The sequence below is a fragment of the Acomys minous genome, assembly GCF_964271855.1.
Source record: "Acomys minous genome assembly, chromosome: 11".
NCBI lineage: Eukaryota > Metazoa > Chordata > Mammalia > Rodentia > Muridae > Acomys > Acomys minous.
The window spans coordinates 60,105,130-60,175,897 of record NC_140492.1 but is presented as its reverse complement, the minus strand read 5'-3'; the positions used below and the strand labels follow the sequence as shown (position 1 = coordinate 60,175,897).

The 70,768-nt window shown below is 48.7% G+C and overlaps 1 protein-coding gene and 1 long non-coding RNA gene across 2 annotated transcripts; one reads left to right on the top strand and one right to left on the bottom strand.

Moving 5' to 3' along the window:
• Window positions 1-14,176: 14,176 nt before the first annotated feature.
• LOC311608431 lies at window positions 14,177-25,078 on the bottom strand. Its single transcript, XR_014782968.1, has 3 exons — window positions 24,503-25,078; window positions 21,959-22,520; window positions 14,177-14,507 (listed from the first exon to the last, which is right to left on the bottom strand). It is a non-coding gene; the product is annotated as an uncharacterized lncRNA (long non-coding RNA).
• A 143-nt stretch (window positions 25,079-25,221) lies between these two features.
• Window positions 25,222-58,704, top strand: BDH1 (3-hydroxybutyrate dehydrogenase 1). The gene is made up of 7 exons (XM_084800917.1): window positions 25,222-25,606; window positions 35,537-35,662; window positions 44,104-44,170; window positions 45,042-45,152; window positions 47,590-47,731; window positions 54,419-54,571; window positions 56,455-58,704. Exons 2-7 carry the CDS (start codon window positions 35,577-35,579, stop codon window positions 56,922-56,924), a joined length of 1,029 nt encoding a protein of 342 aa, XP_084657043.1. The 5' UTR covers window positions 25,222-25,606; window positions 35,537-35,576; the 3' UTR covers window positions 56,925-58,704.
• The last annotated feature ends 12,064 nt before the right edge of the window (window positions 58,705-70,768 follow it).

The window sequence follows — 70,768 nt, the reverse complement described above, 5'->3', positions numbered from 1 at the left end:
AATACCTTTGATTCTGTACCGCAGCTTGAGTATCACTCTGACAGCTTTGCACATCCCCCTCCTAGGGGCTGCCTTCAGGGACTCTGCCCCTGCCGTGTATTCCTGGACATCCAGGCCTCCCTTTGAAGCCTTGGTTGGCTCCTCTATGATTCCATAAGTCTTGCATTCTGCATGTCTACAGAAGCAGCATCCTGTGGATAATGCTGCCCTAACCATCGGGGTTACCATTGCTGTGACAAAACACCATGACCAAAGTAACTTGAGGAGACTAGGGTTTATTCAGCTTACACGTCCACATCACAGTTCTTCAGAGAAGGCAGTCAGGACAGGAACTCAAACAGGGCAGGACCCTGGAGACAGGAGCTCATGCAGAGGCCATGGAGGGATGCTGCATACTGGCTTGCTCCCCCATGGCTTGCTTAGCCTGCTTTCTTATAGAACCCAAGACCACCAGCCCAGGGATGACCCCACCCATAATGGGCTGGGCCCTCCTCTATCCATCACTAATTACGAAACTAACAGTGGAATCTTATGTAGGCATTTTCTCAAGTGAGATTCTCTCTTTTCAGATAACTCTAGCTTGTGTCAAGTTGACATAAAACTATCCAGCACAAATGTCAAGGTCTGTCACCAGCTTCCATAGTATGTAAACCCCTTGGACCATAGCTCTAGCCCCCTCTGAGTAAGTGAACCTGGGAAAACATTCCCTTAGGCAGCTTTGTGTAAGGCAGGGTGCCATGGTGGCTCTTGCGTCTCAAGAAAATGTTTTAAAATTCTGTTTATTCTTTTACACCCTTCAGACTATGATGAGCTGCCTGGCTAACTTCCTGACATGTCCTCAAGACATCTCTCCTATTATTACAGTGAAAACCATGTGGTTTCACTTTGCTTCTTTCTTCTTTTTTTTCTTCCTCCTCCTTCTGTGTGTGTGTGTTTGTGTGTGTGTGTATGTATGTATGTGCCAGCACATGCAAGCGCACACATGCCACAGTTCATTTTGTAAGTCAGAGGATACTCTCTGGGGAAGTCGGTTTTCTCCTTCCACTGTGGGATCCAGGTATTGACCTCGGCTTGTCAGGTTTGTGCAATAAGCAACTTTCACCCATAGAGTCATCTTGCCAGACCATAATTTTTTTATGTCACTAATCTCTTTAACAATAATACCTTGTTTGTCCAAAGATGTAAATCTGTACCTTTTCTAGCCAAACTTCACGTTTTCAAATCTTTCCTCTCTGCTTCTATTCTTACTGTAAGCCTGGCTGTGAGCAGCGAGCAACATCTGTGACACAACCTGAATGTCAAGCTATCCTGAAATTTCCTCCACCAAATTATTTATATATATTAAAACTTAGCCTCAGCTGGGTGGTAGTGGCCCATGTCCCTAATCCTAGCCCTTGAGAGGCAGAGGCAAGTGGATCTTGGTGAGTTCAAGGCCAGCCTGGTCTACAGAGTGAGTTCCAGAACAGCCAAGGCTACACAGAGAAACCATGTCTCAAAAAACCAAAAACCACAGACAAACAAACAGACAAAGAAAAAACCCCAAGACACCCCACCCCACCCCACCCCCCCAAAAAAAAAAACAAACCAAAAAAGACACATGTGGGCTGGAGAGATGGCTCTGTGATTAAGAGCACTGGCTGCTCTTTCAGACGTCCTGAGTTCAATTCCTAGCAACCATATGGTGCCTCATAACCATCTGTAATGGAATCTGATTCCTCTTCTGGTGTGCATGAAAACAGAGCACTCATATACATTAAATAAATAGATAAATAAATATTTTTTAAAAACACTTCAGCCTCTGTGGTGATGTGAATGAAAATGATAAAATGGCTCCCTATAGGCTCATATGTTTGAATGCTTGGTTCCCAGTGAATGGAACTGTTTGGAAAGGATTAGGAGGTGTGGCCTTGTGGAGGAGGTGTGGCCTTGTGGAGGAGGTGTGGCCTTGTGGAGGAAGTGTGGCCTTGTGGAGGAGGTGTGGCCTTGTGGAGGAGGTGTGGCCTTGTGGAGGAGGTGTGGCCTTGTGGAGGAGGTGTGGCCTTGTGGAGGAGGTGTGGCCTTGTGGAGGAGGTGTGTCATTAGGGGTGAACTTTGAGGTTTCAAAAGCCCATATCAGGCCTGTTGCCTACAGACCAGGATGTAAAGCGCTCAGCCACTGCTCCAGAGCCATGCCTGTCTGCTTGCCGCCATGGTGACTATGGACTAAGCTTCTAAAACTGTAAGCAAGCCTCCAATTAAATGCTTTCTTTTATCAGCGTGTCCTCGGTCATGGTGTCTCTTCACAGCAATGTAACAGTAACCAAGACAGCCTCCCACAGTGTTCAGACCATACACAAAATGTAGACAAATTCTTTGCCATAGACCCAGTTCCCAGTGAAAACCCTGCTCCCACAGGAAACCTCATGGGCTATGTTTTACTGCTCACGCTTTAAATTCTATTTTACTTTATGTGTATGGGCGTTGTTCCTGCGTATATGTATGTGCACGATGATATGCCTAGTGTCTGGAGAGGTCAGAAGAAGGTGCCAAATCCCTTAGTACTGGAGTGATAGACAGTTGTGAGCTGCCATGTGGGTGCTGGGAATGGAACCTGCACCCTCTGGAAGAGCAGCCAGGACCCCTAACCAGTGAGCCATCTTGCCATTCCCTATTGTTCACATTTTAATTGTCACCCCTTGTTTTCCAAACTCCTACTAGAATTACCCAGTAAACTCAGCTTAGAACATTCTAGGCCTTCTCTAACCTGCATTTGGCAAGGCAGTTCCAAAGGCCTCAGAGGCACATGGTCAGGTTTAGTCCCAGCCACGTTCTCACCACTGATAGGAATTTTCCACATCAATTACATTTGCATCACTGAGGCAAAAATACATTTAAAACTGAATAAAGACTATGTGAACATTTTGGTTCAAGAGGCTTCAATTCCTCACAGGAAGGAAGGAGTGGAAGAGCAGCTCACATTGTGGTAGACAGGAAGCAGAGAGGGGAGCAGACTGGGGACCTACTGTAGCTCCCAAAGGCACATCCCCAGGGACCTACTTCTTTCAAAGTTTCCAACACCGCCTAAAAGGGAGACCAAGTGTTCAAAACGGGAGCCTTCGAGGGACAGCTCGTATTCAACCCACATCACTTATTTTTATTAGCAATCTTGATTTCCTAGGATGCAATTCCAATTTAAAGGAAGCAGCTGAAGAGATCCCTGTCTCGCCAGTTTTCCTGGATGCAGAGCGTGGAATCTGCAAGAGGGTAAGCCGCCTTCAGAAAGTTGAGTGTTCAAAGGTCGAAAGAGTATAAAGCCATCACAAGAGATGTGGCAGGGGAACAGCAGCTCTGATATCATATCAGCAAACATTTGAACAGCATCTCCTACGTGCAAGGAGCTGTGCCAAGCACCAGGAACACAGATGAATCCGGTCTAGTCCCTGAGGTCTGCAAGCTCCCAGACGAAGTAAAGAACCAGCTGTGGTAGACTTTAAACTAGGGTACAGGTCATCTCTACAGTGCTCTCAAAATTGGGGATGTCGATGTTTACTCATGGTTGGGTAGCGCCCGACCTTTGAGTTGTTTTCCTACTAAGAGAAAAATCCTCTGATCTAGTGCCCACACCCACAAGACTAGATGGCTCAAGGCTGCTACTACCCAAAGACTGCAGGCCTGCACCCGTCCTGTACAAGCCCAACAGCCTGAAGGCTGATGCTCTACTGGCCAGTTGATGGCCTCCTGAAACTATCCATGAAGAAAATATACTTTACTGATGACGTATTTTAATCCTGGGTCCCTTTTTATTTCTTTTTAAATGAAATAACAAGAAAAAAAGTTGTTTCAGGTTTTTTGTTTGTTTGTTTTTGAGACAGGGTCTCTCTATATAGTTCTGGCTGTCCTCGTGATACAGACCAGGCTAGCCTTAAACTCACAGAGATCCTCTTGCCTTTGCTTCCCAAGCACTGAAATTAAAGGTGTGTACTACCATGCCCAGATGATTATTATTATTTTTTTTTATGTGCATGGTTTTTCTTACATGGATGTCTGTGTACCATGTGAGTGCCCAGTGGTCCACGGAAGCCGGAAAAGGTTGCTTGACCTCCTAAAACTAGAGTTAGAGATATTTGTGAGCCATCATGTGGGTGCTGGGAATTGAATGCCAGTCCTTTGGAGCAGCAGTAAGTACTCTTAACTGCTGAGCCATCTCTCCAGATCCTTTAATTTCCTTAAATTGTGTGTGTGTGTGTGTGTGTGTGTGTGTGTGTGTGTGTGAGAGAGAGAGAGAGAGAGAGAGAGAGAGAGAGAGAGAAAGAGAGAGAGAGAGACAGACAGACAGACAGACAGACAGAGACAAAGACAGAGACAGACAGACAGAGAGAAAGGGAGAGACAGAGAGAGACAGACAGAGAGGGGGTGGAGAGAGCTCACACACACACATGTGCACATAAGTGAAAGTTCTCACAGAAGCCAGATGTATCGGGGCCCCTAGTGCTGGAGTGACGGTTGGTTGTGAGCCGCCTTGATGTTGGCGGTGGGACTCAAACTTGGGCCGTGTGGTGGAGCAGCACAGGCACGAGCCCTCTGAACCATCTCTCCAGCCTGAAGGTAGGTTGTTGTCATATGTACTTGATGTTAGCAGAGCATTTTTTTTGTTATTTAATTATAAAAATACTAAGTGCTTTGATGACAAATCCCAACAGAAGCTTAAAGTTAAAAAAAAAAAACAAAAACAAAAACAAAAAAACTGCCCCTCAGTCTCTCCTCTTACCAACCAGAAGTTATAACACAAAAGTCTCTTGTGGTCACTTTTAGAATTTTATTTTTCCTCTGTGTGTCCTTGACTGTCCTGGACTCACTTTGTAGACCAGGCTGGCCTCGAACTCACAATGATCCGCCTGCCTCTGCCTCCCTAGTGCTGGGATTAAAGGCATGCACCACCACCACCCGGCTTAGAAAAATTTTTAGCAACTGTGAGCGTCAATATATATGTTTACAGATTCATGCAGCTACAGATGTGCAATTGGTCATATCACATATCAGATCTTTAGCTTTCTTTTCTTATTTAAAATATACATTACAGATCAATTCCTATCAGCCTGGGTAATGGCTGCAAAGATATATTTTGCTGCATGAGTGTGCTATAATTTAGTTAATTACCCATTCATCATTTGGTAGCTATTTATATTGTCTGCCATTTTTTTTTTTTTTTGATAATACTATGTTGTAGTGAACATAATTATACACCCAGCGCTGGGCACTTCTACAAGTAAATCAGATGGTGGATTTCTAAAAGTAGAACTATCAGGCCTAATTTTGGAAGATACAGCCAAATTGCCATATACCCCCCTCCATTTATTTGAAACTACTAGTGTATAGACGTGTAGGTTTTCTTATATCTAGAGCTACCCTTGGGGCCAGGCCCCAGACTGCAGGAAGCACATCTGTAACTCCTCTGACGGGATGTGTCCTTCTCATGGGGCCCCCGTGAGGTCAAGGGGATGTGAATGCCCTGAGCCTGCACTTTGCTACCAGCTCAGCCATGTCCTAGGTGTCCGGAACTCTGGAATTCCACCCCCCCCCCCATATGCTACAAGTCTACTTCTGCCTGGACCTCTTCCCAGATCTGTCCTCCTGGGTGTATGCGGCTGGCACACTCACACATAGGCTTCGGGTAGCCAAGGGGTAGCTGGATGGCTTGGCCGTGGTGCGCTGAACACTCAAAAGAGGCCAAGACAGGGCGTGACCTTCAGCTGGGAGCTGGGTCCTTGTATCCAATCAAGATCTGATGCGGAAGTCTGGGAGTCTAAGATGTCTTAACGTGAGTATTTAGTTGTGTGAAACAGGGTGTGCTTGAAATGGGGTGTGTATCTGTCCTCCACCCCCCTCTCCTTCATCCCCCCTCCTTTTGCTTGTTTTTGCTTTTCTTTGTTTTCTTTTTTTGTTTGTTTGTTTTTTTCGAGACAAGTTTTCTCTGTGTAGCCTTGACTATCCTGGACTCGTTTTGTAGACCAGGCTGGCCTCGAACTCACAGTGACCCACCTGTCTCTGCCTCACCCGTGCACTACCACCCCCCGGCTTGTTTTTATATTTTCATGACAGGGTTTTTCTGTGTAGCCTTGGCTGTCCTGGACTCACTTTGTAGACCAGGCTGGCCTCGAACTCATAGAGATCCGCCTGCCTCTGCCTCCCCAAGTGCTGGGTTTACAGGTGCGCCCCACCACACCCGGCTCCACAGATTATTTTCAATTTAATTTTTTTGTTTTGTTTAGTTTTTTGAGATAGGGTCTCACTATGCAACCTGTATTGGCCTGGAACTTGCTACGTAGACCAGGCTAGACTCCATCACACAAAGATCTTCAGTGCCTCCCTTGCTAATGTAATCCACTAACTCTTCCTGCCCAGTGCCCCTCCAGACAGAATTCCAGAAGTCTTCTCCCTGCAGATGTATTAGTTCTAAATAACAGGTTCAAATTCAACTCTACTACGGCCCTTAAAATCTGCAGCGATCAGTCGCCACCATCAGGCGCCTCCTAACTTGCTACAGCTGGCTTCTTCCTGTGCCCCTGCCTGAGTCTGCTCTCAGAACAGCAGCCGCGTGTCACCAGCTTTCCACATCGAAGTCATATCACGGTACTTGTCTGCTCAAAAGCCACCAGTGGCTCAATAGAGAGGCCAAAACCCAACGCCCCGAGTCGCTTTGTGCGGGCTACCCCTGTCTCTTCCTGCTCGTTTCCTTCTTTCCCTCTGCTCTAGTGACTGGGCTTCTGGCCGGCCTCTCACTCACTGCGCATGCTCACACCTCCATCTTCTGTCTGCAGGAGATGATCTACCTGCAGGGGAGGCTGAATTACCCATAAGGCAACGGAGGTAAGGTTCCTCCCTTCGATTATATATGACCTATCTCCAAGGACCTGTACCTAATTTGCATTGGGACTTTTATATTCTCTTCATTAAAGAAGGGCTTAAAACTAAATACCAAATCTACTCCTGCTCTCCAGGAGTAGGCGTGGCCTTCTGCCCCTTCTCTGCCAAGTCTTTATCTAAAACGTCACCACTATCCTTTCATCTTTGACGGTTTACTCATATTTCTTGCTTTAGCAGTTAGCCGGTGTGGGGTTTGGTGCTGGGTATGGGACCAACAACCTTGGGCTTGCTAAGTCATGCCCTGGGCATCACCTCCTTGGCCCGCCTCTCTGTTTTTATCCTTAGAACTAACCATTCTAGAGAAAAAGAATTTGCTGCAATATTAATCTTCTTTATTTGTTGTGTTTATTTTCTGTTTCCCTCACTAGAATTTCAGCTGCGCAGGGCGGGGCTATGAGTATTTCCTCCCTCTGTCGCTGTCGTCAGAATTTGAAGCAATGCCAGCGAAATAGTCAAGGGCTCGATGAACCCCTGTGGACTGGGCGGAGCTCCATTCCGGATGAAATAAGAGGATTTGTATGTGTGGAGCCCAAAGGAAGGATAGCAGGACTGTGGGAGACCAAGATGGAAGAAACAGGAAAGGCAGGTGGTTGCGCGTCTCCAAGGGTCCTAGCGTAACTCAGCAAATCCTAGCGAGCTTTTGGCCAAGAGCATGTTTTGCCTGAACTGGGCAACGTAAACCACTAAAGCCTTGGCTTTAAAACATGGGCCAGATTCCACCAAACAGCATAGCGAGGCAGGAGGCTAGGAAGTGCAGGGTAGCCCAGGACGGACTTCCGGATGCTCTAAGATTTGTGATCTGCTGAGCATAGTGGCTCACATCTATAATTCTGGCTACTGTGAGGGCAGAGGCAGAGAATCACTTGAGGCCAAGAGTTCAGGGCCAACCTGAACTACATAGGAGACTCCACCCCAACCCCCCCCCCCCCCACACACACACACAACTCAAAACAAACAGACAGATGCCTCACTCTGGACAGGTGCCATGAGCAGTGTTCAAGAGCACTCAAAGCTCATTGGTAAATGATACAGGCTGTGTGGTTCCAGGGACCGGGTGACTTGGTACAGGTATGTCTTGCCAAGGCGCTACGAAGGCCTGAGTTCCCTGCCAGGTGGCCCCGCCAGTCTTTTGACCTGGGTCTCAGTCTCATAGAGTGTGTGTGTGTGTGTGTGTGTGTGTGTGTGTGTGTGTGTGTGTGTGTTCATTTCTTTATCATTAGTTCTCCTTGCTTTCTAAAGTACAGTTACATGGATGAGTTTGTATTTCCTAGCTCCAAGCCTGCCCTTCTGTTTTCTCTCTCTTTTTCCTTTTGTTTTGTTTTTGTTTTTGTTTTGTCTTTTTCCCCCCACCTTTTTGTCCAGGTCTCTAGCCTCGGTTGCCTCAAACTCACTATATAAACTGTATTTACCTTTGCCTCCACTTCTCTGGTGTTGAGTGCTAGGATTACAGGCACATACCAGATGCCTAGTTTACAGGGTACCGGGCCTTGAACTCAAGGCCCTGTGCATGCTAGGTAAGCACTTTACCAATAAGCCGAGTCCTCAGCACTCAGAGACTTTTAAAACTTTGCTTGGGGCTGGAGAGCTGGCTCAGAGGTTAAGAGCACTGACTGCTTTTCCAAAGGTCATGAGTTCAATTCCCAGCAACCACATGGTGGCTCACAACCATCTATAATGAAATCTGTATACATAATAAAAATAAAACAAATAAATAAATCTTTAAAAAAAAAACTTTGCTTGGAGGAGCTCCTTGCCTGAGAGCACTTGTTGCCCTTACAGATGATCCAGGGTTAATTCCTAGACCCACCCACACAATAGCTCATACCGATCTGTAATTCCAGATCCAAGTAATTCGACAGTTCGACGATCCCCCCCCTTTTTTTTTTTGTCTTCCGTGTGCCCCAGGAACCAGACCCGGGTCCTTTACAAGAGCATCACACACATCTGTGTTTTTCTTAAATGTACATTAAGTTCACCATGTGTGTGCCTTGTACACACGGAGGTCAGAAGAGGGCGCTGGATCCCTAACACTGGAGTTACCTTGCTGTTTCAGGTCCAAAGGAAGTTGTCACACTCAGACTCTTGGGGGAGGAGCAAGGCAAGTGTGCCTGCTCACATAGAAATTCACTAATAGTTTAAGCAATTGCTGATGCTTGCGAGAATATTATTTGTCTAAAATGTTCAGCTATATGCTGTTGGCTATTTCATTAGAGTACTAACTCAGTATATGTATCTTAATTATTTCTCAGTTAATTGAGAGCTCCGTCCTGTGGCCAGTTTGGCCCATTGCAGTTTCTCTGGAGTATGGGAATGTGCTGGAAAAGGGTGCTGGCCTCCCTTCTGACTCCAGACTCTAGCTATGCAGCTCTTGAGAACCCGGAAAGACATCAGGCTGGGTTTGTTTGGTTGTTTGTTTTGTGCTTTTCATTTTTGTTTTGTTTTGTTTTTGAGACAAGGTCTCTCTGTGTAGCCTTGGCTGTCCTGGAGTCATTTTTGTAGACCAGGCTTTCCTCGAACTCACAGAGATGCTCCTGCCTCTGCCCCCCGGAGGGCTGGTATTAAAGATGTGCGCCATCACGCCTGGCCCAGGCTCAATTGTTTAGAAATGGAAAATCAACTTGAGAGCTGGTTCAGCAGTTAAGAGCACTGGCTGCTCTTCCAGAGGACCCAGGTTCAATCCCAGCACCCACATGCTAGCTCATACCTGTCTGTAACTCCAGTTCCAGAGAATCTGACACCATCACAAAGACATATATGCAGGAAAAACACCAATGGGCATCAAATAAAAAAGTAAATTATATATATATATATTTTTAAAAGAATATATGAGTCCTTTAATTACAAAAAAAGATAAATCAGAACTATAAGGCATCTTTATTATTACTCATGTCTGCTCTGTGGTTCTCAGTCCTCTGTATGAAGGTCCAGGAGAAAGAGTTAGGGCAACATCATCACAGGAACTCGGTGCTGTTTTTCTTTTGCTTGTTTGTTGTTTGTTTGCTTTTTGTTTTTTGAGACAGGGTTTCTCTGTGTAGCCCTGGCTGTCCTGGACTCACTTTATAGACCAGGCTGGCCTCGAACTCACAGGGATTCGCCTGCCTCTGCCTCTAGAGTGCTGGGATTAAAGGTGTGCGCCACCACACCTGGTGCTGTTTTTCTTGACCCTGGGAAGTGAGGAGGAGGGAGTTGCTCCGATGTAGGCGTGGCCTAAATCCTTTCCCTTAGGAACTTAAGAGCAGTGTGGAGCAGAACTGGAAGACGGGCTCCCCAGCCTCCCCAGCCTCCCCAGCCCCACCCCCCACTGCCCTCAGGACTAAGGGCGGGAAGTGGACTTGTGCCTTTCATCCCTCTCACCTCAAGGAGAAGAAATACTGTAAAGAACTCATTCTGAGCTCCTGGACGTGTCTAAAAGTGGCTCTCCCCGGGACCTGCCATAGCATGACTCTATGTCGAAACAGAAGATACTATACTTTAATTAATTGGTTTTTGAGTCAGAGTCTTACGCAACGCAGCTTGGTCTCAAACTGACTATATAGTTGGGGATGGCCTTGAACTTCTGATCTTCCTGCTTCCAGCTCTTGAGCTGGGACTACAGGCACGTGTATACCACCCCGCCCCCCCTAGCTTTATGCAGTGCCAACAATGAAACCCCGGGCTTTGCGCATGCTAGGCAAACACTCTCCCAACTGAGCTACAATCCCAGGCTGAGAGAAACTGGCTTTTACATAGTACTCTTTGAGGATTTTACTCATATTTGCCTCCTCCGTTCCTCCCCTTTCTCCTCCCAGGTCTGGCACCCTCTCTACTCTCTGACTTCGTGCCCTCTGGCTTTAAAGTCTTTCTGCTCCCTCTTCTGAAATGGTCCCTGAGTCTTGCAGAGAAGGACTGTGGTGAAAATGCTCCATTTGTGGCTGCCCTCCACAGATACTTCCTGCTTGTGCTTTGACTGACTGAGGTTCTGTGTTAACTGGCATCCGCGGCAGCAGAAAAAAATGTCTCTGATGAGGGCTGAGGGCTGCAGTAATCTGTGGGTAGAGAGATAAGAAGTTAGAGGGCAGCTTGATACTCTGCCCAGTTAGCAAAATATAGTAGGAGGTTTGCCTTTGTGTGTACAGGGTGGGTATATGAATTCCCTACCGTTGGGTTCTTGGCTAGATGTACAGCACTAGGCGTGTGTCTCCTCCTGTGGAGTAGGCCTCAAAGCCAATAATAAAGCAGTAGGTTACCCCTCTAATGTTAATTCCACTGTTGCATTATGGGAATGTCTTACCATGCCAGCCATTTTTTGCAGTTGACAGTACTCACAGCTGGGTAAGGCTGCTAATGGCTCCCCGACCCCCGGCAACTTGCAGGCCACCTTCCAGGACTATGAGACCTAACCAGCAGGGAGGAAGCTCCCTGGTTAGCACCAATGTGATTTCTCAATGGCGTGTGGCCAGAGTGTGTGGTGTCTCCAGCAAAAGGGTCCTGCCATAAAGGGAGAAAAGATATATTAAAGCCAGTTACTTATGCTTTTAAGATGACTAAAATGGGCTGGAGAGATGGCTCAGAGGCTAAGAGCACTGGCTGCTCTTCCAAATGTCCTGAGTTCAATTCCCAGCAACCACATGGTGCTCACAATCACCTGTAATAAGATCTGGTGCCCTCTTCTGGTGGGCAGGCAGAACACTGTACACATAATAAATAAATAAATAAATAAATAAATAAATAAATACTACTAAAACAACGGTCCTCGAAGACTTAACATATCTATAGAAATCTCATGCTGGAAGAAGGGGAGGCCAAAGCTTTGGTATCAACCAGAGGAGAAGCCATTGGTGACTGTCTTAGTCACTGTTCTATTGCTGTGACGGGCCACCATGACCAAGGCAACTCTTACAAAGGAAAGCATTTAACAGGGGCTGGCTTAGCCCATTATCATTATGGCGGAAAGCATGGTGGCGTGCAGGCAGGCCAGTGCTGCAGAAGGAGCTGAGAGCTACATCGTGATCTGTAGGCAGAGAGAGATAAACACTGAGCCAGGCCTGGGCTTTTGAAATCCCAAAGCCCCGCCCCAACGACACACTCCCTCCAACAAGGCCACGCCTCCTAATCCTTTAATCCTTTCAAATAGTGCCACTCCCTAATGATTAAGCATTCAGACATATGAGCCTCTGAAGGTCTTTTTTATTTACAGTATCTAAACAAGGCAGTGATCTCCTGGGACACGGTCCTGTGCTGGTGTACCTTCAAAGCCCTTTATTTTCAGCTAAGACTTTATGGTACAAACCGAGCATGCTCAGGAATATATTCTCTGCATTGCCTCGCCCCACACTAATAGGCAGAGGCTCCCCCAAAATAAAGTCCCCACACCTCGTTTCTTCCAAGAAAGTACAGCCTCAGGAATGTCTTCTGTGTTCTCCTGGCCTGCGGTTTTCTCACCTCTTTGGTGTCTTGGCTGTCTTTACTTTAGTTGCACACCCACCAAGATGTGATGCCTCTTGTGTTGCTCGAGGCTTTTTCCTGGGAAGAGATTTCACACTGTTCTGTCAACTTGTCAGCACACCTTGTATAGGACAGGCTAAGACCAATGCAGTGATCAGAGATGTGCAAAGACCACCCCTTGATCCGGACTGTGTAGTTATGTTTAGCCCTGGCCTCTATTGGAAGCTACACCTAATGGCAGTACCCAAAGATGGCGGGCTTGTATGGGGGCACCACTGGGTCTCAATTTGTCCTTCTTCCCAATATAACCGTGTTGAGTAAACCCTTCTCTGCTTGTCACTGCTATTTATCTCTGTAATTGTCACATTGGGGGGCAGGTGGCATGCTGGCGCTGATAAAGCCCAGGCTAGGCTTCTACCCTAAAAGCTTACGGGATCAAGTGTGTTTCTTGCGTGGCTACATAGCTATTACCTTAAGGCTGCCTGTTGGCTCCTGGGTGAGAAATCCCCTACAGTTAGCTCTAACTTTGGCTAAGACTGGCAAACACTGTGGTTTGCTTTCAAGACAACTTTGCCCTGTTGGACTCCATTCAAATTAGGGATAAGGTCTGCACCTACGTATGCCAGGCTGGGCGGGGAATGGAGCCGCAGGGCGTGGGCAGTTATGGGGCAGTGTCCAAGGGAAGGAAGGCTTGCTCCCCAGTGGCGAGCTTCTCCCTGCTTTGGCTACCTTGGAGGGTCTTGGTGAATATTAGAGAGCTGAAGGGAGGGGGTTGCGTACCTACTCCATGTAGTTGTGTTCTCATACACATAGTTAACAGACAGTCATGAAAGGGTCTTTTACATGTCTTGCCTGCTGGGACTATTTTCTCGGGTGCCGTCTGGTTGGCTCTCAAGCCCTTCACATATTCCAGCCTGCCTGTTCAGGTATGTGTTGGTACTTGAAACCAACCATGGCTGTTCTGCTCTCTGCGTCCTTTCTGCCTTGGGGATGATGTCCTGTTCACCCCAGCTCCACTTCATGTCCCATCTCTTAGCTCTTTAGAACCACGGGCATGAGGGCTTTGGTTTGTTTGTAGTTGTTTTTCAGTCCTCTACGCATTCAATTTTGGCTACAGTTTGTGTTTCGTAAATATGAATTTCATTCTATTTTCAGCATCTAAAATCAAAAGCTAAAACCCCCCTCTATCAAGGTACTCAATATCTATTTGTTGAGAGACTGCATATGTGAATTTTAGAAGGTTAAAATATATTGAACAACAGCCCTGCCTTTAAAAAGCCCTTCAAATGTCTTTTTAGTTTAGTGTGTGCCTGTGTGCGTGTGTGCGTGTGCAAAAAGCAAACCACAGCTCTAGTATGGAGTTCAGAGGACAGCTGGCAGGTTCTTTCCTTCTGCTTTGCGGGTTCCAGAGATCAAATTGAGGTCATCAGGCTTAGAGAAAGCACCCTTACCTACTCCCTAAGCCGTCTCACCAGCCCTCGAATCTATTTTTAATTAAAAAGTAAATCCACCAAGAAGTAGAGCCTAATTCCCTCCCTCTGAAAGCGGCCGGACACTGTGACTTGCTTCCAAAGAACAGAATAGGACAGGTTAAAACAGGAAACTTCCAGGCAGGTTTATGCGTTAGCACGGGAGTTCTGTGGTTCTGTGTCACTGCTCTGTTCCACCGAGCCCGGAAGGATTAAATGGAGTAGGAAAGGGGTGGGGTCTGCAGGATTCCAGTCCAGCAGTTCGGAAGGGGAGGATGCCAGAGGGAGAGATGCAGGGGTACTGGGGTGGGGCGACCTCCTCGGAGGATTTTAATGAAACAGCAGCTTAGATGATATTTAGTGAAACAGCATATGCGCCTTTATTCCGGGGTGAGCAAGCACTCGGGAGGTGGGAAGGGACTTTTAGGGTGAAAGCATTTCATTGACCGGCACTAACATTCTGGTGATGCTCAGTTTACATGGGGAGGAATTTCAGGTTATGTGACCACCTTGAAAATGGCAAGGTTGGGCGTCACCGCCAGGGCACGCAGGATCAGAACTGGGAGAGAGCGGTTCTTATTCCTGCCAATTTCAAGTTTGAGATCTCTGGGGTTTGAACACGGTCCACCTCGCCAGTCCTGGTGCCACGGTCCACACGCCCTTCAGAGTTCTTTCCCAACATGCTCAAAGGCTTGACTTTTATCCTCAGCACTGCAGGAAGGGAGGAAGAGAGAAAATGAGAAAGGGCTTCACACGCCTAAACCTGGCCGATAGATGCACCCTTCAGCAAACGGCCACGTCAGCAGGATCAGCTCTAACGATAATACGTATGTACCCTTGCTACGACAGGATGAAAAAGTGTTCGTTTGTAACATTCCTTCCCCGTTGCCACTAAAAGAAAAGAGAAAATGCTGCAGTTTAGTCATGAGACCATCAGAAGAACCACTTGAAGGACAGAGAACACTTGCTGGGCGTTCTTTACAAGGGCCCAAATCTAAAAGCCATAGCCAAGCCTGAGAAACTGTCCCAGATACAGGACATCTGGAAGGCACGATACTAAAGGCCGTGTGCTATCCTACGGTACATCCTGGGACAGGAGAGGGAGATGCGAGTGAGAAAACTGTTGAACTCTAAATTGAGCCTGGAGTTCAGTTAAGAGTGAGTAATGGGCCACAGCTAGTGTGGCGCCTTTCACAAGGACATAACGGTTATACAGAATGGCACCATCAGGAAAAACTGAGTAAGGGGTTTATGGGGATTTAGCTCTGCAATCTTCCTCCCTCCTTCCTTCCCTCCCTCCCTCCCTCCCTCTATCCCTTCATTTGTTTAGATAGGGCCTCCCGGAGACTGGAGAGATGGCTCAGCGGTTAAGAGCACTGACTGCTCTTCCAGAGGTCCTGAGTTCAATTCCCAGCAACTACACGGTGGCTCACAACCATCTATGATGTGATCTGATGCCCTCTTCTGGCCTGAAGGTGTACATGCAGGCAGAGCACTGTATATATAGTAATAAATAAATAAATCTTTTAAAAAAAATTTAGATAGGGTGTCCTGTATTACAGGCTGGTCTCAAAGTTGCCATGCAGCCAAGGATGCCCTTAAACTTCTAAGACTCTTCTCTACTTCCCAAGTGCTGGACTGACAAGTGCTGGTCACCACACTGGATTGTATGCAAGGTTGGGGATAGGGGCGGGGCAAGCACTCTGCCAACCAAGTCAGCCCCTAGCCCCTATCTCTGTTTCCCTTTTTGTGACTTCTCTATCTTTTGTGAAACTGTTTTCAATAAGATTCTTTTTTCTTCTCATCACATCTATGTAGAAACTTCAACTTCTGTGGATTTTTATCCCTTCTCTTTTATATATGTGGCAAATGTTTTCTCCTAGCCAGTGATTTGATATAAAAGTGTAAGATTTTATATGTGTGTATGACTCTGAGTGTCAAACTTGGAGCCTCTGAGTGTGTGTGTGTGTGTGTGTGTGTGTGTGTGTGTAGATGTGTATACCCATGTGTGTACCTGTTGCCAGGTGGTGGTGACACATGCCTTTAATCCCAGCACTTGGGAGGTAAAGGCAGGTAGATCTCTGTGAGTTCAAGGCCAGCCTGGTACAGAGGGAGTTCTAGGACACAAGAGCTAAACAGGGAATCTTTGTCTCAAACAACAACAACAATGTATATATATATATATATATATATTTTTTTTTTTTTTTTTTTTTGCCTGTGTATATGTTTTGCCTGCATGTACTTAGGTGAATCACATGCTGACTGCACTTTGGGGAGTCTGTGGGACCTTCGGGAGGTGGATTCTGGCTGGAGAGAGAGAGAGAGAGAGGTCCTGGGGAGTCAGCCTGAGCTCCCTGTTTCTGACTCACAAAGACATGAGGAGCTGCCATCCTCCTGCCTCCATGAACTCCACTATGCCTAACCCACATTGTCTTTTCCACTGTGATGGACTGAGATCCCCTAAACTGTGAGCCAGAACAACTTCCATCGATCTGAAGCTTCTCTGTAAGCCATTTTGTTGGTAATGAGAAAAGAAACTAATTCAACAGAGTATGTCTCCTTCTTCTTCTTCTTCTTCTTCTTCTTCTTCTTCTTCTTCTTCTTCTTCTTTTTCTTACCCTCCTCCTCCTCTTCATCCTCATCTTCCTCTTCCTCCCCCTCCTCCTCCTTCCTTCCTCTTCTTCCTCCTTTTCCTCCTCCTCCTCCTTCTCCACAGTAAAGTCTGTCCTTGCCTGGACATAGGGAACTCCTGCTGCCTATACCCAAGGGTACCATTGGCCGAACTGTTTGTAAAGGTATTACTGACCATCAACCTTGCTCTTTATGTCAGAGGATGTTACCAAGTTGGTATTCATATACTGCAAAGGAGCATCCAACATGGGAGGCCCCAGCATTCATATTGGAAAGGATACTTTTGACCATGGATCATGTACAATGTCTCAAATGGTGCCTGGCAAGGAGCTGGCTGCCAATGGGTCTTTATAGATTCCCTGTCTGCCTCAGTGCCGCACCCCATCACATCCATCTACTTGCATCACCTGGCCCAAGTTGTCCTAGAACCAGACAGCTGTCATTGTGCCTGTCCCATCCACAGGCAGTGAAAATCTGGAGGGCAGTGACCGCAGAGACTTCAGGGCATAGACAGAGTGTAAAGTAAGCACTGCCACGTCCGGGCTTGGCTTGAGGTCAATCCTCCTACCTTTGGCCTGACCTCCAAGCCCCAGGGTAAGAGCTTTCCCTCTCCAAACGAAAGAGTGACAGTTCCAGAGAGGCATCTGTTTCAAGTTTGTCTCAGGGTCCAATTGGGGAGTCAGATCACTTTGAGTATTTTAGTAGGGTTGTCCATATATATAAAATGTACATTACGTATACATACAATATTACAGAATTCATCAAACTATCGATGTTATGACTGGCCTTCCAATGTATCCTCCTCCTATAGACTAGTATTATGGTTTAAGTGTGAAATGGTCCATAAAGGGGAGAAATTTTAAACATTTGTGTGTGTGTGTGTGTTGTGTGTGTGTACACACTCCTGTACATATTTGAGGTCAGAAAACAACCGTGTGAGAGTTGAGTCTCTCCTTTCACAGAATGGATTCTAAGGACTGAACTCAGGTGTTTGGTGGCCAGCACCCTCACCTGCTGAGCCATCTTTCACTGAGGCCAGGAATGGATGCTTGCTTGCTTGCTTGCTCGCTTGCTTTTGCTGGAGGCTGGGCTCAACCATCGGATGTTCTCAGTAAGGCCTCGGCCACTGAGCTACATACACCACCCTCGTTCAGCAAAGACAGTTTGAAGGGTTTGGCTCACGTGTCTGTAGCATCTCAACAAATCCATTCTGTAGCAAAGGCCAGCTGGTAGCACTACTTAAATATTAGAAGACCAAAATCAACACAGCTTTTTCTAAGATTTTAGGTGGTTTTTTTTTTCATTTATTTATTTAGCTTTTGGTTTCTTAAGACAAGGTCTCACTAGATAGCCCAGGCTGGTCTGGAATTCCCAGAGATCTACCTGTCTCTGCCTTCTGAATGTTGTGATTAAATGTGTGTATCACCACACCTGGCTCTATTTTTTTATTTTGAATTTTTTGGGGGTTAGTGGGGGTGCACATGAATGGGAGTGCCCTCCGAGGCCAGAAGAGAGTGTCAGATCCTCCGAAACAGTTGTGAGTTGCCTGATGTCCATGCTGGGACCCAAATGCTGGTCCTCCAAGAGCACTGTGCACTCTTAAATACAGAGTGTCACTTCTAGTCCCCAAATCAACATATCTTATGTTACATGACAAAAGGATAAAAAACAGAAAGAGAAGGAGGGGCTGGAGAGATGGCTCAGCAGTTAAGAGCATTAAGAGCACTGGCTGCTCTTCTGGAGGACCCAGGTTCAATTCCCAGCAGCCACATGGCAGCTCACAGCTGTCTGAAACTCTGATTCTAAGGGATCTGACATCTTCATAGAGATGGTACATGCACTATATACATAGAGATATACAGGCACCAATGCACAAGAGATAAAGATAAATAATTAAAAAAAAAAGAATCAGATGGAAACATAGGTATCATTATGCACAAACATAATGGACTGCAAACCTATGACAACTCGTCTCTGGTCACATGGTTGTGGCTGCCATTTATGACTCATTTACTATGGTTCCGTGTTCCCTTTGGCCTCAGGAAACACCTGGGCTGACGTGACTGAAGCTCCTTTTCTGAAGAGACCAACCTAGGTCACTAATTTAACCCAGCCTCACTTTCCACTGTGTTTAGTCACTTGAATCTTAGTGTGGCAGGACTAAGACATGTGCCCCCCCTCCCCCACCCCCCACTCCCCCACCCCCAACTCCCCCACCCTCCACCCTGGCAAGGAATTCCCAGAATGCCAGACATCCTCTTCCTTTCCCTGTGACACTCAAAGGGTATAATTTTGGCCCAACCTCCTTGCAAATGACCCTGTGCACAGCTCCTGAAACCTTTAAACATGCTTCCGGGATTGTATTTCCTGGTGGTGCTCAAGGGACCCTGGCTAGTTCTTACTCTGCTCAGCATAGGTCCTGCGTTGCTGATCTGTGTCCACATATGCCTGGCAGGTGACCTCAAGATGGAGCCAACTAGAGATGTCCTTTGCCATCTGTGGTGTGTGTGTGTGTGTGTGTGTGTGTGTGTGTGTGTGTATGTGTCCCTTATCGGCAGCATCTACCCTTGATCCCTGTTTGTCAGAGGGTCAAATTCATAGACATTTTAAGCTTAAAACAAACAGCAGCAGAGCTGAACTTTGCCCAGTCAATGACAAACACGCAGACATCCAGAAGCTTAGTACAGTGTTTTAGCATTAGGTGGCTTTCCTGTCACACCTGTGTGGGAAGTTTCATTCCCAGGTAAATCTGCAGGAAATACATCAAGCGTGGACAAGATTTTCCTGGGCAGTTATTATACCCTGCTGGGGAGTAAGAGGGTTCCGGGGCATCTGGAGGTCGCTGTCTGGAGGGGGCTCCGGGCGTGCATGCGCTGGTAGTGCTGCGGGGCCTTGCTGCTGGCTAAGGTAAGTCAAGGCTGACCCTGGGAGCTGTCTGCAGAGGGAAATAAATGTCCCCGAATGTCCAGGGATGCTTAGAAGAGGGAAACGGGGCTGGGGACAAGTAAAGATGCTTTTAGAAAGAGGTCCTGGCAACTCCAAAAGAAAGACTCAGTAGCTTTGCAATTTGATAGATGAAAAAGAAAGAAAGAAATAAAAACCAGGTTCTAATTCTGGAACCAAAAGGCAGAAATGAATGTGCACTCATTTAGGAAAAAATTAATTGAAATAAACATACACATTTGTACCTTCATTTTTAAATTTTATTGTAGTACATTCAATATGCTTTTTTTTTTTTACATTCAATATGCTTTAAAACATAGCCTTAGATGTACAGGAATTTAAATCAGGTTTAATCACTGAGAATTGTGTCTCATGGACTGTAATTTAAGGTTTCTATAGGCCAGATGTGGTGGTATACACCTTTGGTTCCCGAAATCAGAAGGCTGAAGCCACTGGGGACTGTGAGTTTAGGGGCAGCTTGTAGGACTCAGTTCAGTCTTGTCTCAAAAACAAAAACCCAGGTAATATGGTAATTTAGGTCAGTTACTACCAAAGTGGCTTCTCGCTGAGGGAATAAGACATTGGCTGCCATATCAGAGCCACCGTAAGACGTTTCCACGTAACCATGCAACTACAGAGACAAAGCCCAGCTTGCCATAGAAAAATCTTCACTCCAAAGTCCTCATAAATTGGGGTTATATGGTTGAGGTAGGGGTCAGTAGTAATGTGCGCTCAGCATGCACAAGGTCTTAAGTTCAATACACAGCAGCCTCCTTCCTCACTCCCCGAAACTGAAACTAGGGTGTGTGTGTGTGTGTGTGTGTGTGTGTGTGTGTGTGTGAACACATAACACATTGTACTGCAGAACAGGCCTCGGATTGCTTTCAGGATGATGGCAAGCTTGAGGGTTACAATGTGCAGTAGTTGGTACAGTGATAGGACCACTAATTGCTATTGTTTATTCAAAATGTTAAGTGTAAACCGGGCAGTGACGGCACGCGCCTTTAATCCCAGCACTTGGGAGGCAGAGGCAGGCAGATCGCTGTGAGTTCGAGGCAAGCCTGGTCTACAAAGTGAGTCCAAGACAGCCAGGCCTACACAGAGAGAGAGAAAAAAAAAAAAAGCCAAGTTTTTGGAAAACAAAAAAAGCCAAATGTTATTGAAAGCAGGTTTTCCTCACCAGTTTATCAAATTTCATAACAGCATAAATCTGAGGGCATAAGAACTCAGTGTCTGTACACTGAAGGGATTTTTACGATTTGCAGTTGCCTGGGATGCAATGGGAGCAGCTCAGAAGACAACTGCTTTTATTTTCTGCCTGTTCTCTTCAAAGACCCCAATAAGCCCTGGTAGGATGGCACACCACTGTAATCCCAGCACCCAGGAGACTAGAAGGAAAGTAAAAAATAAAAAAGAATGCTAGTTGCAGGCTAGCTTGGGTTCTAGAATGAGTTAGAACTCAAAAAAAGAAAAAGAAAATCCAATGACTCCAAAAGAACTTTGCTTAGGTTTAAAGACTATCCAGTACCTCCCCAAAACGCTAGTCAGGAGGCAGGAAAGGGCTGAGGCCATATCTCGGTGGACCAGTGCTTGCCTGATGTGCACAAGGCCTTGGGCTCAATTTCCAGAACTGAAATTCCTTTAAAAGCCCAGCTATCCAAACCTGAGACAGAAATGAGGTGGGTGGGTGTGTACCTTGTCTGAGTCTACCCCTCCCCCTCAAACAGCTTGCTCTGTCCTGCCTGTTCATTGTGGGGACTAGGAAGTGCCCCCCAGTTCTCTTTGATGTGCAGATTTTAGTATAACAGTCACATTAGGATCAACTTTCTAGGTTGGTCCCCAACACATTACCTGCTGAGTCCCACAACTGGATTCAGAAGCAGATTTATTGAGCTTTTAGTTTTCACTACCAATTGTAGAACAAACTATTGATACTTGTAAAACTCCTAAGATTAAAAGTTTCTTTTTTTCTCTCTCCCTCCCCTACCCCGTGTGTGTGTGTGTGTGTGTGTGTGTGTACATTTGTATGGAGGTCAAAGGCCAACTTTCGGGAGTCTGTTCTCACAGTCCACCGTGAGATAGGGTCTTTGTTTTGTTTCTAAGCAGCATATTCCAGCCTAGCTGGTCCACGAGGTTCTGGGAAATTCTCCTGTCTCCGCCTTCCAGCTTGATAAGAAGTGCTGGGATTACAGATGTTCAACCACATTTGACTTTTTATGTGAGTTGGGGGTTTAAACTTGGTCATCAGGTTTACGTGGCTTTTCCACCACCCCACCTCACCCCACCCCCCACGCCACCTCCCCAAGCTTCCAGTTAAAAAAAAAACCAATTGCATCAAAACAAAAAAGTCTGTGGCATCTGGGCTAGCGGGTGGCACCACTGTCTTCTAGACCTGTCGGTTCTCATCACAGAGTACCTACCACACACTCGGGTTGTTAGGAACTTGCAGGTGGCTAAGAGTGGGGTTTAGTCTGCCGCAGCCTTTTCTGAGAATCTTTCAGAAAGCTGATTCTTCTAGGTAACGTTTCCTGAGCGCCCCACTCCCTACTCCCACCTCACTGCTTCTGCCCCTCTTTCAGAAGACTTACGGTAGGGTTCCTGATGACTCACTTAGCTCTGGCTCGTATCTCACTTGGCAAAGATTGTTTCCCAAACCTATGCTGGGTATTTGTAACAGCGCCCTCTGGCGGTTGAGATGAAATGTACAGGTGCTAAAGCGCCTTCTGCCTGGGCAGTGAGGTGCAGGAGGGAGATGGAATCTTGGCACGTTTCTTGTTTAGAGTGACCTTGTTCCCACAGGTTTCTGTTTTATTTGTTCAGACTCACAGCCAGGCCTTTTCTCCGGTTCTCAAACTGGCAGGCAGAACTGTACCGGGAACAGAATGACTTGAGATGGGGCCGGGCCCGATTATGCCTGTTCTCACTTAGTCAATGACTTTCTCCTGGGAGTCGCCATTTTCTGACTCTCTCTCAGTTGTTAGCGATGCCCCCCAGGGAAGAGCATTTGAGAAATGAAGGCACGAAGCCTCAAACCCAACAAACCAGTTCTTCATTAGCAGGGGTGGGAACAGTCCGTTGAAAGAGCCTGAAGTGAGGGCTGGAATGCCTCTTTGGAGCTATCATTGGCTTCACCTGGATCCCAATGCCCCCCTAAATGAAAACAGAGAAGGATATGTATATTAATTTTGGGAGTGAATCTCCTTTATATGGCTAATGAGGTGACAAGAGAACATTTTAACTAATCACAAAGTTTACTGTCACATTCAGAAGTTTGCTTTTTACAGTGTTTAAAAGTGGGAGAAGAAAGTGTGGTGGTGCTCAAATATATATATATATGTTATATATATGTTATATATATTATATATTACATACTATACTATTAATATAATATTTATATAATAATTTATATTATGTTAACATCAGCAACATAAAATGTATTGGGGTTTTTTTTTCCCAAGACAGGGTTTCTCTGTGTAGCCTTGGCTGTCCTGGACTCGCTTTGCAGACCAGGTTGGTCTCGAACTCACAGAGATCTGCCTGCCTCTGCCTCCCGAGTGCTGGGATTAAAGGCGTGCACCACCATGCCCATCTATAAAATGTATTAATATACTAATATAATAATAAATTGATGATATAATACAATAATATATAACTATATTATATTAGCACATATTTATATATAATAAATATATAAATATATTTATAATAAATAAAAATTATATAAATACAATATATTATATATAATGAGGAGAAGGAAAATCTCACAGAGAATACACTCCATAGACAATGTACATTAACCACATGTAATTTCCGTTTAATTTAGATCCCAGTTTTGAGAGTCAAGTGGTTCCCTGGGGATGGAGGTAGCCTCAGTGCATACAGTGTCTAAAAAGAGCTCAGGACATACCTTTCTATAAGTTCTTAGGAGAGATGGATTGGCCAAGTCCCCAGAGATTCCAAAAGGCATGGTGGGGGAGGGTCCCCTGCTTACTAGATGGCAATGTCCTGGTGGATGAGGCTCCTCAGACTGGCCTTGCTGGTGACCTGTCCGTGGGCACATCATCTTTGGTGTTCTCTGTGGCTTGCGAGCCAGTAGGTGAGCTTGATAACTCAATGCATGTGCTGGAGGGAACATTCTCTCTGGGAAGAGGACTCCTCTGCATGTCGTTGTCACAGCAAAACAGGATACCTAGTCAAACACTGCCTAAGAAACCTCTGGGAGAGATGGCTCAGTGGGTAAGAGCACCAGCCACTCATCCAGAGGTCCTGAGTTCAATTCCCAGCAACCACAAGGTGGCTCACAACCATCTATAATGTGATCTGGTGACCTCTTCTGGCCTGCAAACTCTATGTGCAGATAGAGTATACATAAAATAAATAAATAAATAAATCTTTAAAAAAGAAGAAAGAAAGAAAGAGAAACCTCCGGAAACAGGAGTGGCTGGCTGTAGTCAAATGGAGAGGATGGAGTTAGAAACGGGGTGCTGTGGAGTTGGGGGGGGCAGGGTGTCTGTCTGCCACTACCACAGACCCCATGGGTATTGTCATTTCAGGATGTACACTAGACTCGCTTCAGCACTGCTGAGGGGAATAACGACAGAGTGGCCGACTTGCATCTCAAGGGGGTAATATTAGCCAGAGAGAGTTCCAGTGGTGTTGGCTCCTTCACACTAGCAGGGGTTACATCCCCAAAGTTGCACTGGAAAGAAGCCAGCCGGGCAAGGCTTGTCTAAGGTGACGGTGACGTCAAAGAGCTCAACTAATTATCCAAGTCTTCTATAAATCTTTACACACAGTTATTAGTCCCAAGTCCCAAGTCAGAATCTATGGCTTTCCTAGGTGAGAAGATTAGCTCTCTTCCAGCATGACATAATCCTCGAGTGTAACGTGGTGACGCTTTATAAGATAATGATTAGGGTTTGTACAATGATTATGGTTACTTGGGTTTTTTTTGTTTTTGTTTGTTTGTTTGTTTGTTTTAAGACAGGATTTCTCTGTGCAGACCAAGCTAGCATCAAACTCACAGCGATCTGCATGCCTCTGGCCCCCAAGTGCTAGGATTAAAGGCATGCACTGCCACACCCAGTTTGCAGTATGGAGATTTATTGTTATGGGTTATGGCACCCACCTACCGAGCGACATTCTGAGTCGTTGAAGCAAGAACTCTGGCTTGAGTCTGTGGAATGGGCACATATTCTCCCGGTCTTCAGTCCTCTGGGTGGCAGAAACGGGGGGTGGGGGGAGCAGGGACATTTTTTTAAAAAGGGGAGGGGGAATACACAGCATCAGCTCTCAAGAAGATCCAGAGCCGGGCTGGCAGGTTTCTTTAAAGCCTCGGTGCCAAGTCAATCGGTACTTTCCTGGGGCATTCATCTTTCTAGTCTTTTTCTACGCAGTCCTTATGCAATTTATCTAAACGTATCTCCATCACCGATAGGTCCTGGTGCCTCTCCTCAGCCTGAATTTCATCCTGGAAACAGGCGTCTGGGATTTGAGAGGAGTTCACTTATGGCTTGCTGGCCCCGCAGACAAGTAGACGTCCTATAGGTGAAACGTTGGGAAGCTGCGATACGTTAAAGACCCTCAGGATAAATTTTTTTAAAATGGCATTTGGTTATATGGCATTTAAAAGTTAACTAACCATTTAGCTCCGGTAAGCTTTAAAGACAGCAAACACACAAAAGACCTGAAAGGAGTCTTGTCCTCTGCAGGTTTGTTTGTTTGTTTTTCTCTCTTCTCTCTTCCTGGAGCGGCACCTTCTCTCCAGTTTGGGGGGTGGGGGGTGGGGTGGGAGCTGACACCTTGCCCCGTCTGCCTCCCCGGCACAGGGCCCAGGAAGCGAAGATCAGATGGCAGCGGGCATCTGTTCAAGGCTTGGATCGGGGAGAGAGCAGGCTTACCTCCGGGGTGCCTAGAGACTAGGGGCACCCTCGACTGGAACAGTGCCAGGCCCGGATAAGGAGGGCTATAGAGGCTGCGCCTGAGCACTCCCCGCCTCCGCGCTGTCTGCCGTCGGGCCCCGCCCGGCGCAGCACTAACGCACGCACCGGAGTGTGTAAGGCACATCCGGGTGTCAGAGGCTGGAGGCCGCGTTTTTAGGGGTGGGAGAGGGTCTTGAGAAACCGAGGCAGCGCGCCAACTCCAAGCCAGAAGCGCGAGCACCTGCATAGCACCAGGTTGAGACAGGCGAGCCGGTCCAGCCCTCGTCGCGGAGCCCCCTGCCCGGTCGCTTTAGGGTAAGAGGAAGGGTCTTCATCCCAGCTCCGGTGCTGCTCGACAGCGCCATCTGCTCGGTTTGGGTTAGCCAGGCAAGGTTACTGAGCCGGGTCCTTGGAATACGGGTGGGGAAGGGGACATCGTGTCCTCTAGACAGCCCTGCAGCCGAAGAGGAACCATAGATGGACTGCTTGATCTCCCAGCCTGGGCCCCAGGTGGTCTACACACGCCATCCTCTGCTAGCCTCCGTGCGCGCCTCCAGGAACAAAGTACTTTATTAACGCAACGGGAGGCCCGGGGTTGATCACGCGGCCGCGTGGGCCCTAGGTGGAAACCTTCCTCACTCATCGTTCACTGCCGGCGCAGTTTCACAGAGGGGAACTGAGGCCCCCTGGAGTGGAGGGAACTGGCCCAAGGTCACTTCGTTGTCCAAGGCCGAGCCTGGCTCCAAGTCATTCATCCAGCCTTCCAGCTTTGGAAGGCATTGCAAGGTCCCGACCCATCTCCCGACGTTGCTCTACGTCTGTTCCCCCTCTTCCCGTGGCCTTCACTGGGCTCTGTTCTGGGGTTCTCGGCAGCGTCTCTGTGCCTGCTACGCTCCGAAAGGATGCTGGACAGCGGTGAGGCCGCAGGTCCAGCCACTTGAGCGGAGCCTGGGTTGGTAGAGACTGAATGGGCCTCGGTACTGGGGGAGAAGGAGGAGGTCTGGACAAGGTGGCGGCGCCGCGGGGGTCGACTGGGGATGCCCGAGTGGCGGGGGCCAGACAGGGCCAGGCCGGCGGCCTCCCCAGCGCCACGGCTGGAGGACAGTGCAGCTTTGTCTAGGTGGTGCCACCTCAGCCAATGGGAACGCGGCCTTGGCCGAGCCCCCTTGGTCCCCGCCCTCTTGCCGGTTGGAAGGGACCGCGGCTCTGGGATTGGCTGCGCGGTCCAAAGCGACGTCAGGCGCGGCTTGGAGGAGGAGGCGCCTGTACGACTTCATCGTACCCCTTGCTTGCTGGAGGGCGCCCGGATTGCTTGGGTCTGCACATCTGGGTGGGGCCCCGATGTCCTTTTCCTTATCCGTGTGGCTCCCCCTTCCAAGAGGAGGCGGCATAACATCCATCGCGTGTTTTTCCAGCCAGTGAGCCAAAGTCGGCCCATAATCAGCAGGTGCAGAGTCACTGTCTAGCCCAGAGGTTCCCATTTGGAAGAGTTGCGGAGGCTTCCTCTTGCCAAGATCCTTTGTGACGCAGCAGATGCCTTTCTTTCGACATCAGAGTCGTCCTGAAGCACTGAGCATATACACCCTAGGAGGCCAGGAAGCCAAACGGAGCGGAGACGTTTATGTATCGTTCACGATTCCTAAACACTACATATAGAGGAAGCATAGAAGTCAGTGATTGACGTCACTTCTATTTGTGGCGTGTTCACAGTGCGGGTGGGAAAGGTGCTTAGGTAGGGGCTTGTGAGCGGTTATGAATAGACGTAGCTCCAGTATACCCGACTGGGTGACTGTCATTACAAAGGTCCAGAGGGAGACTGGGCAGAGAGGGAGAGGGTAGTTTTTTGTTGTTGTTTGTGAGAAGGGTTGAAACTAAGGCTTCATGCATGCTATATTTTTATTGAGTCGACGTCCCACTAAATTACCTAGGCTGACCTTGGATTTATAGCCCAGGAAGGCTTTGACCTTCCTGCCTCAACTCCCCAAGTAGCTGGGATTAGAGTCCCCATTGAGAGGCCGATGTTTGGTAGCTTGGAGGAGGTGTCATTTGTACCAGTTGGATGTGAAATAAATCAGACTGGGTATAGGATAAGGGAGACCACTTAAGAGTGATGGTATAGTAAACAATTGGTAAGAGTTGCTAAGGGCACAGACACCTGTGGACGGTCTACAGAAGATTCAGTTCCTTCAAAGTTCAGGCATGGATGGAGGAGGGGGCTCAGGGCCCCACCCCTCACAGATGAACCATTTGCTATTGATTCAGGGAGAGGAGGTGACATTGTCTAAAACTGGGTATCCACTGGTGACCCCCACCAGACTCCAGTGGACAGTTCTGACGTAGTGGTCACTCAGCTAGCCCCAGTTAAACGGAGTGGGTCAAAGAACAAAGCCAAAAATCAGGAATCTGAGAAATGCCTCCTGAGTGCTGGGATTAAAGGCTACCACGCCTGGCTTACAACCCTCTTAGTCACTTAGCCGGGTGTCTTTGGCGCGCGGGGCACTGCTGTAGGACTCCCCTTTACCCCAGGAGCTTGCAAGTTGAGTAAGAGTCAAAGATGGAAATAAGATAAAAGTAATGTGCAGAAGGTTGCAGCGAGCTGAGTACCAAGAAAGAGCAAGAAAATGGAAGCAAGGAGAGAGACAGAGAACGTGCCAGGCTGGGGCGGGGCATAGGAGGAAAGAACCATAGATGTGGCTAACTTGTGAAGAGTCTCCAGGCAGAGGGACGAGAAAAACAATGACTCTGAAGCTGCAGTATGCCAGGAAATGTTCCAGTAATAGAGAGTGAGAAGGCCACTGTGGCAGAGGCACAGGGAACAGAGATGAGGTTAAAAGGATGCTGGAGCCAAGACCATGGAAGGTTTTAGGCAGCTTGTACAAATTGGGGGCTTTAACAGTCACAGGAGTTAGATGCAAGACTGGTGTCTTTTGCAGGCTTGAGCCACCCACTTGGAGACCTTGATGGGCTCAGAGCCTGCTCTGGAAGCTGTTGCTGTAATCCAGGCAGTGAGGGGGTGAAGGCTGAGATGGCAGAGGTGGCAGAGGATCCTAGCTAGCTTGTGGAGGTGAGGCCAGTAAGAGCTGCCAACAGCTGGGCCGTGGAATGTGCAGGGAATCAGAACACAAGCACACTTTGGAGAAGTTAAATGACATACGTACCCAATAAAACCTTCAAAGGGACAGTTGTACACTTAAAGCTGGAGTGTGGGGCAAAGGCTGAGCTGGAAATAAACCTTAGTGTTGATGTAATAACACATAAATAATATGTTAACTATATTATGTCGATAACATGTTAATTCGTAACAATAATAGCATATAAACAATACATCTATGAAAGCTCACTGTATGGTAAGAACAGATCAGAAATGGAACTCTGGGACAACATGAGTTAAGTTGGCCTTGGCAACTGTTCTCCTAGGCATGGAATGTTCTCTTGGTCTGGCAATTGTAATTATAGTGATTTTGACAGCTCTGCTAACATTTCTGTTGGGGAAGCGCAGAAGAGTGATGGAGCGAGGGAGGCGTATGTCTTCCTGTCATTATAAGGTCAGCAAGGAGGCATTCTCTGGGTGTGAGGCAGATGAATTAATGACAGCATCCAGCAGACTCTGCCTCTGGCTACCTACCCTCAGCAGGTCTTAGGTCTCTAGCTTACAGAGACTGATTTTCATTCTTTCCTAGGGATCGTCTTGGGTCATCTAAATCCTCCAGGGGCAATGATAACTCTGGAGACTGTGGGCTGGAGGAGCCTGGGGAAAAAAAGGGGGTGGGGATTTTACAGAATGCCCTCATGGCAGTGACTACGTACAGTAATTCATCTGTGACCAGAATCTCCTGGGCAGATCAAGATGGCAGCATAGGTGTGTCTCTGCAGAACTGGGCTGTACAGCTAAATCCTTGGCTTTATTGACCTCACTGCGATTAGTTATGACTCACGTGTGCACTTGTGACTGAAGTAACTGTGAAATGTAATGTGTGTCCTCTGACGTCCTGTGCACACCCTTTAGACTTCCTGTCCAGACGATTCCCTCTCGAAGGGCATCTCGGAAGAAGGTTTTTAAAAACGTGTTTGCTATCCCTTTGGCATGACTTCTGAGACACGTTCATTATCCACAGCCAGACCAAACAAAACTGCTAAATGATTTGAAGGAAATTTGTGCCTTTTTTCTTCCAAATCCTATAACTCAGATTCATATGGTATCCAGGCAAACTCAAAAGGTGACACGGGTACTTTTAAGGTAGAAGTTGAGAAATGTTTTTACTGGGTTCAAGCAAAGCTCACCTACCTCACTGTGTTAACTTTTCAAATACTAAGCTGGCCTAAGGGGGCGTGCCTCCGTAATAGAGCATGCGCAATAGCAGGTGCAGGGCCCTAGGTTCAGTCTCTAATACCCCCAAATGAAACGAAACACAGCAAACCGCTGGACTGAAGCAAATAATAAAAATAAAATGCAAGGGAAGCTAAAACTCCGAGTTGGCCAAATTTAGCGGTGGGCTGCCACTTTTGGACGTTAGCGTTTCACAGATGTTCGTTGTCTTGGGTACTTCAATATGGGGAACCTGCAGAGGGCGCAGCTTGCGCTCCTGGGTGGGACAGGGCTCTCCTCTCCCATGTTGCAAGGCTACATCCTCCCCAGAACAGTGAGACCTTTCCTGCCAAACGCCCGCCTGCAGTATTCCTGTCGGTGCAGGTGCCCTTCATCTTCTGAGAATGACTTACTCTAACGAGGTTAGGACAGACCTAGCTACTGACACACTCGACAGCGGGCAGCTACGGCCTCTTACTCACTTTACAGGGTCACCTGGCTGGCCCTGTAGCCGGTTCTTGCTTAGCTGCCCTCTCCTGGTGAAGAGAAACGGGGTTCATCTTGGCTTCCCCTCTGATTATGCACGGATTATGCATTTATCTCGGAGGGAGGAGCTCTTGAGAGGAGACTCAAGTTTTCCCCACATCTTTGTTCTCTGACAACATCCTCTGGGTTTGGTCCTTCCAAGTCAGACCCCTGTGCCTTTGTACTTTGGGGCTTGAGTTTCAAGGCTGAAGAAAGCTCCCGCCCTTGAGAGCTCTCTCTGTGTTTTTTTTTTTTCCTGGCACCCACCTGCTTCCTGTAACCATTTCTGTTTCCAAACCTGTAGGCAAGTCCAAGAACGTCTTGTTCTTTCACAGAGTGAAGTCCTGCCAGAGCCATTAAGATAGCTACCGTAACCTAGAAAAGTCCTTAGGTGTGCCAGTGTAGCTGCGTGTTCCATGAACCTAGTCAGGCCTTGGGGAGTAGCTCAGTACGAGGCCCCGCCTTCAGATGTAAACGCCGCTTTGTGTGTGAGAGACCATGTTGTAAATAGGCATAATTCTAAAGCCCCCATTTTTCATGCGCTATAAGCTACTTTGACTATAGCACTTTACATTTTGCTGACTCTAAGGAAAACTAAGTTGAAAGCAACCCTCTATTTGGAGATTATATTGAGGCATTTTCTTGCCTGGGCAGTGAGCCAAGGGATGGGGAAGGTCTTTAATTACAGGGCACATTTGAAATCACCCAGCTTCAGTTGTGGTAGGAGGTGGAGGGTGTGTGTGTGTGTGTGTGTGTGTGTGTGTGTGTGTGTGTGTGTGTGTTTGTGTGCCTGTGTGTGTGTCAGTGTGTATGTGTGCCTGTGTATATCTGTGTATCTGTGGGTGTCTATGTGTCTGTGTGTGTATCTGTGGATGTCTATGTGTCTGTGTGTTTGTGTCTGTGTCTGTGTGTCTATGTGTCTGTGTGTGTGTGTGTGTCTGTGTGTCTGTGTGTGTCTGTGTGTTTGTGTCTGTGTCTGTGTGTGTGTGTCTGTGTGTGTGTGTCTTTGTGTGTGTCAGCTGGCTATTCAGCACAAGGCATCCTGTAAAGAATGAGACCTCCTCTGGTTTGGGTCTTCCCCAGGGGCTAAGTCAGGTTCTGCTCTGCTGCTGCCTGAAGGGACCTGCCACAGGAACCTGACTGTAGGTCACAGAGCCTTCCTCCCCTCAAGGACTCCCAGGCTAATCTGCATTCACAAAACAGAGACTTGCTTGTGCTGCCTCTAGTTGTTGGGGGGTTGGGGGCACTGATGGTTACTGAAAGTGGCCAGCAAGATGGACAAGGCCTCTAAGGTTTTGTCTCATAGAGGAAGATTAAAGAAATGAAGGGTAGAGCTGGGATCAAAGGAAGTGGACCTACAGAGTCATGCTGTGTGTTGCTTGGGAGCTCCTTAAAAAGAGAGAATGACCTTGCCTGGTTCTTTTGCTGACAGAATATCCGAGATTGATACCTTTGAAAGAAAAAGAAGTTTATTTTGATTAGTGGTTCTGGAGCCCCGGAAATCCTAAGCACAGCTTCTGGGTGAGGGTCCCATGCTGTTCATAGCACAAGAAATGGGTGCTAGTTTGAAGGTGGCAGAAGGCAACAGACAGCAGACAAATTGCTTCATAATGACTCAGTCTTAACAGTAACTCATCCAGCCCCAGGAGGGTGACATCTCCCTGGGGACAGTCACTACTTCCTCCTATTACCAAATCACTTTTTTTTTTTTAAAGGCAAGGAGAAGGCTCAGGCTGCTTGGTCTCAAATGTGTGTTCCTCCTGCCTCAGCCTCCCAAGTGTTGAGATGATAGGTCCTACCATGCCTGGCTTCTGTTCGCCTCTGCTTCCTTGCTTCTGTTTGGTCTTATTTTCTTATATAATCTCATGCAGCCCAAGCTGCCCTTGAGTTCTGTCTGTAGCTGAAGGTGATTTTGAGTGCCTGATCCTCCTGCCACTGTGCCCAGGTCCTAAGGACCCTATGTCTCAACACTGCTACAGTGACAGTCAGAAGTTGGTCTGATTGACTTGGGGGTCGGGGAGGATAGCTCAGAAGAAGAACATTTGCTTAAATGCATGGAGTCCCTCACCCTCATCCCCACTACAGAGAGTGAAGGACAGAAAACTACTCCCAGTAAGAGAGAGAGACAGAGAGAGACAGAGAGAGACAGAGACAGAGGGAGAGACAGAGGGAGAGAGAGAGACAGACAGACAGAAAGAGAGAAGAGAGAGAGAGAGAGAGAGAGAGAGAGAGAGAGAGAGAGAGAGAGAGAAGAGAGCACAAAGGCTCTGAGGCTGTCAAGAACTGCCTCACCAGACATGCACGAGGCACTGTTGAAAAGTGAGCAAACTGGGCAGAGAGGAAAGGGAAGTAGAGCTAGGTGGTGGTAGTGGCGGCTCACGCCTTTAATCCCAGCATTCGGGAGGCAGAGGTGGGCAGGTTTCTGTGAGTTCAAGGCCAGCCTGGTCTACAGAGTGAGTTTCAGGACAGCCAGGGCTACCCAGAGAAATCCCATCTTGAAAATCATCATCATCATCATTTAGTAAGATAATAATAATAATAATAATAATAATAATAATAATAATAATAGTAATAAACTTATAAAACCCCACAGAGCAGGCTTGGGAAAGCAGGGCAGAAATCATGACCTGCCTTCCAGCTGCTGGAAAGATCTTTCTGGCTGAAGTTCTCAGAATGGTAGTGGTTCATAGGAGCAAGAATGCAAAAGAGACCAATTCCAAGTTCAAGAACAGTTAATAACCACAAGTCAAAGGGGCCCTGTCTGCCTGCCCTGAGAATTCAACAGCTGAACACCTCTGCCTTCCCCGCTTGGGTGAGCATAGCCTTGGCTGGCCTAAGGCTACCATGATCTAGGTATGCTTTAAGCCTTGACTCCGAATTTGAAGCTTGAAGTGGGTAGACATTTAACTGGCTGCCCTTATTCATTGTGGAAATTAGTAAATGTTTTTGCCTTCCTGCATGTCTCTGCACCACATCCAGGCCTGGGGCTCGGAAGCATCAGCAGAAGGGTTCTTCTTCTTCTTCTTCTAATTCTTATTCTTCTTCTTCTTCTTCTTCTTCTTCTTCTTCTTCTTCTTCTTCTTCTTCTTCTTCTTCTTCTTCTTCTTCTTCTTCTTCTTCTCTGGAATTGGAGTTAGAGATCATCGTGAGCTGCCCTGTGGGTGCTGGGAATCGAACCTGGGTCCTCTGAAAGAGCAGCCAGTGGTCTTAACCACTGAGCCACCAGCTCTCCAGATCCTAAGTAAACTATTTGTCACTTGCAGAGGAGGGGCCTTTGGTTGCTGATCCAGGTTAGATAATGTCATCAGGGTAGGGCTCCTGAGTTGAATCTTGGTGGCTTTATAAGAAGTCTGTGTGTCACATGTCTCACGTGACACGTCTTTAATCCCAACACTCATAGACGGAGGTGGATCTTTAAGAGTTCAAGGCCAGCCAAGGCTACCCTGACTCAACAAAGAAAGAGAGACAGACAGAGAGCAGTATAGTTGTTGTTACTGACTATTGACTTACAATGTCTCGTGACAGTTTGATACTCTGCCAGCAGGAAGCCAATAATGTGTCCTTTTAATTTTTTTTTTTTTTTTTTTTTTTTTTTTTTTTTGTCTTTCGAGACAGGGTTTCTCTGTGTAGCCTTGGCTGTCCTGGACTCCTTGTAGACCAGGTGGGTCTTGAACTCACAGTGATCCACCTGCCTCTGCCTCCCAAGTGCTGGGATTAAAGGCGTGTGCCACCACGCCCATAGTTAGATGTGTACTTTTAACTTTAGAATAGAAATGTGAGCCAAACAAAAACAACAAAACAACCCCCCCCAAAAAAAACTCAACCTGTTTTCTTTATAAAGTTCCCAAGTATCTAGTATTTATTGATAGTAATAGGACATTGACTAATATACTGGCCTCATGGCCTAGATGGCCAATCATTTGGGGTGGGCTAGGGAGAGATCCCTCCCTGTGGGAAGCTTATCCCTAAGGGGACGGGTGTGACAAAGGAAAGGCCAGAAAGACATCAGTCCCCTGGACTCCAGCCTTGAGGGCCACCTCCTCCCAGCCTTCCCTCCTAGCCCTTCAGCTAGAAGATGTCACTGTTTACCAGAACAGGAAAGCAGGGGCACGCATGCTGACCAACACTTAGTTACTAATGGAAACATGACACAAGCTGAGGGACCGGCTGCTCTGACTTCTTAGTCAGCCATCTTATCACTGGCCTGGTCTGGGGCTGGTTGTCGCATGTGACATCATGATGCTAGCCGACCTGAGAGGACACCAAGAAATATGTGACCTAGTTGCAGTGGTTTGATTTTTACCTTAAACGGGTAAGAATGCCAGTGTTTACGTGGCCTTTGTTTTCCCTTTGTGTGCAGTTTTGTTGTTTGTTTGCTTGAATTTTTGGCAGAGTCTTGTAGCCCAGCCTCGTGGGGAACTTGCCGTACAGTCTGGGCTGACTTCCAGCTTGCAATTCTCCTGCCTCAGCCGTCTGAGTGCTGGGATTACAGGCATGTTCTACCTGCCTGGAATAGTGTGTGTGCGTGTGCGTGTGCGTGTGCGTGTGCGTGTGCGTGTGCGTGTGTGTGTGTGTGTGTGTGTTTTAATCTTTTATATGTCTCATCTCTCATCTTGTAGCTCCAGACTCCACGCTCTAGGCCCTAGAGTCTAATGGTTACTGATGAGTTCAGTCTGGCAGCCTCAAGTTTGCTGGAGTAAGAGGGAGGAGGAGTACTAAGGCAGGTGGTGTGTGGTCCAGGGCTGCAAAAGCCACCTGCGGGGGGTGGGGGGTACACTGTGGGTGAAGGCTGGGGTCCTGACCACCAAGATGCATGTTTTGCTTGGTATCAGACAGCTGGATGAGGGAACAGGGCTCACTCAGTTAGGAGCCTCCCCCCTACTCCCTGCCTCTCCTGCCCCCTGCCCCCTGCCCCCTGCCCCCTCCCCCATCCAGGAGGTTCAGTGGTTAAGTGCTGCTCTCACAGGTAGGTCAGACCTGTGGCCTGCAGGTCATGTACAGCTGAGGACAGCTACAAATGTGAGCCAACACAAAGCTATAAACTCACTTAATGTGTTATGTTCTCTTGTGACTTTCAAACCTCAACAGTTGCTGAGCGTTAGCCTTTTGCAGATGATATTATAAGGTTAGGTAAACTTTTGTCTGGTCACGTCACCAAGTCGGCTCCCCCAGGAGCTGCTGTAAGGCCAGATTTGAGCGACACTGGTCTACTTCTGGGCTGTCTGTCACACATGGGTGGCTGCTCATCCGTGGTTGCCCTGTGAGCTGTGGGTATACCTTGGCTCCCGATTTTCTATCTCATGAGGCTGCAGTTTGAGCAGAGCCCAGTTGGTTAACTTTAATAACCTGGGAAAATGGCCACTGCTGACCAAACTCCCAAGTGCAAGACGCTGACCGTCCATTTTGTGTCTCAGAACCACCAGAAGGAAGTAGATCGTCCTACAACTTGCTGTCATGATGCTGGCTGCCCGTCTCTCCAGACCGCTGTCCCAGCTCCCAGGAAAAACCCTAAGTGTCTGTGACAGAGAAAATGGCACAAGGTAAGCAACCAAAGGGAGAGGTGGTCTTGAAGACCCAGACTGGGCCCTGAATGCCCTCGCTCCCTGCCAGACCCCCAACGACGTCGGCCTTGTGTGCTCGGAAGTCCAGCCTTCCCAGGGCTCCAGGGCAAAGAGGAAAAGCTTCCCAACGGTTTTCTAAACCCTTTGCATGCGCTGGGGCTGAAGCTCAGGGAGAGACCATGTGCCTTGGTTACACATAGTCCCTAGTGACTGCAAAACTAAACAAATCCCTTTATCTGAATTTTTGTCTTTTGTTTTTTGAGGCAGGGTTCATTTCTCTGTGTAGAGCCCCCTGGCTGTCCTGAAACTCACTCTGTAGACCAGGCTGCCCTCAAACTCACAGAGATCCTCCTGCCTCTGCCTCCCAAGTGCTGGGACTAAAGGCGTGCGCCACCACCATGCAGCTCAGAGATGCTTTTAGACATGTAAAAATTGCAAAAACACCTCAGTCAACTTCCTTGGCCATTCGCATCATGTAAAAGTCATAGTGTAGTGATGAACACTGGGAAATTGTAGTGTATATGACACTGGCGACCAAGCTACAGACCTTATATAGTGAATCTTTTACACAGCACACAATTTCTCCCTTGCCACCACCGTTGCATTTAGTTGCTGTGACTCCTTAGCCTTTTTCCATCGGGAACAATTCTTCATCACCTTCAATCATAGTCTTGGCACTGGAAGACCACTTGCCAGCTCTTCTGAGGAATGTCTCTGCTGGTGTAGGGTGTGTGTGTGTGTGCACATTAGTAAGGAGTTTGCAGAAGCGAGGTGTGCCCTTTCTTAGCTCATCACCAATGTCCATGTGACTCGTTTCTTTGGTCTTTTTTACCCTTACACTTTTAAGTAAGTGGCCTAGACATCCCTGGACTGCTCATGCAATTTAGAAGAAATACTAAATAAGTACAGACTAAACAGGCAGATCTTTGGTCGTTTGGAGACGACGTCTTAGCAATGTTGCCCAGGCTGGTTTCCAACTCCTTGGTTCAAGGGTCCTCCCACGTTAGCCTGTGAGCGCTGGGTCTAGGTGTGTGTAGCCACGCCTAGTAGATCTTGCCTGTCCAAAGGGGGATTCTTCGGGCAAGTACGAGATACTTCTCCTGGTTATATTTGAAGGATGAGAAACAGAATGTCAGAGCTTAAGTGCTAAGCCCCTGTAGCAAGAAAATTGGCTTTTCCTATGCTAGTACATTTCTTTAGAACATACATCGTGCATTTCCTCAGAATTTGCTAAAAGCCATTTGTATGGGATCCAGAGCAAGAAGCCATGCTGGACACTGGACCTCAGCTCTCCACTGTTGTCACGTGGGGGATTTAAAATGCACCCCCAGGCAGAACACTGTCCACTGTAGGAAAGAGACATGGATCCTGGCTGTTGAAGGCTTTTGGGGAAAAGTGACTTTCTTTTTCTTTCTTTCTTTCTTTTTTTTTTTTTTTTACCCTTCTTTCTTTTCTCTTTTTTTTTGGGGGGGGGTTGCTTAGTTGTTTTGTTCCTAAATTTTATTTATGAATTAATATAAAACATTGCAGACCAACTTGTCTTAATCCGCATTCTCCTCCTCTTCACCCTGGTTGATCTGGAAGTGACGCAACTCAGAACCCTTGTTGTTGTTGGCGACAACACGCAACCACCCTCGGGGTTGGCTCTTCTTCATGTTTTTTTTTTTTGTTGTTGTTGTTGTTTGTTTGTTTTTATTTTTTGGTTTTTTGGTTTTTTGTTTTGTTTTGTTTTGTTTTTGGTGAGCTATTGCAGGCACCTTTTGGAGAAAGGCACCTCGGAAGTGACAGTGATCTTGCTTTTGCACCTTTCTATTCGCCTTGATTCTCTCCCAGAGGAACTGCGCAGCACTGGCAGCATCGTGATTCCATCTTCTGCAGGCTGGGTGCAGTCATGGGTGAACTTAAAAACCCGCTTCTTTCTGCTCCCCTTCACCACAAGCTTTCTCCCCGTGGCATGGCAACAGAGGAGGCAGAACTTGTCTTTTTCTTTTTAATCCATTCGTGTTTATTTATTTATTTTGTTCAACTCCTTGAGTGTTTCAACATCAGGAATTCTGTGTCCAGTGGCCAGGAAGGTTGCCAGGGAGCCTGGTGGGAACCGTGCCGCTGTTTGCATGGGCACAACGTACCCTTCTTAGGTCACTGCTTTTGTGCAGCTTGCTGTCAGGACTGTGCCTGGTTCTGCTTTGTTGCCCATGACTGCAATCCTTGCCCAGGGAGAAGTCACCTCACCTCTGGCTCTGGTGTAAGCGCTGTGCATTCAGGAAGAGCTGTGTTCCCTCTGCAGATCATGTCTCATGCCTGCTGCCAGGGAAAACGGCTTGTAGCACAAGCTCTGGGCTTTCTTATCTGTAGATCCCCTGTTCCAGCAGGCCAGGACACCCCATGCTTCAGACATCAGAGACCTAGCACCCTCGTGGCTCCTCCCTCCTGTCTTCTTTCCTTCTGGAAGCTATAAAAACCACTGGCCAGCAGAGTGTCCATGCTGGACTGGTGCCTTGCTGAGGGGGCGCTGCCCAGTTATTGGTCCACTTCTATTTTTTTTTTAAGCAAGTGATTCATAAAAATAGAAAAACCTGGACCTGGAGAGATGGCTCAGGGCTGAAGAGGACTGCCTGCTCTTCCAGAGGACCCAGAGGCTCCCGGGGAAGCCTCCACATGGCAGCTTACAAAGGTCTACCTCCAGCTGGAGGGGACCTGATGTTCTCTTCCGGCCTCTGCACACACATGGTGCACATGCATATGTACAGGCAAACATTCATACACATAAAATTAAAATAGAAGCCAGGTGTGCTAGTGCACGCCTTTAATCCCAGCACTTGAGAGGCAGAGGCAGGCGGATCTCTGTGAGTTCAAGGCCAGCCTGGTCTACAAAGCGAGTCCAGGACAGACAGGGCTACACAGAGAAACCCTGTCTCAAAAAACCAGAAAGAAGGAAGAAAGAAAGAAAGAAAGAAAGAAAGAAAGAAAGAAAGAAAGAAAGCATGTTATAAGGACATTCTCCTATCTGGCTACGTGAAGAGTTACCTGGTTATTTCAAGGAGCACTGAGGGGAGAAGGGGCTGAGTCAATGAATTGCATGCTCCCACGTTAGGGTATCAGCAGAGGCCTAGAGGGACAGCAGGTTCAAAGGAAAGCTGGCACAGGGGGTGACCTGTGCTGAGAACCAGATGCAGAGTCTGTAGGGAAAATCAGTTTGCTTGAGTCTCGGTTGCCAAGGGCTTCAGGCTCCAGTGCGCCCTGGGGGTGAAACCTGCTGTTCTCCCAGCCTCCTTGAAGAGTGACCTTCCAGCCTCGGTGCATTTGAATGTGTCCATTGATAGGAATGTGTCCCATGTGTCCATTGATGTCCTTACCTCCCACCGCAAGCCTCGTGTCTGGACAGCTCTCTCTATAGTCCTTTATAGTGAGTGGAACTTATTTCTCCTGTAAATGCCACCCTTTGTTCACAGTCACATCTCTCGTTGGACACCGTGCCACCCAGTACCCATCCACTTGTCACCTTTTATTCCATCTGTATGCTTCCCTCCCAAGTGGGCTTTCCTTGGCCTGTGTTCCTTCTTAAGGTCTTATGTGCAGGTAGCACTGCCATCCGGGTCTCAGGCCTCAGGCAGGGTCCCACAGGACACATTCAGGTGAGAACTTCCCGAGGAGTGGCTGGCTATAGTCCCTGCCATGAGACCTGGTCGTCTGCTCCACTTGATGGTCCCCGTAGCCTTTGGGTTTAGGAGTGCGTAGCTGTGCCAGAAGACACCGGTGCCTCTGGCAGACAGCTTACTGACGTGTTCCCACCAGGACACTACCACCTATACCCTGCACTTGTGATCTGCCCAGGCAGGCAGGAGACACAGCCACCCATGGCTCCGATCCAGCGGTGTAGACGTGGGTGTTTTCACCTGCCCACCCTGGCTTCAGATACCTACTTTTGGCAGTTATGTGGCACTGGAGAGGACTAACAGAATGGCCCTGCCCCCCCACCCCCGCCCCGTCCTTGTCCCTGGTCCCCGCCCCCATGCACCTGCCAACCCTACCCCCTGCTCCTAGAGGCCATTGTGAGACTGTGTTTCTCCCAAGCCGCGCTTGGTGGGTAATTCTATGCAATCTTCTAAAATGATCTTAACTAGATTCATCCCACTATGCTGACTTGTGGCTCCCCTTGGTGGAAGTTCCAGTTACTGGTCATCGATGCTGGGTCAAGATGGCAGCTGTAACACCGCTAGAAACTCTGACCAGTAAGAAAGGGTAGAAGCCAGAGCGAATGCCTCCCTGGGTTGTCCCAGAAGGCCTCTTCTCATATGGTCTGGAGTTTCTGGATGCACGTGTTCAGATGAGAAGCCCATCGGCCACAGACTGTGCTTGTGTCTGCCTCACCCTGGGGGCGTCTGCTTTAACTGAGCTTGAGCAAGGGCCCCTCCTCATCGAGAAGCCGCCCTAGGCCAGGGATCTCACATAGGTGTAGGAAGTCTAGAAAGACAGAAAATTGACATCGGGGCAGATGAAGCTGGCAGGGATGAGATGAGGTGGCAGGGAGCCAGGCAGAGCCCAGCAGGACACCCGCGCCAGCTGGAGCTGTCTGGCTGCACAGAGGCTGAATCGACATCTGTAAGGCTCTGCCTTTCTGGGTTGAGTGCAGAGGGTCTGGGCCTGTGAGTTCTCTGTAAATGTAAAAATGTGCCACCAATAGTTAGGTGTGGGTGGTAGAGCCCAGTGCCACATACTGGGCAGGACACAGGGAGTTTGACCATGCTCCAGTGAACGGATATAGATAGATAGATAGATAGATAGATAGATAGATAGATATAGATAGATAGATAGATAGATAGATAGATAGATATATCAAATATATAACAAATTGGACTTGGGTTTATGTTGTTTGTTTCATTTTGTTGTTTTTTCATTTTAGTTTTTATTTTTTTATTTTTATTTTTTTAAAGATTTATTTATTTATTATTTTATATATACAATGCTCTGCCTGCGTGTACACCTGCATACCAGAAGAAGGCATCAGATCGCATTATAGATGGTTGTGAGGCACCATGTGGTTGCTGGGAATTGAACTCATGACCTCTGGAAGAACAGTCAGTGCTCTTAACCGCTGAGCCATCTTTCCAGCCCTAATTTTAGTTTTTAAATTTTCTTAGTGAGGGCCAGGGGTGGACATAGAAGGACCGGGAAATGTGTGTGATCAAGGTGCATGATGTGAAATTCTCACTAAAAGTATTATGTTATGGGGGGGGGGAAAACACAAAAAGGAGGATGTTATAGACTAACAGAAAAGATTTTTATGCTACATGGGTCGCATCTAAAGGATTTTCAAAATTCAGCAGTGAAAAGAGAGAGAGCCCCACACAGCATGTGGGCAAACACAGGATGTGTGTGCCCCGTGCCATGGTCTGAATGGTTGTGTAATCCCCAAAGGCATATGCTGAATCCTGCTCACCAGGATTGTATTGTATTGTATTGCTGCATTGTGATTCTGGGAGGACTTAAGAAAGGGCCTATTGGATTGGCTTACACAGTAAAGGCTGGCCAGTCTCAACAGTGCCTGTGTACACACCACGGAGCCAGAGACCCCAGGAACCGCTCAGACCATAAAGCTGAGTGCCTCAGCAGTCTCAAACCAGTGCTGGAGGCCTGGAAGACCCCTGGACCACCACTGGCTCTCAGTCTACGCTGGAAGGCAGAGGAAGCTGGCGTCGGATAGCACAGCTCAGGATAAGCGAGGGCAGGCGGACAGCCGTGCTTTCCCCTCACGCTTCTTTGCCTATGAGCCACTGGCTTGAGGATGCTTCTCCGACCCTGGATGAGTCCTCTCTGGAAGCGCCCTCACAGACAGAGCTTGTGTCTCTTGGGTCGCTTCCAAATCCTGTCAAGTTGACAGTTCAAAGCCCACCCACCATGCCAGCCGGGGTGAGAAGGTGTTGGGTTGTGGAGGCCGCTTTCATCAGCGGGTTAGTGCTGTTGTGCCAGATGACTAAGACACACCCACAATCCCCTTCTGCCGAGTAAAGTCACAATAAAAACTGTCAGCCTAGGAAGGGGCCTCACATCTGCCAACACCTTGATTTCTAGCTTCCCAGCTCTCCAAACTGTTAAGTTTTCACCCTTTAGAATCCACTGTGTTGTTTACAAGTCATACTTACTTTGGTCTGGCCTGAGACAGGAGGTAGAGAAACAATAGAAGGGATGTTCAACGTCGTTAGTTATTAGAGAATTGAGAATGAAACCCAGGGTAAGATAATCATGCATGGTTTTCCACACGGCTAAAACTATAAAGCCATGGCCAGGTGTGAAATCACATGCCTGAAATTGCAACATTTGGGGTGCTGAGACAGGAGGATGCTGGCCAGTTTGACTTAGGCTCATTTACATAACAAAACAAAAACAAAAACAAAACAAAAAACCCAAACCAATAACAAATAAATAGAATTTTAAAAAAATAGGGATAACATCAAATTCTGGGGAGTATGTGGAAAAACTGGGTGATCATACATTTCTGCTGCGGATGCAGTATGCTGCCATGGCTCTAGACTATAAACAGTGCCCCAGTTTCTTTAAAAATGAAGTATTCACCTACCATATGACCCAATCATTGTACTCCTGGGATCTTATCCAAGAGAAGTGTGTTTATACAAAATCCTGCCCAGGAATCTTCATAGAAGCTTTATTCACAATAAATCTAAACTGGAAACGACCCAGATGACCTCCAGAAAGTAAATAATTTCCCTATTGCCCAATTTGAAGAGCGCGACTTAGACACAAAAGCGAAGCCTGTCTCCAACAGTCTGGACGGGTTTCCAGAGAGCAACACCAAGTGTGGAAAGCCAGACCCAGAAGGCTATGCACTACACGATCCATTTTATAACATTCTTTTTGTTTATTTGTTTTGTTTTTCAAGACAGGGTTTCTCTGAGTAGCCTTGGATGTTCTGGATTCACTTTGTAGACCAGGCTGACCTCGAACTCATAGCGATCCACCAGCTTCTGCCTCCCAAGTGCTGGGATTAAAGGCGTGCGCCACCGTGCCAGGATCTTTCTCTTTGTTCTTACTGTTTCATGTTTTTGAGGCAGGATTGTACTCTGTGGCCCAGGATGGCCAGGAACTCCCAGGGTCTTCCTGCATCAGTCCCCTGGGTATTGGGTTGCAGATTAAGAAACCATGCCTGGCTTAGCATTGTTGGAAAGCTAGTTGTAGTGTTTGGGAACAGAGGGAAGGGAGTGTGTGTGTGTGTGGGGGGGTGTAGGTGTGGCTCTAAATAGAGTAAAGAGAAGGATGCAAGAAGGGCTGGAAACGCTCTGCATTGTTGCTGTATCTTTGTCAGTATCCTGGCTATGATATTGCGCAGTTGTGCAATGCTACCATTAACGGACACTGGGCAAGTGGTACCCAACATTTCTCTGCTTGCTTGCTTTTCTTTTCTCTTCCCTCTCCTCATCCTTCCCCTTCTCTCTCCTCCAGCTCCCCCTCCCTCTTTCCCTAGTACTGGGGTTCGACTCTAGGGTTTTGCCTGTGATAGGAAAGCACTAGACCACTGAATTGCATCCGCAGCCCTACTTTTACTTTTTATGATAAGGCAGGGTCCCACCAAGCTGCCCAGGATGGCCTTGAACTTGTGATCTTCCTGATTCATCTTCCGAAGTAGTGGTGACTACGAGCCTGCCTCCCTCAAGCCCAGCTCTGTGCGTTGTATCTTAACAGTGTGTATATCTGTAATTATCTCCAAATAAAAATCAATTATCAGGAAGCACCATTGACCTTATGGAGAGTTAAAACACTGAGGCTTTACTTTTGCTGAGAGAGAGAGAGAGAGAGAGAGAGAGAGAGAGAGAGAGAGAGAGAAAAGAAGAAGAAGAAGAAGGAGGAGGAAGAGGAGGAGGAGGAGGAGGAGGAGGAGGAGAGGAGAGGAGAGGAGAGCGCACGTATGGAGATCAGAGGACAACTTGCAGGAATCAGTCCTCTCTCCCAGCATCCCATGCCTGGCAGGTTTGGCAGCAATAACCTTTACCCTCGAAGGCATCTCAGCAGCCTGCAGAAGGCTCTTTTCTGAAAGCATATGCACACTGTGATGACCCCGGAGCACTGATCGTCTCTGTACCCTGGGAAGCAGAGAGTGAACATTACTGGAGTAGGCCACGGGCCAGTCAAGTTTTGACATGGCCTCTAAGAAAAGGAGCCTTTGGGTTGCCTTTCTCAGGAAGGCGTCTCCTGCATCGCGGCTGAGATGGCTGCTGCAGTGGCTAGCTGCTGGTGAAGAAAGGTCTCTATGCAGGACAGCAGTCCCCAGAGCCTGGAGTGGGGGAAAAACCCAGTGCTTCCTTAGCCTGGATGATGGTTGAAGGTGTTTCAAGGCGCTTCTGCCCAGGAGTGGGGTCTGGAGAGGGATGCGGACCTTGCATTCATGGCTTGCTGTTTTCTTACAGACACACACTGTTGTTTTACCCAGTCACCCCTGTCACCTGTCGGACTTACGCCAGTCAGGCAGATGTGGTGAGTGGCAGCTAGCTCCCTAGGAGGGGGTTGGGGCGGGCCCGTGTGGGACCTTAGGCCTCAAGCTACGCTCTGAACCCTGTTCTTACTTACCCCTCCTCTGAGGCCCTCCGTCAGTAGGGAGGCCCTCTCCCCACGCATAGGGGAGCAGTAATGGTGTTCTCTAACCCTCCCAGTCAGGGAGTTTGTGGGAGGCCTGCTGGGAAGCAGAGATCTGGGGGTTCAGAGTAAGGTTCTGGAGTCTTCTGCTTCAGTCCTGTATCAACTATAGTGGACACTTTGAAAGCATCTCTGTTTCCTTCTTTTGGGGTCGACCGACCTTTTCATAGGAATCCCCTAAGGCCATCAGAAAATGTATATATTTACATAATTATTCATAACAGTAGCAAGATTACAGTTAGGAAGTAGCAACAAAAAGGATTTTATGGTTGGGAGAGAGGAGGTCACCACAACATGAGGAACCGTATGAAAGGGTCACGGTTGAGAACTACAGATCTATGGGGTTATGGTTGGGGGATGAGGAACAATATGAAGAGAGCACCCGTGCACTCAGGAAGCCTGGCTTTGATGAAGGTGACAAGGACAGTGAGCATCAGGGTGACTGTAGAAGATGACACTGAGGTCCTCAGAGTAGGAGTCACTTCCCCAGGCAGCACTGGTGACGGCGACTCCAGGTTGGAGCTTGGCTTCCTGACGCTGAGTCCCAGAACACCTTGGTGCTTGCAGTTCTCCAGACAGCAAGAACCAATAGGAGGAAGAGGCCTGGTCACCCAGAGTGTGTTAATATTACTGCCCAGAAGGGTCTGGGGAGGGCTGGCTACTCCACCGCAGGATCTGGGGTTCCTAACATGAGTCTAACCATCTAAAACAGGGCACCGGCAAAGCTGTCCTGGTTACAGGTTGTGACTCTGGATTCGGGTTCTCTTTGGCCAAACATCTGCACTCAAAAGGCTTCCTTGTATTTGCTGGCTGCTTGATGAAGGTAAGACTGAGGCCGTTTTCTTCACCATTGTCTGAGCACAGTTACAGGGTGTGTGTGTGTGTGTGTGTGTGTGTGTGTGTGTGTGTGTGTGTGTGTGTGTGTGTGTATGTTTCTAACACCTGTTGCTAAAATGGCCTACACCTTTTCCACTTCAGTCTTATTTGTTTTACATAACCTTTTACATGTGTGCATCCATCCATCCATCCATCCATCCATCCATTCATCCATTCATCCATTCATCCATCCACCCATCCATGACTCCTTACGTCCATCCATCTGTTGCTCTGCCATTTATTCACTTGCCAGATGATAACAATGGGCCTGACACTTTGCTACATGTTGTGGAATAAGACTGGTCCAAGATCCAGTATCTTAGTTAGGGTTAGTATCGTTGTGATAAACACCATGACCAAAAGCAAGTTGGGGAGTAAAATGTTTATTTTGCCTACACTTCCTGCATCACAGTTCTTCAGAGAAGGCAGTGAGGGCAGAACCTCAAACAGGGCAGGAACCTGGAGGCAGGAGCTGATGCAGAGGCCATGGAGGGGTGCTGCCTGGCTCGCTCCTCATGGCTTATTCAGCCTGCCTTGTGATAGAACCCAGGACCTCCAGCCCAGGGGTGGTATCACCCACAACAGACTCATCCCCACCATACCAATCACTGATTGTGAAAATTCCCTGCGGCTTGCCTACAGCTTGATCTTTCGGAGGCATTTTCTTGGTTGTGATTCCCTCCTCTCAGATGACTCCAGCTTGGGTCAAGTTGACAAAAAACTAGCCAGTGCACGCAGGTAGCTCTCTGCCCAGTGTGGAGGACACGGCGCATAGACACAGCCAGAGAGCTAGGATGAAAGTGTCTCAAGCATGTTCAAGGATGCTCAGGGAGAATGCAGAGAAAGGAAGGGGTTGGCTCTGATTGACAGAGGAGGTGACGTTTGTTCAGGGCTGTGGGAAATATAAGTAAATAACGCTGTCATAGATGGAGACGGGGAGCGATGACCTGACAGACAAGAAGGGACAGCCCAAGCACCGCCTTGGAAATTAGAGCTTGCTGCTTTGGGACATCAGGTGGCATTTAGGGTACACGAAGGGAAGTACTAGGACATGTGACTGCAAATATAAGTAGGGGACTGTCCCCCAGTTGAGAGAGTTATGTGGCCCCCGCGGTTCACTTTTAGAACATTCCCTTGGCTCAGTATTTTTCTTTTTGGTTCTTTTTAGTTATCCCCCAACGCGCACGCACACACACACACACACACACACACACACACATACACACACATACACACACACACACACACACACACACACACACACACACAAACACACAAACACACACCTCAAGCTTTGGGCAGCCACTAATTTCCATCCCCCAGACTTGTCTTTTCTCATAGTTTCTCACATTTCACTCAAGGTTGCTGCGCTTATTTATTTTGCTTTTTAAGATATGTGCCTTTCATGGCGCACAATGCTTTGTTTGTTTGGTTTTAAACAGAGTTTCACTGTGTAGCTCTGGTTGGCCTGAAACTCACAGAGATCCATTTGTCTCTTCCTTCCAAGTGCTGGGATTAAGGTGTGCCCCGCCACACCTGGCTTTAGCATGGTTTTGAAGTCACCTATATTGCAATATGTGTTTTATAGTTCATTTCTTTTCCCACAGAATATTACTTGATTATATGGATATACTACAGTATACTTTTGCTCATTTGTACCCTAGATTAAGGTGTGCCCCGCCACACCTGGCTTTAGCATGGTTTTGAGAGTCACCTATATTGCAATATGTGTTTTATAGTTCATTTCTTTTCCCACAGAATATTACTTGATTATATGGATATACTACAGTATACTTTTGCTCATTTGTACCCTAGATTAAGGTGTGCCCCGCCACACCTGGCTTTAGCATGGTTTTGAGAGTCACCTATATTGCAATATGTGTCTTATAGTTCATTTCTTTTTCCACAGAATATTACTTGATTATATGGATATACTACAGTATACTTTTGCTCATTTGTACCCTAGATTAACTAGATAAAATCCTTAGAGTTTTTTTTTAATGTGTATGGATGTTTTGTCTGAATATATCGCATGTATGCCTGATGTCCCCAGAGGCCATAAGAGATGTCATATCCCCTGGTTGTGAGCCACTATGAAGCCAAGTCCTCTGCCAGAGCAGCAAATGCTCTTAATTGCTGAGCTATCTTTCCAGCCCCAAACTGCATTTTAAAGACTTCCATAAAAATAAACCTTCATTTATTATATTTATAAAAAAAAACTGGATGGAGTTTGGCTGTTTCAAATAAAGTCACATGCATGTGTTGGTATAAGCCTCAGGCTTTGCAAGGGATTGGAGTCACTCCCTACCTGGGCTGGGTCCTCAGTTCAGAGCCCGCCCCAGGGTGAGACAGACAGAGGTGACTGCATCCCTGTCTCCCCCTAGGACAAAGGTGATGCTGGGGTCAAGGAGCTGGACAGCTTGAAGAGTGACCGACTGAGGACCGTCCAGCTCAATGTCTGCAACGTTGAAGAGATAGAGAAAGCAGTGGAGACCGTCCGCTCCAGCCTGAAGGACCCCGAGAAGGGTAAGGGCCTCCTGAGACTGCGGGGTTGGTATGTGGCGCTATTCTGGGGTTCCCGCCCAGCACTGCCCTCCATTTGCTGGCACCCTGGCGAAAAGGCTTCTCTCTTTGTCCTTTAAACTCTTCCTCCTCAATAAAAGGAAGTGGGTTCAATTAAACATGCCTGTGCAACAGGGCAGTAAAGCATAGCCAGAGGCAAGTCTGAAATCTGTAGTGTGACAGAAGGGCATCCTGGTTCAGGCCAGTCCATCCAGTGCTCTTTGTGTCCACTCTGGGCAGGCACTGGGCTGAGTGGTGGGGACACAAAGATAGCTAAAGCACCCTCTGTCCCTGGGGCTGGACAGGTCAGTGAGTGGATTTTGATTTCTCTATCAGGGAGAATGGCATGGATGGGGCAGAGCAGGGAGAGGGGGCTGAGTCCAGTGCCAGGGTCATGGATGGATGGGCAGTGTGGTAAAGAGTTAGGGAGGTCATGCTGGAAGGAGGGCAGACATGTGCAATGATGGGAGGAGCCATGTGTGCTGGGGTGTGGCAGGTGGTCCCAGGCCATGGGGTGCTGGGGTGTGGCAGGTGGCCCCAGGCCATGGTGTGCTGGGGTGTGGCAGGTGGTCCCAGCCCATGGGGTGCTGGGGTGTGGCAGGTGGCCCCAGGCCATAGTGTGCTGGAGTGTGGCAGATGGTCCCAGCCCATGGTGCCCTGGGGTGTGGCAGGTGGTCCCAGCCCATAGTGTGCTGGAGTGTGGCAGATGGTCCCAGCCCATGGTGCCCTGGTGTGTGGCAGGTGGCCCCAGCCCATAGTGTGCTGGAGTGTGGCAGGTGGCCCCAGGCCATGGTGCCCTGGTGTGTGGCAGGTGGTCCCAGCCCATAGTGTGCTGGAGTGTGGCAGATGGTCCCAGCCCATGGTGCCCTGGGGTGTGGCAGGTGGCCCCAGCCCATAGTGTGCTGGAGTGTGGCAGGTGGTCCCAGCCCATAGTGTGCTGGAGTGTGGCAGGTGGCCCCAGCCCATAGTGTGCTGGAGTGTGGCAGGTGGTCCCAGCCCATGGTGCACTGGGGTGTGGCAGGTGGCCCCAGGCCATGGGGTGCTGGGGTGTGGGAGGTGATCCCAGCTCATGGTGCGCTGGGGTGTGGCAGGTGATCCCAGCCCATGGTACACTGGAGTGTGGCAGTTGGTCCCAGCCTATGGTGCGCTGGGGTGTGGCAAATGGTCCTATCATCAGGTTAAGATTGGTGGTGGCAGCAAATGAGGTAGGGGACTGTCTAATTTGCAGAAGGTGCCAGAGAGTAAAGGGACTGTCCTGAGCCTGAGATAATGGCCTGGTTAGACTTGTGAAGCTCTCTCTCTCTCTCTCTCTCTCTCTCTCTCTCTCTCTCTCTCAAGCCTGCATCTGGGTGGGGACAGGCGGGTTTAAGAGGAATGTAGGTGCTGCAATCCTGAACATAGCAGTAGGCAGAGCTTGCTAGCCGTGCTGAGAGAACAAAGTTGGCAGGCTTGATTTGAACGTGGGGATGATGAAGAGGCAAGAGGTGTCTTTCTGTCCTGCATAGCCAGTGTCCACGACTGCAAAAGCAAGACGAGGGGTGAGAAGACATGGAGGTGCTCGTGGGACACTGTGGGGGAGGGCGGTGTCCAGAGGGGAGGTAAGCAGTTAGGTCCAGGGAGGATGGAGACAGCTGCTACAGAGGTTGGCTAGAGTGTCTGAAGGCTAAAGGCACAGAAAATTTAGAAAGCTGGTGGTCAAAAGATCTAACATTACAGAGGCTCCCTGAGGCCTTGCATCCTCCTCTAGTTCTCGGGTACCATTCAAGTGGAACCCTGTGGAAGAGCCAGTCTGTGTTGTTGATCTTAGAGCCCCTTGACAGGCCAGGAAAAGAGGGGAGCTCCCTGCTCACAGCTGCTGAGTGGGGGTACCTGTGCTATGCGGCTGACCAACATTTGCCAGCCTGAAAAATGTCACCAACTCCGGGAAGGGCCTGTTCCGCGTGGCTGTTTGTTTGTTAGGGAGCCTGTCACTGGTGTCACCTCAGCAGTTCTGTGCTGTGTTCTCCAGTAACAGCAGCCTGTGTGTTGTGGACCCGCTGAGCATGTCTGTTTAACAATTAGCAAGGATAGTTGGTGTTCCTGGACCACTAAGAAAAGGCAGGTTGGGTCCCAGTGGGATGATTGCCAGCCGCATAGCCTGTCATTCTTCCTCCCAGCAGCCTCCCAGGGCAGCTAGGGTGTCACCTTCACACACTTGGAGGTGGGAAAGTAGCAGCAGCACCAAAAGGCCCCCAGAGTCACAGCTTTGGGACTTGTGATTGACAGATAGGAGCACAGCTGAGATCCATAGCCACGGCCCTGCCACCCATCATATCCCAAACCATGCTGCAGTTTGCGCGGGGTGGGGGTGGGGGTGGGGGGGTGTTTGGAATGTTCAGGTTCCGAGCCAGACCATCATCTCAGTCTACTCCTCCCGCCGAGCAGTGCTGACTTTGACCTCCAGGTGGCGCCCTCCCAGAATTCCCAGCAGTCGTGTTTAACTTCCCACCCAGACAGGATAAGGACAGGTGTGCTAGTCAGGCACACGCCTTTAATCCCAGCACTAGGAAGGCAGAGGCAGGCGTTTCTCTGTGAGTTCGAGGCCAGCCTGGTCTACAAAGAGAGTCCAGGACAGCCAAGGCTACACAGAGAAACCCTGTCTCAAAAAACAAAACAAAACAAACAAATAAAAGGACAGGTGTGCTCCTATCTTGGGCACATCTTGATACTGATTTTCATTCTGGCTCCATAGAACAGTCTGGAAGCCAACCTCAGCACTGAGGTAAAGGGGACTCTCTGCTTAAAGTGCCCCGCCGTCTTCCAGTTGTCCCACCTACCTTGCTTTGTAGGACTCCAAGGGACTGGACATCTGGAGCTTCGGCCAGCTCAACCCACTCCAGAAAAACCTGTTCACACATGCTGAGAGGCTGTGGGTGTGGCCTGACCCTGGAATCATTGTTTACCAATCAGTAAGCATTTATTGAGTCCCTGCTGTGTACTTGGGACTATGCTTGGTGCCTGGAGGGCTCTGACCCGTGAGGAGGAGTTTGGAGCTGGACAACCTCGTGGCAGTTATGCTGTGGGCAGGAAATACCTCACACTGAGCACGTCCCTTGGTCTGGGACGGGGAAGACTATTTACCCAGATCTTCGCCTCTCCAGAGAAGTGTGAACCAGGTCCTGTGTGGGCCTCAGTTTGTCCATCTGTGAAATGGAAAAGTACGTCTAGCCATCCCTTGCCTGGTCTAGACCTCACCACTGGCACCTGGGGCAAGGGGCCACAGGAATGGAAGGTACTAGAAGGAGAAGGGACTAGCCTGGCTACAGGTCCACGGCAGAGGTAAAGGATAAAGGCTGAGGCAGGGAGACCCGGAGGGGTCTTCTCTGACGGCACGATGCTGAGGTAAAAGAGGACGCGAGCTAATACAGGAGGAAACAGAGCTGACTCTTTGCCACAGGAAAGAAAACCGACAGCTATGTGGGGCTAAGCATGGGGGCTTGTCCTCAAACCTGGGTCCAAGTCGCACCTCTCTCACCGGGTCCCTGGTGACACTGAGCACAGGCCAGCCACTCAAAGCTTCAGGTGTCTCATTCAGCTATGCGCTGGATTAGCACATACTGTGTGAGTTAGTCATGAGGGCCAGGTGACATCAACAAGTGGCACTTTGGGACCTGGTAGCTGTCATTCTGAGCATCAGCCACCTTCCCAGGCCTGGGTGATGACGCATTGGATGGGAGGAGTGAATGCAGTACCCCGAATGGAAAACAGAACAGACTTGGGGACTCAGTGGGCTTAGGGTGAGTTAGCACTATGGCGCTCAGATGGGAGGGGCTGGAGGAGGAGGGGTGGGTGGGTCCATGCCTCCCGAGGACACAGGGAGGTGATGTCAAGGCCCTTCTGGGAAAGCAGCTGCCTTCCAGGCTGGCGGGGGCGCTGTTGGAGTTTGTTTAGAACACTGGCCGGCTGGGGATTCTGGAGAGCTCCTAGGTCGACTCCTGCTACTTTGTCAAGTCAGCAGGCCTATCACGCAGTGTACTTCCACAGGTCACATTTAATTAATCTTTATTGGATAGTGGTGCCGGGTAAAATTGTTTTTTTTAGGTAGAGCATGCACACAGGCATTTTATATAGGTCAAGTGATACTGCCCCATCTGAATCAAACGCGATGCCGATGGAAAATTCCATAAACATGAGGTGGAAGAAGAGACTGTCCCAACATTCAGGAGAGCAGAGAATGGAAATGGGGAAGGGGCCATAGAAGAACAGGGCGAGCAGCGGATAGAGGTTGGAGTCCAGAGTGGCGTCACGGCGTAGAGAGGGTAGGGTGGCCTCGAGCTTGCTCGATTTTTCCTCTGATGAGTATGAAGTGTCCTTCCTCGCCTCTTTTGATTAAGTTTGGCTGACAGTCTATTTTATTAGCTACTGGAATGGTTCCTCCAGGTTTCTCCTTGGTAGGATGGTCTCGCGGGAGCTCGGTTTAAAGAAGATTCCTTCTCTCTTTCTTTCGAGACAGTTCTTCTGTGTCACCCTGGCTGTCCTGGAAGTCACTCTGTAGACCAGGCTGGCTTCAATCAAACTCAGAGATCTGCCTGCCTCTGCCTCCCGGGTGCTGGGATTGCAGGCGTGTGCTTTGCCGCCATGGTGGCTTGAAGAAGGCTCGTTAGGACATGGGATGTGTTTGTAGGCCTCCACCCTGGATTGAGCTCCTAATGTAGACAGTTGAAAGGTGGCTTCTGGGGCAGAGGACAAGTTGCAGCTGCATAAAACAAGAAGGGCAGACAGCTGTGGGGGTGGAGGGGCTGGGGCAGGGGCCTAAGACTCTCAGGCCATGGCTGCTAGAGAGGCTTCGGGCTCTGGGAAGCCAGAAGATAGTCCTGGGAGCTGTGGAGTTTTCTCAGATGCCTCGGGTTGTGCGGGTTGTGCCTCGGGGTCACAACTTCAGCAAGATGAACTGCAGGCAGGAAGCCCCAGCAGGCAAGAGGCAGCAGGAGGGCACTCTTTGGACGCTTAGTTGAACCAGCAATTTCCTCTCCTTAATAAATGCCCTTAATTCCCCATAATTGAAGGAGAAGGCACCAGAGGTCAGCTGACCAAGCTTCAAATTGGGCAAGACGGAAGAAAAGCAACTTGGAGGCCAATTATTTGGTCACTTACACACTCATTCCCATGATGCCCTGGGAGAGTGAGGCTTGGGCCTCACAGGCAGTGAGCAGTCACTGTGTCTGCTGGAGGCCCTGCACGGAGCACTGGGCTTCTGGTGGCAGCAGATCAAAGACAGAAGATCTCCACAACAAAGACTCAGGACCCCACTCTGCCCTGAGGCTCTGGCCCATCCACTTTTTACACCCCCCAAAAACCAACTCAAAACAGGCCCTGAAAAAAAAAAAAAAAAGACCATATTCCTTTGGCTCAGGTTCAGCTCTGCCTCTGACTTAATGATGAGACTTAAAAATCTGTCTTTTCCCTTGACAGCTTTGGTTTCCCTTCCTGCGAAAATAGTTTACAGACAAAATAAACTCTAAGAACTTTCCAGAACCAACACTGTCTGAGGCTACAAAAGCCAGCTGTCCCTTAGCGGCTCTTGTATAAAACAGTCAAGTGCAGAATGCTGGGAGAATAGGCATCCTCTCAGAGCCTGGAGGAAGAGAGGCACTGGCAAATAGGCTACAGAGCTGGGAGATGGGGGTGTGTGTGTGGTGTTAAATATGTGGCCACCAGCAAACAGCCACACGCTCAGAGAAGAAACGCGAGAGAACAGTATTGTTAAGAGTCCACCAGGCAGAATGGGGTGGGGCGGGGCCTGGTCATGAACAAGGCTTGCCAGCAGAGCCCATAACTTAATGGGTGACCTTGACAGTTCGTGCCCTTCTGTGAACTTGGCTTGGAAAATTCCCGAGGTTTCCCTGGCTGCTGGCAAAGGAGGGACAGCAGAAACAGCAGCAGAGTCGAGTGAGTAGGCGAGGGGTGTGGACTTGAGGTCATAAGGAGAGGGAGATGCCTACCTTTGTGACTTCTCTCTTGCCGTGACAAGCACCATGACCGTTGGGAGGGAAGGGTTTGTTTGCCGTATAAACTTCACCATCACAGTTCATCACTGAAGGAAGTCAGGGCAGGAACTCAAAACAGGAGCCTAGAGGAAAGAGCAGGATCAGAAGGCGTGGAGGAGTGCTGCTTACTGGCTTGCTCAATTTGCTTTCTTATGAACCCCAGAACCACCTGGCAAGCCATTGTATCATCCAGAGAGGCTGGGCCCTTCCTAATAGAAAACACCCTATAGACTGCCTACAAGCTGACCTTATGGAGGCATTTTTCCCCCAATTAATATTACCTCTTTTCAGAATTGTTTAGGTTTGTGTCACGTTGACAAAATACAACCAGTTCAGTGTTGGAGTGATGGAAGACACAGGCTCAGTGATGAAGGGCTGAGAATTGATTCAGCCAGTGGTGACATGAAGCCTGCATGTTCTACCGCAGGGACCTTCTATGCTTGTGGCCAGGGTGTTGGGTGTCTCTCACCTTTAATTCTTTGGTTAACTCTAGAAATGTTTTCTGAGAGCCTTGTGCAAGAGGCTGGGTAGTCATGGAGAAAGAGATCAAAGTAGAGGGCCGGCAGCAGGCTGGTGGCTGGCATTGGAGCCCACATGGTGACAAGCTGTGTCCTCTCTTGTCCAGGAATGTGGGGCCTGGTTAACAACGCAGGCATCTCCACCTTTGGGGAGGTGGAGTTCACCAGCATGGAGACCTATAAGGAGGTGGCAGAAGTGAACCTCTGGGGAACAGTGCGCACCACAAAAGCCTTCCTCCCCCTTCTCCGAAGGGCCAAAGGTGAGTTGGGAAGACTGTACCTGCCAACACGCATAATAACAGCGAGTCTCAGAGCCATGGTGGGCTTGGGAACGGTGGTAGGCTGAAGCGCACGGCCAGGTAGGGGAGAGGGGTCTGGAGCTCTCAGAAGTGGCGCGGATGAGCTGGGCCTGCTGGCGTATGTCTGTACACCCACATGGGAGACTGAGGCAGGAAGATCTTAAGGCTAAGATCCATCTGAGCTAATAGTGAGACCCTGCCTTAAAAGCACACACACACACACACACACACACACACACACACACACACACACACAAAGCTTTGGCTGTCCTGGACTTGACGTGGCACACGCCTCTAATCCCAGCACTGGGGAGGCAGAGGCAGGTGGATCTCTGTGAGTTCAAGACCCACCTGGTCTACAAAATGAATCCTGGACAGCCAAGGCTACACAGAGAGAAGCCCTGTCTCAAACCGCACCCCACACCCCACCCCTGCCAACACACACACACACACACACACACACACACACACACGCAGGGCAATGGTCTATGCACTTACTTAGGCCTTGGGGACCGCAGCAGCTTTCCCTCTAAGAATCATTCTGGGGAAGAGGTGACCTGTGCTCCAGATATGTCTGTATGCTGTTAAACACATTTTAACTTAAAAAAAAAAGAGAGAGAGAGAGGAGAGACATTGTGCTGTTTGGTCCAAACTGGAGACAAGAAATTTGGAGGCTTGACAGACTGCCCGAATCAAATAAGATAGCCAACTATGATCAAAACAGCCTCAAAAGTCATAAGGTCCAGATTTTCTCCCTGGAACAGCAAGCTGCTGTGACAACAGGGACCTGATCCCCAGACCTGGCCCAAGGTCTTGGCGGCACAGAAATGAACAGGGTGCTGCGGCCTGTATTCTTTAATAGGCAGTTCAACTTTTCAGTGACGTCACGCTTAGCAGTGTAGGTTTCTTCCTGGGGACACGCCTTAGACAGGCTGCTCTCAGGTCAGCCTGGGCTGAACTCCAGCTACGGCCAGAATAGGAGAAGTTGCAGTGGGCACCTACACTCCCAGGCTGGGCCCGTGACAGGACACTTTTGAAACCCCCGTTCTCTCTATGCCTGAGTCAGTCAAATGTCCAGCTTTGAAATCAGCCTTGGAAAACATGTCCCTGCCTCTCCCCCTCACCCCCAAACTTCCCTCCTGGCCATCTGCCTCTCCTGCTTCCCTTCCCCCTCCACCCCCCCACCATCCTGCCCCTGACCCAGCCCACTTCTTTCCAGATCTGGTATTGGGATGAGCCCACCAACCCAAGTCCTCCTCTGTTCTGGGGCATTCTAGACCCCCTTTTACCAGCCTCGTCCTGAGCCCTCTGGCTTCTGCCCTCTATCTCTGCCCCTGGCCATGGCAGCGGTCAGTACCCACCTGGACTCAGGGTCCTCCCTCTCTGTGCCTCTGACTGAGGAAGCTGAACTTTAACTTCCCCAAGAGGGAGGAGGAGGAAGAGGATTTGGTTTGTGTTTCTCCCTGACCAGCATCAGCCTCTGCTTAGGATGAACATACAGGTCGCATGGCCATGACCACGCCATCGCCCACATGCTCCCATGCTCCCAGTGTGTGTGTGTACACCACGCTATTATCACCAGGCGGGCTGTGGCGGGTTATCAGTTAGCTGTGTGCTGCCTATTTCACTCCCCCACCCCCACCCCTACCCTGCCCCGGGCACACAGGTTTGTTTCCCCTTCCCTCCTCCTGCCTGGCACAGCAGAGGCCGTGAGAAGCGTAACACTGACTAGCTAGCTGAGTGGTCCAAAAAGGTTCCCCCGTGCCTCTGGGTGCTTCTAAAGCTGCCCCTGCCGAGCCCAGGGCAATGCTACCTGAGCAGACATTTGCTGTCTTCTTCTATAGGCCGTGTGGTTAACATCAGCAGCATGATGGGCCGCATGGCCAACCCAGCCCGCTCGCCTTACTGCATCACCAAGTTTGGGGTAGAGGCTTTCTCCGACTGCCTGCGCTATGAGATGCACCCTCTGGGTGTGAAGGTCAGTGTGGTGGAGCCTGGCAACTTCATCGCTGCCACCAGCCTCTACAGCCCCGAGCGGTTCCAGGCCATTGCCAAGAAGATGTGGGACGAGCTGCCTGAGATCGTCCGCAAAGATTACGGCAGGAAATACTTCGACGAGAAGATCGACAAGATGAAGACCTACTGTGACAGCGGCTCCACGGACACATCACCTGTCATCGATGCTGTCACACATGCCCTGACCGCCGCCACCCCTTATACCCGCTACCATCCCATGGACTACTACTGGTGGCTGCGGATGCAGATCATGACCCATTTTCCAGGCGCCATCTCTGACATGATCTATATACACTGAGGAGCCAAGAGGCCCCTGTGGCCTCAGCCCGGGCACCTGGTGGGAGGGAAAAGGATGAAGGGAGGGAGTTGATACAGTTACCTTTTAATTAAACATTGTGGATTCTCCACTGTCTTAGGAAGACCTATTTTAGCATTAACCTTACTTGTTTAACTTGGTGAATGGTTTGGGCCTTCACAAACATGGGGGCACAGGTGGGGGTGGCCCTAAACCTCAGGGCCAACATGGTGCACGTATCTATCTTGAGTTGATTTTATACAAGGATTTGTGGATAGTATCTTTATATTAAAAACAGATTATTAGAATAGAATACAAAAATCATATTTAAGCCAAAACATCCATTCAAAGTATTTCTCCCATTTGATCCTTAAGGAAGCTTCATGAGTAAAAAGAACAGATTTTTTTTTCCCCTTGTGTGCATGAAAGAGTTTTCAGGTTACAGAGGCCGTACAAAATACCTCTTTCATTGTGCCCAAGGCGTCCCACTCATACTCTGTCATGGCTGTAAAAGCTCAACACATTTGTGTTCCAGGGACACTTTGGACCCATCAGTCCAGGAACCCTCCGACCAACTCTGTGTCTTCTCTTGAGCCAGTCAGTCAGACCAGGTGCCACTGTGTTTCTCTGCACACCCATGGCACTGAAGCCAGTGACTCTCAGCTAGCCGGGGGTGGGAGATCTAGAGATTTCCAGCTGAGGTTTCAACACCCTTTTTAAAGACTCAGGTTAAACCTGGGTGGAGATGCTCTCTGGCCAAGAGTGCAGTTTGATTTCACCTAGGACAGGATGTGTAGGACAGGATTTGTGCTACACTCGGGTCTGCAGACCCAATGGTGCCAAGGCTGGGGCACTGAGACACTTCCTCGGCAATGGGTCTAGATGCCTGTTTGTCTTGTGTGCTCATGTGGTGCTCCGGAAACATACACCTGCTCCACAGGAGTTCAAGGTGGTCACCTCTCCTCTCTCTACTGTGAACTTCTTTTTAATTAAGTTGAGCCACTGCTAGGCAGCCTGTTGTTGGCAATCAAGGAACCTTTGAATTTGAAAGCTGCTTGTACCTGAAGTTGCCCAGGGTCTGGGTATTTGGACCCGAACCAGATTCCAACGTATTCCAGGTGGCAGCAAGCCTTGGGCAGGGTGTTCAGTGCCAGCTTTACGTATCTAAACAATCATTTGTGCCTCTTGTTGCAAAGTCTAGGCCTGCCACTAGAGGGAGCTCTGCCTCCTCGCCTAGAGCCTGCTGGGCTCCGGAGTTTTCAGTCACACAAGCTAGAGGTCTTTCCAAGAGTGTTTGACCACCTACTTGGATGCTTCCTGGGAACAAAGAGAGGAGCGAAGCCCCCTTGGAAACTGATCCCACACTCCTAGCAGCTGTTCTAGCCTCAACCCGGAGCCTGGAGAAAGCAAAAGAATCTGGGCAGCTACAACAACAGGCTGCAGGGTGCAGGCAGTGGCGAGGCAAAGAGAGTCTCACAGAGAGTGATTTCAGCCAGCCTTTTGGGCTTTTTGACCGCTCTGGATTCAAATGGGGGGGGGGGGTGCCCTGTTCTAGCCTCTTGTCTTCAAGGCAAGGAAGATAGTGCCTGAGAGGGAAGCAGAGATGGAGGCATGGCCCCAGGGATCACAGTGTTTACCTACAGCGCGGTGGTTTTGTACTGCAGAACCGGCCTACAGCTGGAGCCTTTCTGGGGCGGTTTGGTTTTTGTTTTGTTTTTGTTTTTTAACATATTGGGAGAATGTGTTTTCATGCTTAATAAAGAGATTGCTTGTAACACTTGGAGAGTGCCTTCGAGTTACACTCGTGCAGCCGTCCATCACTGAGGGCTGGAAGGGGTTGGGCGTGACACATACTTGAGCACTGAGTAGCAACAAACTGAATGCCAGAGAATCCACGTTGGGCTCTGTAGCTACAAAAGAGGTCCGCCAGGTCAGGCTGTTATGATTTATTTTTATTTGTGATTCTGCTGACTATCTTGCTGGCCCTGATTTTTAATCTTTTTTTTCCCTAGTAACTGAAAAGCCCAAGGTTGCCGGGCGTGGCAGCGCACTCATTTAATCCCAGCACTTCGTAGGCAGAGGCAGGCAGATCTCCGTGAGTTCGAGGTCAGTCTGGTCTACATAGTGAGTTCCAAGCCAGCCTGGACAGTAAGACCCTGTCTATGAAAAAAAAAAAAAGCCCAAGATACCGTCTCTTCAAATGATCTCAATGTTAATTCAAACCTCCCACTTAAACCTTTACATGTTGCAACTATCAGCCTGCTTGGACACAGAAACTACCTTTGATCTTTACGAGACAGCTGAGGTCAGCAGATCACAGGTTGTACCCATTTTATAGGTCGTATAACTGAGGCCCAAAAGAGGACAGCGACTCAGCCAGCATCAGTGGGTGGGGGCAGAAGCCTCCAGAGTTAATGTGAGCAGGTAGTTTGTATTTCATTGCTTAATCCACCGATGGCATGTTGTTATAACTGACCAGTATCACCAGGAGCATTCTTTGTCTTACCGACGCCTACATCTTCCCTGTGACCTTTTGAGTCAGGGTCTAGCAGTGCACACTGGCTGCCACCTGGTTGCACCCTTGGGCTTCAGTTGGGACCTCTGGCTGCTGCAGCTAGCATGACCCCATCCTCTGATGGCTGGAAATGGACATGACTCTTATGTTTGATAAGCCATATTTTCTGAGCTTAATATTGCACTCCAAGGCCATGAGGCTGTGGTGAGCAGGTGACAGGACAGCCTGGCTCAGCCTGTCACAAGCTGCTAGGGCTCTGCCCCTGCCACCTATGTTATGGCAAAGAGTCTTGAGACTCCCGCTGTGAGGTCTGCTCACTTCCTGCTTTGCAAATCCGTGAGCACTCTCCTGGGACAGGTGAGCAGGCCAGACTCTCCCAAGCTTGGAGAACCAGGGAACAGCAGCAGCATCGGACACGCTTCCCCAGCCAGTTACACCCCCCCCCCCACATGATTCTCCCAGCTGCCCTGACAGGTAGGGAGGGTGTGGCCAAGATCTACTTTACAGATATGAAAACAGGCTTTCCCTGAGTGTCTCGTCACATCACGGGAGGGACAGAGCCGACTAGCCAAGCCTGAGCTCACCTCCAGCCCAGAGGCAGTGATGCGTGAAAAGCAAGGCAGATGGTACCAGGATCTAAAATAAGGAGGGGGAAAAAATACCTCGATTATGTAACAAGCGAGAGGAATCTTTAAGCTCGAGCACAGTCACAGTCACAGTGCATGGCCACACAAACCAGCTCTCCCCGCCCACCCCCCCTTTGGCATTCTGAGCATGGCTCCCTGGGAGACCGTGTTGTGGCACGCAGCCTGCTAGTGTAAGGGCTATACTATGCCCATCGGGCATTTCAGAGGACAGATTTTTTTTTTTTTTTTTTTTTAGAAACACTTGGGCCCACACTTCCAGGGGCTGGAGAGGCACGGGAATAGAGCTTGGGACGGTTAGTCTCAGTTTTACTCAAAGAACTTGGGCAAAGAGAGAGAGAGACAGGAGGCACTTGCACACGCCGTCACAGCCCAGTTGTCCCCATTCATCTTCCGTGGTGAGCAGGTTATGAGCGGTGGCCGAACAGTCTGCCCATTCAGCAGACAAGGAACCAGAGCCTCAGGGAGGCGGCATGATTGATGGGAGATCATAGCCAGAAAGGGAGTTTCTGTCTCTAGGAAACCTCCTAGTCCTCAGTCTCCCCAACAGGACCCCAGATCTGAGCTAGACTTAATGATGGAAATATGGACAAGGTGGTAGCATTAAGTGCAATTTTTTTTTATTTAATTCACTTTGCATCCTCATCTCTTCCCCTCCCTCATCTCCTCCCAGCCCCATCCTCCCTCCATCATCTCCCCCCCACCCCCTTCCTTGGTCACCAGAAAGTGGGAGCCCTCCTCTCCTATTATCTGACCCCAGCCTATCAAGTCTCACCTGGGCTGCCTGCATCCTCTTCCTCAGTGACCTGGCAAGGCCGCCTCACCAGGGAGAAGTGATCAACAAGTGGGCGCCAGAGTCCATGTCAGAGGCAGCCCCTACTCCCCATATTAGGGGACCCACAAGGAGACTGTGCTGCCTGTCGACTACATCTGAGCAGAGGGTCTAGGGCCTCACCATGCGTGGTCCTTGGTTGGTGCATCAGTCTCTGCAGCCCTGGTCCCAGACTTAATAAGGCCATAGTTTTGGGGTTTTGTTTGGTTTGGTTTGGTTTGGTTTTTGGTTTTTCGCGACAGAGTTTCTCTGTGTAGCCTTGGCTGTCCTGGACTCACTTTGTAGGTCAGGCTGGCCTCGAACTCACAGCGATCCGCCTGCCTCTGCCTCCCGAGTGCTGGGATTAAAGGCGTGCGCCAGAAGGCAGAGTGGGAAAGAGGCGCATCCATTGCCATGTCCAAGGTATCGCTGAGTAGCCCTGGTCGTGATGTGAGGGCTGTGAAAGCAGGGGCAGGAAAAATTCCAAGGTGGTGCTCAGGGCCACTGATATGCATCAGAAAGAAGAAAAGGAGGGAGGGAGGGAGGGAGGGAGAGGGAGAGGGAGAGGGAGAGGGAGAGGGAGAGGGAGAGAATGAACGAGAATCCCAGAGATGCTGCAACCCAGAATACTCCCTGCTGTTCTCAATGAGATTTAATTACTCGCTCACATGTCAGGCTACTCTGTCTTATCAAATTAGAGGTGAACTTAATTACTGCCCCTGGATAACCACACGGAGCTGCTCAGAGGTAGAGCGGACTGGCTGCCTGTCTCAGTTTCTCTGAAGACGGACCCGGGCTGTTGGCTCTGCGGTGGCGTCCCAGTCCCTCCTTTTGTTGTGCTCTGCAGAAAAGTTTTGGTTCAGAATGTCTGGTCAATGTTGCGCCAAAGGGATGCAGGATGCGCCGCAAGAAATGGAGACCTGTCCAATCTTGCCCGATCTCAGGAGCTAAGCACAGTCGGACTTTGTTAGCACTTGGGAAGAAACCCAAAGACAGAAGCCAGGCTCTGTGCTGCGTAGCTGCAGTCCTAGCAGAAAGGTATCAGGAGTTCAAGGCCAGCCTGGGCTACAAAGCAAGACACCTCAACCCCAGCAAGGGAAGAAAAGAGCAGGCATGATGCTACCCAAGAAAACACAAGAGTTATGGAGACGGGGACACAAGGTTATCTTCCAGGAAAGAGGGTAAAGAGCAAGCCCCACCCTGTCTCTTCTCAAACACTCAGGGGGACGGGTAGAATTCAGAGCTACCTGTCATCAGACTACAGGAGACCCTGGGTGAGATTTTATTCCCAGACTAAGGAGTTCCTAATCATGTGGGCTGAGGTGGTGGTGGGGTGGGGTGGGTAGACTGAACCACTTTAGGCACTCTTTGATGCTCGAGGCAGCCAGGTTGCTACAATGCCACCAAGAGTGTGGAAGTACCTGGGGAGGAGAGGGCAGATCAAGCTGAGGAGACCACAGATGCTCCCCCTGAGAGGCTGGGTTTCCAGAGGGCCCAGCCTGTCTTGCTAAGGGCTGGAACTTGGGGAGATAGCATCTTTGAAAGAAAAGAGCAATAGGGAGTCTTGAAGAATTACAAGACCATCAATAATTAGATGCAGGTGAGATACCCAAGGGTTGTTTGGTTTAAGTAGGATCTCAAAAGCCATTTGGCCCCTGGGTCCAAAGCTAACTGTGTACAGATCTTCCAGGAAATGGGTTCAAACCAACAGAGAAACAAACCAAACCAAAAATAACAGAGTCATGGTCAGGGATGTGGCTTGGTAGTTGAGCACTTGCCTGACATTCAAGAAACCCTGGCTCTCACAGCAGTACCACAAAGCACAAAGAGATAAGCAAACACCTAGAGTCAGTAGGTAGAGTGGGCCCAGGACTTCAGCTCTTCAAGGTAGCTCCAAAGCACAGCAAGAAAGCAAAGGTTGGGGGGAAAAAAGGGGGGATGTGATGTGTCACTGCAGTACATTTGGATGGGATGGGGGTGACATTCAAACCCAACCCTTGTCTGCCCTTTGTGTGCCAGAGACTTCTCTCATGCTCAAGGGCAGCCCAAAGCTACAAAGCTGCCTATTCTCTGGAACATCCCTGGGGTTTGGCAGTGGAGGGACAGAGTGTGCACTTCTGTCTTAGTTATTGCTCTGTTTACCATAACCAAGGCCACCGTTAAAAAGGAAAACATTTACCTGAAGCCTCTCTTGCAGTTTTAGAGAGTTCCTTCATGGTCGTTATGGTGGAAAGCAGCCGGGCATGGCCCTGCAACAGTAGCTGAGAGCTTTGCATACCGATCTGCAGGCAGCAGGTAGAGAGGGTGACACCAGGTCGGCTGTGGGCTTTTGAAATGTCAGAGCCCACCCTCAGTGACACACCTCCTTCAACAAGGCCACACCTCCTTTTTAAAATTTTTTATTTAATTAATTTATTCAGATTGCATCTCAACTGTTATCCCATACCTTGTATCCTCCCGTTCCTCCCTCCCTCCCGTTTTCACCCTATTTCCCTCCCCTATGTCTGTGACCGAGGGGGACCTCCTCCCTCACTATATGGTCAAAGGCTATCAAATCTCATCTTGGTAGCCTGCTTATCCTTTCTTTGAGTGCCACCAGGCCTCTCCACCATGGGGAAGTGGTCAAATATGGGACACCAGAGTTCATGTCTGAGACAGTCTTCGATCTCCAATCGACTGTGGAGAATGTCCTGTCCATTGGCTAGATCTGAGAAGGGGCTCGGTGTTTACTGCAAGTATTGTCCTTGGTTGGTACAGTAGTTTGAGCTGAACCCCGGGGGTCCAGATCCACCCATCATGTTGTTCTTGTTGTAGGTTTCTAGGGCCCTCTGGATCATTCTATTTCCCCATCTCCCATACTTCCATCACTTAGAGTCCCAAAAGGATGACCTCACAACCATCCCAATCTCCTGCTAAGTGAAGACTTTCATGGGACATTCCTCTCGGGCTAGTGACCAATTATAAGTGAGTATATACCATGTGAGTCTTTCTGCTTCTGGGTTAACTCACTCATTATGATCATTTCTAGTTTCCTCCATTTCTCCACAAATTTTGGAATTTCCTTGTTTTTTGGTAGCTGAGTAGTATTCCATAGTGTAAATGTACATTTTTTAAATCCATTCTTCGGCTGAGGGGCATTTAGGTTGTTTCCAGGTTCTGGCTATTATGAATAAGGCTGCTATGAACATGGTTCAGCATATGCCCTTGTGTGGTGGAGCATCTTCTGGGTATATTCCAAGGAGTGGAATAGCTGGGTCTTGAGGAAGCCCTATTCCAAGTTTCCTGAGAAAGCGCCAGATAGATTTCCAAAGTGGTTGTACTAGCTTGCATTCCCACCAGCATTGAATGAGTGTTCCCCTTTCTCCCACATCCTCTACATCCAGCATGTGCTGTCACTTGAACTTTTGATCTTAGCCAATCTGATGGGTGTAAAATGGAATCTCAGAGTCGTTTTGATTTGCATTTCTCTGATGACTAACGATGCTGAGCATTTCTTTAAGTGTTTCTCCGCCATTCGATATTCCTCTGTTGAGAATTCTCTGTTTAGTTCTGAGCCTCATTTCTTAATAGGCGGGTGACCAATGGGATCTAACCGACAACCCAGAAATGAATCTACACACATATGGGCACTTGATTTTTGACAAAGAAGCCAAATCTATTCAATGGAAAAAGGAAAGCATTGTCAACAAATGGTGCTGGTCTAACTGGATGACTACATGTAGAAAAATGCAATCAGATCCATATTTATCACCATGCACAAAACTCAAGTCTAGATGGATTAAAGACCTCAACATAAAACCAGAGACACTAATCAGTTAGAAGAAAAAGTGAGGAAGAACCTGGAACACATTGGCACAGGAGACAACCTCCTGAACAGAACACCAACAGCCCAAGCCTTAGCATCAGCAATCAATAAATGGGACCTCATGAAGCCGAGAAGCTTCTGTAAGGCAGAAGACACTGTCAACAGAACAAAGTGACAGCCCACGGACTGGGAAAAGATCTTCACCCACCCTACATCTGACAGAGATCTAATATCCAAAGTATATAAAGAACTCAAGAAAAGGCCACACCTCCTAATCCTTTCCAAACAGTTCTACCATCTAGGGACCAAAGCATTCAGATGTGTGAGTCTATGGGAGCCATTCCCAGTTAAACTCACACATCTCTGAACGGAAGGAATGTGGTACCTTGTCACCTGCCGCCTGGGTTTGAAACTAAGGGCTCGATGGGCACTTGTCTGCAGGCTTCTCAGAACCACAACTGAACGTCCAAAAAACTCCTGCATGTTTTCTTGGTGTGTGAACTTCCTAGGTCAACAACAACAACCACCAAGGAGATTGGGGAAGAGAGCGCGTTTTGCTCCTCAGGGCCAGGTGGTACCGGTTCCAGCCCCGTCTCTGCCAAAAGCTCACCCACCTATCAGCGACTCCACAAGCCGTGAGCCTCCCTGTCAACCTCTGATTTTCAGTTCTACAAGTTTTGGGGAGCCAGACAAACCGGAGGCAAATTGTCTTCCCTGCCTGGCACTTGCTGAGGTGATGGGAGACCTTAGTAGGGTTTGCTGTGGCGAAACACCATGACTGAAAAACAAGTTGGGGAGGAAAGGATTTGTCTGGCTTATACTCCCACATTGTAGTCTTGATTGAAGGAACTCAGGACAGGAACTCAAACAGGGTGGAAACCGATGTCAGGAGCTGATGCAGAGGCCATCGAGGGGTGCTGCTTACTGGCTTGCTCCTCATGGCTTGCTCAGCCTGCTTTCTTTTTTTTTTTTTTTTTTTTTTTTTTTTTGGTTTTTGAGACAGGGTCTCTCTGTGTAGCCTTGGCTGTCCTGGACTCACCTTTGTAGACCAGGCTGGCCTCGAACTCACAGCGATCCGCTGCCTCTGCCTCCCGAGTGCTGGGATTAAAGACGTGCGCCACCACGCCCGGCTCAGCCTGCTTTCTTATAGAACTCGGGGCCTACCAGCCCAAGGTGACACCACCCACCGTGGGCTGGGCCTTCCCCCCATCAATTACTGATTTTTAAAAATATTCTACAGGCTTGCCAGATGGAAGCATTTTCTTAACTGAGGTCCCCTCCTTTCAGATAACTTTAGCTTGTGTCAGGTTGACCTAAAACTAGCCAGCACCAGTGACTGAGGAAAAGATAAAGTCTTGGGTGCCTTTTGGATCTTTTTTTTTTTTCTCTTGTGTATGCTGTGCAAACATTCAATTACCCAGCAGCCAGCTCACTCAGAATCTCCAAAAATCTTTCTGGCTTGGGCCTCATGCAAGGGCTTGTGCTCATGGCTGGGAACCAGCTGGAGGCCTCTGTGAGAATGGCCAGTCTCTCATTTAGCTGCTACCACCATCTGGCTGCCAGGGCTCTCAGGAGCCATGAAGGAAGCCTGAGACCTAGACAGCCAGAAGAAACTTGCAGAGGCTCGATTTTGCCTCACCCACTTGGTTTTTCAGCTAGCATGTTTTTTTTTCCATGCCTCAAAAAAAAAAAAAACCACCCTGTCATTTCCTCATGACATCTCATTTCCAATGAAGCCTCCTGAGATTCAACAACATCATAAACTGTCCCCATTTCCAACCCCCGTCCCCACAGGGGGCCTGTCCTGAGGGTGTGTAAAAGAGCCCTATCCCAAAGCAGCCTCTGCCTTGTCTCCGAGCCAAGTGTTCCGTGGCCCCCTCGCTGAGGGGGATGACCTGGCTTTGAAGTGTGTTTTCTCATTTGTCTTGGGCACTGATTTATTGTGTGACTTTGGTCACATTCCATCTGTCCCCTCTCTGACCTTTGTTTTCCTGCGCACACAATAAATCAGTGGCTCTTTTGTGATTGCTCAGATGAGCCTGATAAGAAGTTCATTTATGTTGAAGAAAGGGCTCCACTTTAAAAAGAAGATGGAGGGGAGGAGGAGGAGGAAAAGAGGAGGAGGAGGAGGAGGAAAAGAGGAGGAGGAGGAGGAGGGGAGGAGGAGGAGCTGTTTAAAAACCATTGGCTTAGCCTAAATGGCTTCACAACTGTGTCCGAATTCTTATGAGCCTACTAAAACTCATCTTAAAGTTCAGCCACCACAATGTCTCCGCCCCCCACCACCCCCACGCCCTGCCCCACCCGCCCCCAGTCTGATGACTCTTGGCTTTTCCGTCTGCACCTGAGGGAGGGGGAAGGGGAACCATGGGCATCTTCCTTGTAACAGCGCGCCAGAGAGGGGTTAAGTCACTCAGAGCTCCCCTGCCTCCTGGAGTTGGAGCCATTTCTGCTACTTCCTCCCATTGCTTTTGCAGGTCTCCCATGTCCTGACACTTAAGAGAAACTGTTAAGGAACTTGCCAGAGTAATGAGCCCCTGCCCCCCCTGCCCCCCTCCCCCAGCCCCCACCTCCCACCCCTGCTCATTCAACACAGCTAACAGCCTGGAGGACTGGGCAGGAACTATTCTCCCCACTTTACAGACGAAAGAACCTGCTCAAAGAGATGAAAGGACTTGGGCCGGGTTTTAGCACGCGTTTTTGACAGAGTGGTACCCAGCTAAGGCCCTAGCAACCTCTGTGGCCAAGACAAGAGCGGCATACTCTGGTTCTGGTATTCTCCAAGGCATTCTTACAGTAAAAGGAATGTCCTGTTCTAGTTTGCTTTGTATTGATGAAATAAACACCATGACCAAAAACAACCTAGGAAGAGAACGGTTTATGTTGCTTCCACTTACACAGCACAGTTCTATCACTGAAGGAAGATTTACAGCAGGAATTAAAGACAGCACTCTGGAGGTAGGAACTGAACCCGAGGCCATGGAGGAATGCTAATTATTGGCTTGTTCCTTGCGGCTTGCACAGTCTGTTTTTTTGTTGTTGTTGTTGATTTTACTTTTTGTTTTTGTTTTGTTTCTATTTGATTTATTTGTTCATTTATTGTTTTATAGACAATGTTTTCTCACTATGTGGCTCTGGCTATCCTGGCACCAGGCTGGCATTGAACTCACAGAGATCTGCCTGGCTGTGCTTCCCAAGTGCTGGGAATAAAGGTGTGCGCCACTATGCCAGCCTCAGCCTTCTTTCTTACCACCTGGGACAAACTGCCAAAGAATGGCACTGTTCATTGTGGGCTGGGCCCTCCCACATCAATCGTTAATAATAATAATAATAATAATAATAATAATAATAATAATAATAATAATAATTACAACAACAGCAATAACAATGATAATAACAATAATAATTCTAATGATTAAAAATTAATATGCCAGGCAACATATATGATATGGAGAAGTTTATTATAGCATGGGAGGGCTGGAAAGTGGGTGGGGCATCCCAGAGAGAAAGAGAGACAGAGATAGAGACAGCAAGAGAGGAAGAGAAGACCAAGAGAGGAGCACGGGGGATAGAGAGAGAGAGGTGGGTTTGCTCTTTCTATAATCTTGGGGAGGGGCACACCTCATGGCAGGCAGGTAATGATGTCATAGGTTACTAGGCAGACTAGAGGTAGTATGCTATCGATGATGATGATGATGATGTGCCACAGGCATGTGCCCACAAGCCTATCTGTGAGGATATTTCTCAATTGTGGATCCCTCTTTCCAGGTAATGCCAGTTTGTATCATGTTAACAACAATAATAACAAATATCAACCAGCACAGATAACAAAAAGTCACATTATGGCTTGGGAACAAAATACCCCCTGTGACTCCTGGGCACCCCAGATTCTCAGGAGAAGCAGGAGTCCAAGAAGGCTGAGTTAGCGTCTGGCCAAGCAACCACTTCTCTGCTGAGGCTGAAGCAGGCAGGGCAGTCCTTGGCCAGGAAAATATTCCTTTTGAAGACTCAGTTTCCCCTTCAGTGAGATGTGGTGAAGGATGAAACGCCCTTATTCTTGAAAAACATCTATTAGGCTCACCAGGGAATGTGCGTAAACGCTACATCCTGGGGCCTCACCCCAGACCCAGGGGTCAGCTCTGAGGGTTGAGAAACCGTGGGAACCACACTGGTAAGTTTTTCCCCTGTGGCCCATTGATGTCTGAGCCACAAGACAAGAGACAAGATGGCCCGAGTGTCTTTCCTGCTCGGTCATTCTCTCTGAGGCCTCAGGAAGCATGGCGGGCGCACTCTGACTCCTGTGATTTCCTCTCGGGCTTCGTGCCTTGGTGTACATCCCTGGAGGTGGGAAACCGCTCAAACAGATCACAGTGGGCAACTCCTTTAGGAAAAGCGCGAGTACCGGGAGGCGCAAGGCCATGAACCGAGCCCTTGGTTGGGGTGAATTCGGTGACCTACGACTCTACGACACATCCCAACAAAAGGGTGGTTTATCTAGTGGGGCCACCACACAGACATATTTGCAAAGTTCAACTGCCAAACACACCTTCCTCTTCTCATTTCGACGGAGACCCTGGCTTCCGGGATTCCAGAGTGGTCGCCTGTGGGTATTTGCCTGCCTGGCGCTCCTGCGTCTGGTACCCACATGCCTGATACCAGCTTAGCCACGCGGAATCGGTTGTTGCCCCCGCCCCCCTCCCCCCCCCCCCGAATTAAGCAGCAGGAACCAATTCTGGCTGACCTAAGCAGAGAAGGAAGTAATTTATTGGAGAACATTGGGTAGCCTTAGGACTAATGATTAGGGAACCAGACAGTTCTGGGTGCCCTCGTGTCAATGGGGATTCCCCAAAAGTAAAGCAGTGGGTCTGTCTGGCAAAGCCATAAGTGTCTGCTCATATGGAGGGAATCTACATCCCAGAGAAATGTTGGCAGATTTTGGGATGGTGGATGCCAAGAACTGCGTTTTCTGGCTTTTCTAGAGTAGTTCCCACTGCGTGTATGTCTCATCTGAGACCCTCTCTTTTTTTCTTCATAAGGCTACCTACCATTGAGCTTTCCGGATGGAGCCAGTGGGCCTGTTAGAGTCTGCCACTAATTGCAGACCATGCTTAACCCCTGCACCCCTCCTCTGCTCTCACACTGACACTCCATCCCATATTTCCCTAGTCCATTGGGGGGGGGGCACGTGGCATTCAAACCGTCCACCGGAAGTGCGTTTCATTCCTCTCCTCGCTTTCCCCCCTTGTTCTAGTGACTGACAAATTCTTTAGCAGATGTCTACCACCATGTATCACTGGGTATGCCAGGAGCCAAGGGATGGGGAAAGACCTTCCTAGGGCTTAGAGTATGCTACAGGACACAGCCTCAGGCAAGGAATTAGACAACTGTCTCATTTGCTGACTGTGATTGACACTATGGAGGAAAATGTTCTAAAAAAAAAAATTATTGAGCAATTTAGATAGGGGGACCTGGTAGGGTCTGAAAGGATTCCTTGGAAAGTTGGTGTTTAGGTTAAAACATGAAATATGAGCAAGAGTAAAAGGGAGGAGGAAGGGAGAAAAGAAGGAAGGAGGGATGGAGGAGGAAGAGAGGGAGGAAAGGCGGGTTCTGGGGAGACGCAGCAGTACGTGATTGGATTCTGAGGCAGGATGGAGCTGATTCCTCCAAGAAATCCAGGAAAGCAGGGCGGTTGGAGTTTCTGACATGGGCTTCACAGGAATTGTGTAATGTGGTCAGGGCCTAGACGTCCGGACTGCTGGGCCCACAGCATAGCTTTTAACTTTACCAAAGAGCAGCAAGGGACTGTTGACAGCAGCACTTTGAGGAAGAGCTGGGGTCTGCAGGTAGACAAGAGCTGGTAAGGAGCCCAAGTGAGAGATGACAGTGCTTGCTTGGACTAACAGCTAGCAGTCAAATCACGGACACAGAAAGCAGATTCGAAACATATTTAGGAAGTGAAATTGGCAGAATTTGAGAACAAGGGAAAACAAGCATCTCAGATGACTGAGGTTTGTCCCTTGGACAACCATGTGGATGGAATTAGAGGACCTCTCAATGCTTACTCCTTACGTT

What these genes read in the sequence shown, in the direction of transcription:
- BDH1 (XM_084800917.1), top strand. Translation starts at nt 35,577, where the DNA reads ATGATGCTGGCTGCCCGTCTCTCCAGACCGCTGTCCCAGCTCCCAGGA. An exon ending in ACGCCAGTCAGGCAGATGTG is followed by an intron (nt 44,171 to 45,041) that starts GTGAGTGGCAGC and finishes CATCTAAAACAG; the next exon opens with GGCACCGGCAAAGCTGTCCT. An exon ending in CCTTCTCCGAAGGGCCAAAG is followed by an intron (nt 54,572 to 56,454) that starts GTGAGTTGGGAA and finishes CTTCTTCTATAG; the next exon opens with GCCGTGTGGTTAACATCAGC.